General features: G+C 47.1%; 2 protein-coding genes across 2 annotated transcripts; both read left to right on the top strand.

Annotated features, from left to right (window-relative positions):
• Window positions 1–50,732: 50,732 nt before the first annotated feature.
• Window positions 50,733–55,754, top strand: LOC119397151 (uncharacterized). The gene is made up of 7 exons (XM_049416465.1): window positions 50,733–51,155; window positions 51,254–51,313; window positions 52,408–52,467; window positions 52,855–52,914; window positions 53,746–53,805; window positions 55,515–55,586; window positions 55,671–55,754. Exons 1-7 carry the CDS (start codon window positions 50,841–50,843, stop codon window positions 55,752–55,754), a joined length of 711 nt encoding a protein of 236 aa, XP_049272422.1. The 5' UTR covers window positions 50,733–50,840.
• Window positions 55,755–56,795: 1,041 nt separating this feature from the next.
• Window positions 56,796–57,794, top strand: LOC119397793 (uncharacterized). Its single transcript, XM_037665173.2, has 2 exons — window positions 56,796–57,527; window positions 57,589–57,794. The coding sequence occupies exons 1-2, from the start codon at window positions 56,852–56,854 to the stop codon at window positions 57,792–57,794; spliced, it is 882 nt and encodes a 293-aa protein (XP_037521101.1). The 5' UTR covers window positions 56,796–56,851.
• Window positions 57,795–72,089: the final 14,295 nt, after the last annotated feature.

Genomic DNA, 72,089 nt, shown 5'->3' with positions numbered 1-72,089 from the left:
AAAACCCAGCGCCACTGGGTACCAGCGTCCAGTGCCATGCCTGATTATGGGCCCAGCGTCGCGCTGGATACTGGGCCGCTGGAGCGACGTTTTACTGGGAGGCGCTGGCTACTCAAGCGGAAAGCGGCTCTACAGCGCTAAAACGGTGGTGCCTAAGTGTCCTACATAAATATATTAGTAAAGAAAGTCATATAGAAAGCATTAGGGGAATAAAAAAAAGAAAAAAAACATGGCTGATCCCTCCGTCATAGGAATCGGTATAACACGAAAGTGAAACGTGTCTTCACAGAAGTAGTGCTTATGATATATGAGAGCTTGTACAATGTCTATTCGTGTTTGGCAGCTATAGCACCGTTTGACGTGGATGCACCCAAGTTGACAGCATGTCTCTATCGCGACGACTAACGCCCATGATCATGATTAAACCGTTAAGGTAGCTGACGGTGTGAACATATATTTGGACACAGCGAGTCGTGAATCGCGCGTAAGGATGATATCAACAAGCTCAAAATCAACACTGGTACCCGGTATGCACTTCTTCAAAGCGTCGTCAATTAAGGAGAGAAACGGCACGGTGTGCGCTTTCTAGTAATGGGTAGCCGACGCCTGTGCTCATGCATACATAACACACACTGCACTTCAGCAACGCGGGAGGTAGAGGTTCGTAGCCTGAGCCGCAAACGCATGCGTCCCGCTGGCCTCTGTCTCGCTGGCGCTGCTCTCGCTCCACAAAGGCACGACATTCGCCCGTCAAAATCGCGTCCTTTCTGCAACGCATATTGCAGCAGTTTTTTTAGTCGGTGTTCTCACAATTGAAGCAGTCGGCGGCAGAGAAATCCCGTTCGTGCACGTGGAAGCTGCACTACTCCGATGAGCCGACGCACGCTAACACGAATCCAAAGGCAAAGAACGTAACTGCGTCAAGGGTGCCTCGGCGACGCCAGCGCGGCCAGTCTACCTCTCTGGTATCGAGACCCTTTAACCATGACCTCCGATATCACGTGCAATCTCGGAGTAAGCGCTAGTAAGTGTCGATCGTGAAGCATTACTTCTTTTCACCTCTCACAGACGGCGGCACCGTCCCGCTCCGCCCGCCGCGAAAGAGAATGTGTGAAAGATATAAGGCGCGTTCGCGCCGTGCCTAGCATCTCCCGAGTTGGCTTAGTCGGTAGAGCGTCGGGCGCTTGCCGTCGCGGCCGCAACGTCGTGGGTTCGATTCCCAGCGGGGTATCTTTTTCTTGGTTTTTTTCTTTCTCACCCGTTGGCGTCCATTTTATCAACGTCATATCCGTGACGGATGTACTTGGTGGACCCCGGCATAAAACACTTTCGTGTTAAAAAAGCCGTATGAAAAAAAGTAAAGTTTATCACCAGGATTCGAACCCGCCACCTCTCAATCTCCAAGCGAGTTCTCTACCACTGCGCCACGCTGAAACATGCCGACGGCGCTGTAAAAGGGCTAATCAATACAGTAAGACAGCGTTTTGTTTGATATTTTGATGTAGCGTATTCAAGAAAGACGCGATCTTCCTTTCCAAACCAAACTTGATTCTTTATTACACACAAACAAAGGGTTGCCGGCAACGAATGAAATGCCCAAAATGAGAAGAGCGCCAAGTTTCTTTAAGAATTCCCGTCTTAACTCCGAAAAATATCAAATGGATCGAGGAGCAGGGTACAATTTGACAGCTGTTACTGCCGATTTTTAATGGCCGTTTCTCGCCTTTGCTAATGATCAACGTGTACAGAAGCTTTATGATGACTCGTTCGATAAACACGTGCCTACATGAATTCATACTGAGTAGTTTTCTCGCGCAAGCGACGATATTACTGCGGGGCGGGCATGCCTGTATTCTGATTAGCAGTTCTATCGATACCTACATCTGTAAAACCGCTCAGCAAAAACAAATACAATTCGTTGAAAAAAGATGCTGGTGTGTTACTTCACTAACGCGTATTAGTTGACAGGTATGTGTTCTGACGTATCAGTCAGAGAAGTGCCGGCGAGTGCGGCCGGCCGCTTTCGGTGAGCCTGCGTTCGTTGCTGAAAGCGCGTCGCATCGCTGGTCATCGCTCCTTGTGCGGATACCGTACACAAGAAAAAGATGGTTAATTTAGGTTAACGGATGTCCAGACTATACAGTAATTCTCACACGTTGGAATTGCGTTTGCTTAAACCAAGAAGCGCCAGTGGCATGTAGACGGGCTCGGCCGGTACGCTAGGCCTAACGCTCGCTGGGAGCAGCACTGGGTAGAACCGATCTCGGCGCAGATGAGTTCCGATGGTTGAAGTTTCTGCATTTTGGCCTCGGAACCTTTTTAACTGTTACCTAACGAATAGATGAAGTAAGTGGATGTGCAAGAATTAACCGAGATGCGTTTCCGGTGTAGCGATATCGAACAACGGCTGTTTTTCTGGCCTCCGTTTGATGGGGTCGCGAAGCCAGAGCTCATTTACTTCTTGCCAACTGCACGGCGATGTAACGATTTGATCTGTATGTTCAAACCGACGCCTCCAGACTTATAAACATTACAGTATGAAGTCATTACAGCAACACATGACGGATGAAAAACTGATATATATGCGTGCGATGCACAAATGTGTATTCATTGCTGCTACGTGCTCCGCAAACATTAACGACGTTATTGGCACTGCATGAATAAAAAAAAGTGTGCTAGAAAGCAAAATGATCAGTGTTGGCTGCTTTTGGATATTAACATATTTTTCTCTACATTCGAGAGGGAAACATTAAAAGTGACCGTGATTTCAAATATCACGTATATCATGTAAATAGTGCGCATCTCATCGTCTTGCTCTGCCAACCTAGAATTTGTGACACATGTTTGGGACCCGTTAGGATAGCATCTATCAGTACCATCGAATCAAACATTCGATATTCAACGATACGAAAGCATTCCGCCGCGCACGATACTGAAAGCAGCGCGCGGCACTGGCAGAAACAGTGCAGGCTCCAGTATGTGCCAGCGCACACCAGTGAAAATTCCAGCGGCTCCAGCGTTTCCCAGTGAGCGCCAGCGTCACAGCGGCAAAGCCAGTGCCCCTACCAGTGCGACCCAGCTCTTTCCCAGTGCTTTCACCGGGGTCCCAGTGCATTCGAGCGTATACTAGTGTTCCCAGTGCGATCCAGTGCCAAAAAACGTACTGGTATCACGCTGGGGGTACTGGAACGGCACTGGCTTTTACAATAGGGACGGCAATCGCCGACTCGCGCCGATCACTGGTGGAATGATCATTGGGAGCTGTGTGTGTTGCCGATGAGTCACTCCGAGAGTGACCGCCGGCGATGTCAGTGAAGAGCACGCCCTGCCTGACTGGCTGGGAGGCATGCGTCTGCCTGAAGGAGCTCGGGGCTGAGGCCTTCTTGGCGCCCTGTTGTGGATGTGCCTCATGGTGTCCCGGCTCTCTCCTGGCTTGGGTGCGGGCTTCTGCCAGTTGGCGCTCCCTCTGCCAGCGAGGGCAACGTGGTTCTGTGGCGGGGTGTTTGTCGCCGCAGAATATGCACTTCGGTTTTGCGGCCGTACATTCGGCGGGCTCGTGGGCACCCCCACAGCGGAGGCAGCTCTGGTCGAAAGTGCAAGCCGCTTCTACGTGGCCGTACCGTAGGCAGCGGCCACACTGGACAGGCCGCGGGCAGTGGCGGATCCAGGGGGGGGGGGGGGGCGATTGGGCGATCGCCCCCTCCAAAGCTATAAACGTAGAATTTTTTCAGGTGGTCGCTGTGTCCATCCCAATCCGAGACTAGGGAAGCACCCCTCACACAGCCCAGCGCTTTTGTTAAGAGCGAAACAGGCTTTCTAGAAAAGATTTCTTCTGCGTCCTGCATCTTTCAAATAGGCACCGACGAGCACAAGCCTCAACTATTTTGCTAAAGCAACTGCTGCCTTTATGGAAGCGAGCTAAAGTTTCCTCCCCACTCCCAGGGCCATCAGCTCTTCAGCAAAGCGAGGGGTCTTCAAATTCTCCCATCTTTTTCTCAGAGACAGGAGTCTGTTCTGTGTCATTCAAACTGGCATCTTTCGTCCCACCACGGCCGGGCTAGACTGCACGTGCGCGCTTGAGCGCGCACGTGCAGTCTAGCCCGGCCGTGGTCCCACAAAGCGTGCAGAACAACTTACCTTTTAGTCAACCTTCAGCGGCTGGTCCAAAAAAAAAAAAAGGAAGGCAGGCAGTGGTGCTGTGAATTATAGAGGAGACCCACGCCGTGGGAGGCGCTGCAGTGCCGGGCGCTGTCAGTCAATGTGGGGAGAAAACTGGTTACTCGAGTGTTGACCCGTCCGCTGTCCCCTTCAACCTGCCTTGGAAACGCGTTGCTTTGCTCGCACGCTGCACGCGTTCTGCACGTGTTTTTGAGAATTTCGCGTCGCGCGCGGTTAGGATGTACACGCTTCTGTCCGCGTGGCAGCAACTTGGTGAGAGATCAGCGTCTGCTCAGTCATGTAGCAAATGCGGAGCAAGTGATAGCAGACGACGCCGTCCTCGTCAGCGCGAAGTTCATTTCGCAAGTGAAGGACGACGCTGTTTACGACGTGGAGTTAGCACAATGTTCTGTTCGTTCATAATTATATACCTGTTTTATTTGGCTTGCTGTGTGTACTACGTACTCTCTATGTTTGTTACTGGATGCATGGGTAAGGCCGCTTCTTGTGCTTTAGGTTAAGCGGCCCTGGCGCTGTGACTACTATTACAATTGGGATACCTTAATTTACTAGCAACCATTCGATTTGTCGTGCGGTACGCAACACTCTAAAATAAATGGCCTATTTTGGACTTCTTTCTTTCCCGCAACGAAAATTGACATCTATCTCGCGTGTCCTTCCTTGCATTATCGCCGTTCTCATAGCCGGTACTCCGAGTTCACGAACAGCGTGCGTACTATCAACGTGACATAGCATTATTAATAGGGAAATGACGAGCGCCCAGCTTTCAGAAAAACTTTTTTTGTGTGCAGTCTCCGGGGGGGAAGAGCCAATTGCTGTCAAGGCATTTGGCCACTATCGAAACTGCACCGTGTTGTACGGGCTGTACCTGCACACTCAGTAACAACTAGTTGACTGTATCTGCAAAAAAAAAAAAAAAAACGGACGTGCAACAACGGCTAATGCTTTTTTTTCTTTTTTCGTAGTTGTCGTGGTCGTGTACACTCAAGCGTGAGTTTCGCATCCATGCCTGTCGTCTGCTTTTTTTGTGCCATCTGTTTGGGAATCGGTATAATGGCACTGGTGGAGCCGACCCCGTCGTGTTTGCATGGCCATTGTGACAGCTTAAAGGACCCCTGACACCAAAATTGAAACCTCGAGATCTTTGTGTTGTTTGACTTTCCTGTATACGGGGCACATCTGACCGATTATTAGTGACGAACGTTGCCTTTAAGATATCTTAAAGGACCCCTGACACCAAAATTGAAACCTCGAGATCTTTGTGTTGTTTGACGTTCCTGTATACGGGGGCACATCTGACCAATTATTAGTGACGAACGTTGCCTTTAAGATATCTTAATTTGGTTTTAAAGTAAGCGTGAGTGCTCACTTGAGTTGGCTGCACCTTGCTACATCTTGGTATGACGTAGATAGAGGCCCCGTGTGACGTTCCACGTGTAAAGCAAGTATTGTGGACGTCACAGAAGGTTTGCGGGGCGCACGTGCACAATACGACGACTGGCACCGGGCGAGGCCTATTGTTCCGCACCCCTCTGGCTCTGTTGTCGGGCTGCTCTCGAGGTAGTTTTCGTGAGGGGACACGCGCTTAAAGGGGTATTCAGACGGGGGAGGAATGCTCGGGGGAGACGGGGGGGTTGCGGATCACGTGACCGCGACGTCACGGATTAGCGAGTGGGCGTGACCCCCCCGCGCCTCCTCGGAGGAGACGGGGACGTTTTCCCCGAAAGGACAAACAATCCCCCGGCGGTGGGGGATGTGGCGGAATTTCTGGCTCTTGTTTGGCCACATTGTTGCACTTGCTCCTGCAGAGAGTGGCAGTGGGTGTCCAGTCTGCAGTTGGGGTCATCTGTAGCTGGGGTCATCGTCGTCAGCAGCTGGTGAAACGGGCGGTACAAGCCACAGGAGTAGTCTGGTAACACTGGTCTCCCCCTCCGTTCGCCCCGTCCGTGTGAGTGGGGGGCATTTGTGGCGACTTCTCCTCGCGAGTTGACGTCACTAGGCTCCGCCTTTACCCCCCGAGCATTTCTCCCCCGTCTGAATACCCCTTAACAGGTTTAACCCATACCGAGGCACCCACATACTTTCAAACTCTACCGCGCGCGGGGCCCCGATTTGAAAACCGCGCTGTCAACGTCACCACAGCTTGAGTGCACGTGGTCTTTGACGCTCCCCCGCATGGGGCGCCAGTTTCTTGTGGTTTTTAGGCGGGCGTTTTGAAGTGATGCTAAAATGGTCACAATTAACTGCGCTAGAATTAGTTGTAAGATACGCTAGAGCATTTACGATTTAATTTAGAGATTACCAGACACAAAGCTACAAATTACAGCAAAAAAGTCACCAACGAAAATTTCGCTGTCAGGGGTCCTTTAATTTGGTTTTAAAGTAAGCGTGAGTGCACACTTGAGTTGGCTGCACCTTGCGACATCCTGGTATGACGTAGATAGAGGCCCCGTGTGACGTTCCAAGTGCAAAGCAAGTATTGTGGACGTCACAGAAGGTTTGCGGGGCGCACATGCACAATACGACGACTGGCACCCGGCGAGGCCTATTGTTCCGCACCCCTCTGGCTCTGTTGTCGGGGCTGCTCTCGAGGTAGTTTTCGTGAGGGGACACGCGCTTAACTGGTTTAACTCATACCGACGCACCCACATACTTTCAATCTCTACCGCGCTCGGGGCCCCGATTTGAAAACCGCGCTGTCAACGTCACCACAGCTTGAGTGCACGTGGTCTTTGACGCTCCCCCGCATGGGGCGCCAGTTTCTTGTGGTTTTTACGCGGGCGTTTTGAAGTGATGCTAAAATGGTCACAATTAACTACGCTAGAATTAGTTGTACGATACGCTAGAGCATTTACGATTTAATTTAGAGATTACCAGACACAAAGCTACAAATTACAGCAAAAAAGTCACCAACAAAAATTTCGCTGTCAGGGGTCCTTTAAGACGCAGCAATAGCTTCCCCCTTTCTGTCGGGGTGACATCGACGAACGAGGGGAGTTTCACGTGCAGCGCGCGCTCCGCAAATGCATGGGAACGAAAGGGAGCGGAGGGGTCGTGCCACTCTGCAGTTGTACGCTTTTGCCGTCAGGGGAATGGCAAGCGCTGACGTCGGCGGGCAAACTTGACCGGTTCTCCCCTATATTCGCCGAAGTACCGAGCAAGCCTCCGAGAGCACGTCCGCGGGGTATAATCGAGCGCGACTCCGAAAGCTCCGTTTGACCGTCCTTAGGCTGCGGAGATAGAAAGGGCATTTTCTGGCAACACGACCGGCCAGAAAAAAGGCAATGGGGAGGAGGGGGCGGGGTAACAAAGGGAGGCTTACTCCGAAACTACGTTCAAGGAATACTAGAGCTCGCCGTTGTGGGAATACTCATTTATCGAGCAGGTGGCCTGCCCTTCCCTCTTTCACCCTCCTCTTACCAACAACACTGATACGTGTTCCCCAATGTTTAGCGGAAATATGCGAAATTTTAGATAATGAAATGGCACTGAGCAATGCAACTGAGAACAAAAATAATGAGCATTTGGTTACTAACGTGAAGTTTTAAAGTTGGGCAACGCCCCCCTCCCCCCTCTCCCCCCCCCCAACAACCAACCGCCCCCCCCCAAAGCAAGCGCCTGGATCCGCCCCTGGCCGCGGGCGTCGTGGTTTGACGGTACGGTGCTGCTTGTAGAGGGCAACCTCCGTGGGTGGCTTGCTGCCCTCAAAGCGGGCGATGATGTTGTGCCCGGAACGAGAGCATGAGGTCACAGGGAGGTTCGATGAGATGTTCTCCCGGATCTCTTCCTCTCCGAGTGCCGTGTCAACACCGAATATGATGCCGCTGCACGTGTTGTTTGCGGCTTGCCTCGCACGCACAGCGATGCCGCATATGTTGCTGATGCTGAGTAGCGGGACAAGTGGAGAGCCGGTGGGCGTGTCTGCGGCGACGACGTTGCGTCGGAAATGGACACGGACGCGAACCACACCGTCTACTGTGGCCAGGAACGAGGAGATGGCCTCCTGTGTGGATGAGCGAAAGTTTGTTCTCCTGTTCACAGGGCCGCTGGCGTTGGCCCGGGGTGCGGGGCGGCGAGGCGCAGCAGCATTCTGAGCACTTGCTTTCGTTTTTGGTATTGCAAGGGCACTCTGTGGAGCTGAAACAAGTGGGGCGCACAGAGGGGTGCCAGGGGGGGCACCGGTAGGGGGGAGCAGGGGAAAGGCTGCTGCCTCCGTTTCAGTAGTTAGGGTGCCCAATACACAGCTTGGGCGAGTGAGGGGCTGGCTCCTTTTTGGGGGGGCCTCGCCGCTCGCTTGTGCTTGTGCTGCTTGTTGTGTCAGCTGTTTGCTTCCCTTCTTCGCTGACGCCGTGACATCAGGGTTGGGGGCAGGAGGGAAAAGGGCTCCCGGGCTGTTTGCGGTGGCCGCGGCCTCTCGAGCTTGTTCAGGTGGGGAGGCAGTTGCTGCGGAGGGGGCAGGTGGGGAACCGGTCGGGCTGCTCTCCGCGGTTGAGACTGCGGGAGGGGAGAATGCCGGGGTGACTTGCGAGCACGAGGAGGGAGAGGGGAACTCGTGACTGGTGTTCCTGTAGCTTGGCGAGGGAGGGAAGACAGGTTTTCTTCCAGCTCCGTCTCTCCTTGGTTGCATTCCTTGCCATTCTTGGGAAATGGAGGGATGGCGGGGGCTCCTTCAATGGCGGTGGCAGACGACGTTTGCGGCGAGAAAATGGCGGCGGCCGTCTGCTGTGTTGCCTCGTATTGAGGGGGGACGTCGTTGGAAGCAAGGAGGTTTGTGCCGTTCTCTGCCTTGTCTGTTTTCGCCCGTGGTGTGCGCCGCGGGAAGGCCGAGGTTTTCGTCGCCCTTCGAGTACGCTTGGGAGTGCTCGGGGCATCCCGCTTGCGCAGGAAGCTGGTGGCGCCTCTCAGTTTCCTCGTGCGACATTTTGCTGTGGTGGTGGTGGCTGAGAGGCGAGGTGGGCTGGCCCGTTGTACATCCTCCTGTCGCACGAGGTCTGCTGCCTTCTTCACAAGAAGGTCGTAGGCCCTGGAGTGGCTGGTGCTGCCGCTCAAGGTGTAGCCCGGGGGGAAGCCCGGGGGCAGGTTGTCCTCCATCACAGAGGGTGGAAGGGCACCACAGGACGTGCTGCCCAAGGTGCCCGATGGCTGGCGCTGGTCACGACAATAATGGCCCAGGACAGCAGCACAGCAGCAAACATGGCCCTCATTTTGGCAGGTACACAATGGCGTACTCAACAGCAAGCGTGCTTGGCACTTGAGTAGGCTGCACCACCAAGTGTCTCAGTACTGCTGGCTTGGGTTACGCAGCCAAGAGCTCCTCGATGTCATAGGTGAGCTTGACGGCGAAAGCACGGCGTCCCGCTCAAACACAGTATGCAAAAACGGCGCAATTAATTAGCGCAGCGGCACATTCAACACAGCATATGACAGCGAAGCACAACAACTCGGGGCAGCCTGGATCGGCTGCAAAAAATCAGTGCCTACGTGGAACATTGAAGCCGCCGGTGAAGAACTGTGAGGAGGCGCGCAATCGTTTGCTCGTCACCCGATGCGGGTCACGCCGGCTCTTCTCCTTCTGTGACGCTGTCGGTCGTTATCGCTTTATATCTACGTTCTGTTCTTTTGCGCTGCATCCTTACAAATAGCTCCAAGAGAAAAACAAGACATTGGAAGAACAAAAAGAAACCCAAGCGGAGGCATTGCACATGCGCACTCCAGCACACATAGGCCTCCATTCGCCATGGTGCAACATCCGCAAGAAACATTACAAAATATTCGTATTAACAATTGCACACCTCAAGAAAGTTTTTTCTGCTGTGTAATGCAAGCGACGTCATGGTGGAGCACCTATCGGCAAACAGATCTGGCAGGCTTCAGATATCAGGCAGGCTTTTTCATTCGTAAATGTGTGAGAGCAATTGTGCAATCAAAACTGCGCGTGCAACGACAAGCCAAACAACGGGTTGCCAAATGTGTGCATCTGCGTTTTCTAATCTGGAAAAATGTTCCTGCAATCTCTTGCTGATACTTCGGCAAGCTTGGTCGTTGTAGCAAGAACCACCACACCATGAAATTTCGCACACGACGCACCTAACTAGCTACTGTACTTTTGTGCCACGGCAGTTCTACATGTGTGCTCACGGCGAGAGAACAAGTCATGGTTGTGTGCGTGAACGCAGAATTTATAAAATTTTTTTTTTGTTTCGCGTACCGAATGGCGTGGCTTTCTTGGGACAGCGGTGGAGATCATTTCTGCGTGCTGAGAAGCAGCTGGAGAACAACTCCGCTGATGTGAGCTACGCTTTTACTAAATGTTTCCCCAGAGTTTGCAGGAGTTAGCGCCAATTTTCGTTTTTATCAAGCACTTCACTTCGACGAAGGATGTATATCGTTCACCGTGAAAGATACTGCCTACGATGCACTCGAAGCGCCCAACTGTAGCGTCTTTGAAGATATCAGTCTGACACATCCCCTCAGTTATAAGGATGCAAGCCGTCAACAACCTTCTCGCATGATAAAGAATTCCACAGTGCTCCCCGACCACGAATACCCTCTAAACACCAGCGACTCGCGGCATTCATGCATGGCGAGGTATTTTGGACGCCAAACAATCCTTAATATTGCGTGCAAAGAATGCTTTGAGGAGATCCCTGCCTCCTCAACAAACCCTTTTAACAATCTCTCAGCAAAAAATGTCTGACTCATCGAGAACTTCTCCTAGCAGCGTCCAGACACTTTCTGAAGGCAACATGAAATGCCTGGTGTACCTAGATAGCAGGTTATCAAGACATGGGACGTTGTCATACAGAAGCGAGAATTTCCATTCCGTTGCCTTGCAAAAGTTCCTCTCAGAAAGGGGCCGCATCCTCTGAGATTGGAGAGGACACCTTCATGATACGCTCATTGAGCTCTGTAGTTCTGTTCCCAGTGTAGGTCGCCCCGCCAATGGAGATCAGCCAAAGTTCCGTTCTTTGTTGAGTGACTCCCTCAAGCACACAATACATATAGCCGGGGGAGCAGCACCACACTAAGTCGAACGATGGCAGTTTGGCAAGGGGAGACCGCCACTCTGTACCATCAATTGTGTAGTTCCTCCTCGTGGGAAGGGATGTTGTAGATAACGCAATGTCGTGGAGCCTCTCGACCATGGCCGCTCCGTCAAATGGGTACTTGACGGTTCCTGAAGGAAAAAATAGCACTCATTAATTTGTTTCTAAAAGGCAGAATTATATTCAGAGTACTGGCAGCCGAACACTGATAGGTTGGTTCCAGTACGCTTCTTTCACATTTTACAAATAGTGATATGCCTCCTGCAAAATTCACAGATGTCATAATACTTGAACAATCCTACACATCACTAAGCACTTATTCTGATCATTATTTTAGTGTAAACCATGAAAAACCTACACCCACAGCAACGCAAATGAGTTGAATGAAAGTATTATAAATTATTGCTACAGTTCTAAAAACGTAGATAACAGAAAAAATCATATTGTGGTTTTTGGACGTAAGACGCCAGTGATATTATTATTATTATTAAAACGATAGCTTCAATAAGGAAACCCTGCATTCACTGCTGTACAAGGTATATACAAGTTTTCTTTATTTATTCATTCATTCTTTATTTTGAGTGTGCTTCCAGCTACCACACTGCGGACTTAACAATTTTAAAGGAATGCTAAAGAGAAAAAAAAATTCTTGTATGTGCCAATGCCTCCTTTACAATAGCAACAGTACCAATCTCATGGCAGGAAGATTCTTGCTAAGAAAGAAAATCTTTGAATATTCTGAAAGGAATGATTCTTTAGCTGCAATAATTTACTATCTACACAAAATGACCTAGCGGTAAAGAAACCCCGGGTATACAAGGACAATATTTTTTCTCGTATAATAAATGCACCAACATTTGAAGAATACCAATATCATCTGATATGTCGAAATTGTTCGAGGCTTTCTTCTGTGGCATGAATAATTTAAGGCAACGACCATTTTGCCTCGTGTTACTATGAATAGATTAGATGCCGTGCAGCACTTGAAACGAGCCACTAGTACTGACCTCCTAGCAGGTGACGTCCGCTGACAGCGCTGGTCATCCTCTCGCATGTGTTTTGTGAGTATGCACAAGGGGTGTTGGAAGCTACTCATCTTAGCTGCCACGTTTTTTGTTTTCACATCTGGACACAGGCATTCTGCGTCTTGCTAGCTCCCACTGCACCGACGGCTCCTGTTTTTCAGACTTTGCTTGCTATATTCACATAGCAACAAAGCCGAGTTCTTTCCTTCCATGCTCTTGAAGGGTGGGGAGGCAATGTCGTGCGAAAATAGCAGCCACTGCTGCTGTTCAGCATGATATTGCACGACTACTGTCTATGACGATCAGTGCGTTTGGGCACTGGAAACAGCAATAGCTTCCCTATAAAGCTGCACGCTTTGTACTAATGCCAGAATAAACATCTTTTGGTTCATTATGGCGCGTCAGCCATGCATATTCTGCAAAACTGGGTACAAAGTGGCTAAAGATGCTCATTTTTCCTTTCACGCAATATAGGAGGCGGGTCACATTCATGTGCACCATCCACCAGCAAGTACCAAAACTATGGCAAATCTTAGTTGAACTGTTGCTACAGCAGCTCTGCAGAGGGTATACTGTTCTCATATCCTTGCGTTATGCTGAAGGGAAGCAGGAGCTGTGCAACTGTTGCCAGTGTAGTGGCTGCGCAAAGGTTATTAAGACTGCTACATGCCAATGTTTGGGGAGGGAGGGGTTTAACATAACTTAAAAACTTCCATACCTTCCACAAGAGTTCCTTTCATAAGACATCAAGAACCGCCGTAGTATCTGTTGAACTCTTCTGCATTCAGCACAGCAGCTCGTGTAGGCGACTCGACACAGCAGCACACAATTTTCGCAGCAGAGTGAACGACTCGCTCACCAAATGACCATGTTCCGATGACCTTGGAATTTGTCAATAAAGTCCTTTAAGAAAAGGGAAGCAGAAGGATGTTCTTTGCTGAACCAAACTTCTGCAACCAAGGTGTTCTTCCAACGAAGCAGCGCAGGCAACTCGTTCAGTGTCTCTAGGATCGGCCATACTGAGAATTTGCTGGATTTGAATATTGGTGAGTCGCCAGTACGCAGAGTTAAGCCAAGTCGCTCCACCTCATATTGAGCGCACTGCGTTTTTCTTCTACAGCACACCATCCGTTAGATCTTTGAATTGATCTGAGGAAGTTGGGACGAGCTTTCTGCAGTTGTTACGAGCAATGTTTCCTGTTCTTTTCAGAAGCTGCTGCATATCTATGTTGAGGTCCATCAGGAAATGCAAATTTCCTTTCTTTAACAGTTCGTAAAGTGGCAATACCTAGGAGCGAGGGCAACAGCGCTGTTCATTGAGCTCAGTGGTTTCAGTAAAAAATTACACGTTGAGCAATATGCGTGGATTTCTGCAAGCCCCTGAGATTTCAAAACCCGTGCTTGGTACACAGAAAAATCTCTTAGCCAAATATTGCCTTGAGTAGTTTCAAGGAGCGGGATACTTCAGTCCACGGTATTTCCACTAGCACAACAAAATTCGGTATCAGCTTCATAGCTTGCAACCGTGTTGTGGAAAAGGCAGGTAGCTGTACCAATGAGTTTGCCGTGATGAACATTGACAGATCAACATCGGGATCATTAACTCCACCATTTTCTGGGCCTCATTTATGTTCCGGAGTTTTTTCCGCACACTCTTTATTGTCGGGAAGCTGGCAGTTCATCATTAGATAGTCGCCCTGTGTACTTCGCCCATCTTCAAGACCAATATCAGCGCATTCTGAAATATTAGAAAGCTCTCCATCTGTTAAGAAGGGTCTACCATGTGAACAATGCTCACCTTCCCGAGTAACTCTCATCGAATGGCTCGCTCGAGATTGTCTGCAAGGAAACGAAGGGTAAAAGCAAAACACAAATAAGCCAGTAGTTTGGCGCTGTGCATCGAGATTAGGCCATGCATGTCTTAATAGGAACAGCCAAGAAAGCCGGCTATGTCTAAAGTATGTGCAGGGGTGTTCAAAAATTCCCAAGCCACGCTGCCATAAGAATATGTAGAATAGTGGCCTCGGCACTTTTTTGCACCCCTGTCCATGCGAACTTCAAGAGGAGCAGGCTCACCTGTGTCTCTTGTTTTTCAAAATCAGGTCTTTTGTTAGATGGCTCATGCAAATTTGATGGTAATGAGGATCACAACTACGTTTCTTTTGTAGTAAAAAGCCTCTTGAATAAAGTGATCGATTACTCACTGATCACTACACAAGGAAGACTGACGCGACACGTTATCTAGTACGGTAGCAAATTGGTATATCTGCACCATTGCTTCAGCATAAACGAAACAGTGACGCAACACGGACACCAATGCGTGAATAGAGGTTTAATTCACGCAAGAGCCAAATAGATGCACTCATGCATATGTACACCAGTACTCCCGCCCAATCATTAATCTCTATGCAGTTCAAGTTTAGAAACAAGTAGAACATTGTGGTGCTTAAGGGTTACATACGTCAAGAAAACGTTCCGTGCTCTGTAGCACAAGTGAAGGCCCCGCTCCAATTTATGTGATAGGCCCCCGAAATGAGGCAAGGTTTTTCCAATCTTTATCTCTTCAAATCATCAGTGCGTTGTCACGTGCACAAACGCATGATATCGCACATAAGATAATTGGTGTGCGTTCTTCCGGGATAAGGAACGCAAGTGGGCAACCCATGCCTAGCTTATGACTGCACACCCGCGTTTCGTTGCACACGCATTTAGAGGCATAATGCTGGAAAAGCCCGATTTACACATTACACAGCAATGAAGAACTCTTTCTTGATATGTTACCATTGCACCCTTATTCTTTCACCTTTCTTTTTTGCTACTTTAGCAGCACGTTAGTAGCAGACACTACCCTCTTAGTAACAGCAGTTAGTAATTGGGCTTCTCCTCATAGTAATTGCACTTATTACCAGCTCGCATCCTTAGTAACTGAACTACGTAACAACATTACTAGCTTGGAAGCTTCAGTAGCATATACGCTCTTTTCTCACTAACTGCTGCATACTGAAGGGCAGGAAAGTGCAGTTAATGAGATGATTAGGAAGTGACTTCAGCATTGACAAGTTGCGACCCTAAAACAGGCGCTTTTGTGCATTTTTCGGCAAAATCCTGAAAACGTGAAAAAAACCGCGGGTTTTGTCAATTGAGAAGCAACATACAAAAAGCTTGCATTATGGAGTACACACAATTCAATCTTTAATAATGATGATCATGAGTGCCACTGATTGGGCTAAGCTGTTTGGTTGACTTTTGATCGAAGAAATGGCTGTGAGGAGAAGTGTGTATTTCGGCACACTTGGCAGATCACAGAAGTGCACCATAAGTGCTAAGTGTTTGTTGTCGTTCGAATACCTTATGTCCAGTACCCAGTAGAGCACCGTGACAGTTGTCATGCCGGCTCAGATGTCGACATCACTTTTGAATGGTTCGAACATAAGAGTGGGGTCTAGTGCCTCATAAGCACGTGCCCTCAGAATTAAGGGCACGCTACATGTAAAGCTTAATTTAGAAAACTAGTATTAGCTGAAACATACCGCTAAAATCACAGGGCCCCTCAGAAACTTTGGATTCTCTGACAAGTAGCGGCACCAGTTCTGTGAAACCGACAGCGAACACATCTGAAAAAGGATTGTTATCGCAAAATCACAGCAGTATACAGAAAAACACTTAGAGCGTCTGAACGTGATTTACGTGCTTATATTTACGGGCAGTCAGCGGGCGCGTTCTGACTTACGAGTCTGGTAGGTAACAAGGCAGCTAATTAACTGAGAACCTCTTATTTGCTCGTGTGGGTTTACAGAGACAACATAATGCCAAAATACGTGAGCGATTACTGGCGGGCGCAAGTTTGCAGTGACGTTATATTTGATACGACAATGACACAAATATGATTGTGGCAATAAGCTAGCGCACAGAATTATTGAATTTTCAGCGGCTCTCTCGAGTTTAACAGAACGAAAACCTAGAAATATGTCGATGAGCTCTCGGCTCAATGCACTTTATTAAAGGTATTCATATTTAGAAGAATTTGGGGGAATCAAGGAGCGGATTCGTGAGGACAGATCTCCACCAATGCAGCAAATGGGTGGCCCTGAAAAGGGCCTTTGAGGAAGGGCTATGGTGGCTGCTCAACGCTGGCGACGTGCGGTCAGAGCGCACGCTTTTATGAAGCCATCGATGGTCAAGCAACTCTCGTGCTCGAAAACTTCTCGCAGATAAGCAAGTCACGGACTACTCAAGTCGTAGCCGCACTCTGGGATGGCCGCGCGTAGATCGTCACCCGATAGCCAGCCAACGTCCTAGGGGTCGAAGGCTTGAAAAGCAGCCGTCCACGCCTCGACTGCTTCGCATGCGAAGTAGACCAGGTTGGTACGACTGGTCAGCCACGACGTAGGGAATACTTGATAACCAGCGCCACCGTCCACGGCATGATCGGCCTGGATCTGCCACGAAGCGTCAGCTCCAAGAAATAGTATATTGAGCCAGCCGTTCAAGAGATATAAATAAACGTACGTGCGTTTACAAAAACATTCTGAGCGAAATACGGAGCGGACTCGTGATGGCAGGTCTCCACCAATGAAGACATTTGGTGGCCCTGAAGAGGGCATTTGAGGAAGGGTGCGGTGCCTGCTCAACAATGGCGACTTCCTGTCATAGCACACCCCTTGATAAATTCATCCAGTGTCAAGCTGCCGCCGTGCTCGTAAAACACACGTAAGTGCCTCAGCCAGGTACCGCACACGTCGAAGCCGCACTCCGCAAGTGCAACATGTGTGTCTACACCTGAGATGCAGCCACCATCATGAGGGTCGAAGTGTTGAAATACACCCGTCCAGGTCTCGACTGCTTCACAAACGAAGGATACCAGGTACAGGGCCGTACCCAGGAATTTTTTTCGGGGGGGGGGGGGGGGGGGGGGTTTGCGTGTAGAACGGCTGCCATTTTTTAAGATTTATACTGGCTTATTTTTGTGAATAAATCAAGTACATCGCTTACTTGTAATAATTCGATGGTACTTTTCAATTATTTGTACCCAAATAAAGAAATTGGTATGTCAACCTCAAATTCTGGTTAAAGCAAGAAATAAGTTTGGACAATAGCACCACCAAAGCCGGGGACACCGCGACCAACGGCTCCTGATGAAGTAACACAATGTAACCACGGTACAAAAACGGTATGTATGTGTTACAAGCTGCCACTCTAGCGTCGCCAGCACGAAGTCGGCGACGGGAATGGCAGCAGGTTAGGTCGTTCCGTACGTAAGCAGAGACAGTGAAGAGATCAGAGACGTGTGTGGGGAAAAACAAAACTCTAGTGATATTGCAGCACGAGGAATCTAGTACAACACTTAATACCAACTAACAAAATACATATAAAATCAATAAATCAGCTTACAAGAGAGAAGTATTACAAACTACACAAAACTAACCAACAATAAAACTACAGATGAGAAAGTCCGAAGGTATAAACAGGTGAAGGGATACCTGTGATGACCGGCAGCGTTGAGTCCACGACGATCGGATGCAAGAAGTCAGAGAGAGTTCTGGCACAACTGCGATGTCGGCGGTGTTGCAGCGCTGGTGTTTCCGGTAGGCTAGTGCTTGAAGCCGATCTCGGGCAGGTTGAACTTACTCGAGATTCAAGTACCGATGCCTACGTTACAGACGTTAATTTCGCGTCACAACTAGACGAATGGCTAAGTTTAGGTGGCCAGCCGATACGGAGCCACAACCACTTAAGGGATACTTCTTGATCTCCTTCTACACCATGTTGGTCAGCAACTAGACTGCTTAGCAAGGCGAAATCCTGCGCTTAAATCGACCTCCGTGTCCCCTCATTCTCGTCCTGGGGGAAAAGAGACCTCTACATGGGTCCAATCATGCACGTTTCATTGTTAGAAACTCCACCCTAAAAATATATTGACCGCGTCCCTTTTTAATTAGGAGAGGGTCCTCAACTGAGCGAGAGTGACAACCTGTTGGGGTTCTCTCATACGGCTTGTCCACAAGCAGTTTTGCCCGTGGGAATGGTCAGTTTCCTTGGTTTCAGCCGGTGCGTCTTGCAGTCTACAGCTGGTTCGGGGTGCATCGCGGCCTTTGACGACCCTGCCGACGCCGCCGTAGGTACAAAGGATCAAACATCGGCGACTAACGTTTGAAGAAGAACACCCATTCAGTACTTCCCTGCACTAAAGACCAGTCTTTTCATGAGCGAACGGTTCCACCGGTCAGCGGGGGAGTGCGGCGCCCGTTAATTTGCCGTTACGCCGGGTCGCAAAAATGGCAGTCCGTGACAGTATGTATGCAAGCAAACAAACAAGTCGCCCGACATTCCGTTCTTCTTGTTACCGTTCGCACAATCTGCTTGCTGGATAGTTTCCTCGTAATTGCGAAAGAATAGAAGGGTTGAAGCTTGGGCTAGCTGGGTTTAGCTTTTAATCGACTCTTGAAACATAGAGGGAAGTTTAAACGAGGAAGTTTTTCCTTCTCGGCAACTTGCAAAATTCTGTGAGGACTTGTTCTGGGGTCACTTGAAGTTCTCGATGGATGCTGAGCAGTGCTAGTCCGGTCAATCTGTCGTTGTTCATATGATTTCGAAGGTAGCTCTTCAGCCTTCTCAGTGTGGAAAAAGTCCGTTCCGGGGTCGACGTCGACACGGGTAAAGTCGCCAGGATAGAAAGTAGGCTGTGGATGTTCGGAAAAAAGTCGCGGTTGCACATCTCTAAGGCCTGTAAAGCACAAGCTGGGCGATTCTTTTCTTCGATCTGGCAGCATTTGTTCACCCACAGTGTGAACTCTGCTTCGATGACATTAGCGGAAGGAATGTCGCCAAGGTAAAACTGCACTGCATCATCAATATCAGAAAGGCTAGCCGATGCGCAGAATTTCGGCAGCAGCATGTTAAAGCCAACCACGACCTTCTTATGGGCATCGAACCGGTCTCTTAATTGATTTTCGAAGTCAGCCAGCAAAGGCAAATACACATTCCTCCGGTAGTACTCTTCGGGAGTAGCAGAAGGTACGTTGCTTCTTTGCATCTGCCTTCCAGTGATGCGTGGTAGGGCCATCTCAACATTTGTGATCTTCAGCAAAGAGAGCGACTTCAGAAAAATCTTATTAAATTCCGTTTCCGCACTAGCCCTTTTTGTGGAAAGAACGTCTATAACATTCTTTACGTGATCGCACGCTTGAGCCAAGTCACAGTCAATTTTTTGAAGAAACTTGCAAAGTGGCAGTGTCAAAGAGAAGAGGTCGCTACAGATCTGAAGCGAAACGACAAACTCGGGCTTCGTAATGGCATTGAGCAGTTGAGAAGCTTTTGATGAAGTATCAGATGACGCGGCCTCTTCTTCCAAATATTCGAGGAATTGTACAATAGGCACGTACAGTTCAAGGAAACGCTGAAGTGCATCGTGACTCTCTACCCACCTTGTTTGGCAAAAGGAGAGAACTGATTTTCTTTTTTCTTGTGTTAAATCTTCTACTTTGTCTCGCAGTTGGTTCGTCCTCTGTGGCGAAGCTCTCACAAACGTACAGGTTGAGGATACAGTTCCCAAACTGTTGCGGATGCTGGGGAGTTTGCATGCGTGAAGCAGAGCAAGGTTCAACGAGTGGGCGCTACAATGCACGTACAACGCTTTGGGCGCTGTTTGACGAATGAAGGCTTGAACACCGTTAAGGTGGCCGCTCATTGATGCCGCGCCGTCGTATCCTTGCCCGCAAAGTAGGTTCAGGTCAAAGCCATGACCTCTAAGGCTGTTCAGGATTGTGCTCGCCAGCGCCTTGCCAGTGAGATCGTACACGGGAACGAAATCTACAAAATCTTCTTTAAGTATGGGCACTCCCGACGTGTCGTGTCCAACGTACCTTACACATAGGGAAATGTGGGCGGTGCGAGATATATCAGTGGCCTCGTCAGCTAGAACTGAAAAACACGAACCTGAGTTGACGTTTTCAACTATCTTTGTATGATTTTACCACAGAGGGTGATCAACTCATTTTGAATTTTTGGGCTCGTGTACAGCGCATTCGCCGGAGATGTTTCCATGTGAGCTCTCAAGGCGGCATCTCCACATTTTGCTCTCATCCTAAGCAGTGCGCGGAAATTTCCATCATTTTTCAATGGCAGCACTTCAGACATATTTATCTGTGCCGCGAAGCGGTACTTCTTGCCTGCCACAGAAAAGGATTGTTTCTATTATTGGCAGCAAGTTCTTGCGGTTTTCTTCCGCCTGCTTTTTAAGACCGTGGTCAAGTTGTGTTAAGATGTCATGCTGTGAGCGGGACCGGACTGCTAAAAAGTTCTCCGATAGCGTTGTTGACATGGCGTGATAACTGCTGGATGCGTGGCTCTTAAAGGCGTCCATGGCTTTCTTGTAATTGGTGAACTCCTTAGTTACAAAACAGCCCAAGCGCTGGTGCTCCCCTTTTCCTGCACACTCGCTTGCGAAGACTACGCAATATTTGCATAATGCTCCTTGAAGCTTCTCTGAATAAACAAGCCATGGGTAACGATCTACCCAGTGAGGTTGGAACTTCAGATTCCTTTTCCCTGTGGCTGGATAATCATAGTTAGCCGGAGGGGTCCACGGATTGAGCAGCAGCTTCTCCGTCGTCTCTGGATCATTTACATTATTGCTTTTCGAGACAAACAGTCCCAAGTCCAAAATATTCGCACTCGTCGCACAGAGGGGAGGCGAACCAGAATGTGTAGGTGCCATGCCACTCACCTTCCTTGGGCATTGCCCAGTGGTAAAGGCGTCACTTTGCCCAGCGTTGACTGTAGAACAAAGGTCACTTGGAGTTGCACTGCGGCCACCATCATTTTCCGGCGGCGCATGGGTGTCCTGCTTGTGTTCGTTCTCAGGTGATTCACATAAACCGGTGCATTCTCCTGAGTCGCTACAGAAGTTCCGACGCGCTTGGCTTTCCACCAGTGCTGAGGAGGGCGAAGTTTTATCCTTCGAAGGAGGCGGTTCTTCTCCGTCCGCTTCATCGGTTCGAACTTTCTTGAAGTAAGACGCAAGACTCCTTTGCTTCGTTGTTGCAGAGTGTCTTTTCATTTTGCTGCCGCAATCCTGTGCACGCACACAGAAGTGGCCAGTGGCTCCAAAAAGACGTTTGCGACTGCTTCGACTGCCTGGCGTGAACGGCGGGCGATGTTTTCTTCCTCTCTTATCCACTTTACAGTGGCTAGAATGTAGAAGTATGATGAACGCGCCGGCTCCCGCGTGGCGCATGTGTTTTCTGAACGCCGCTACAGCTGGTGTGCATGCAGGACCATTATTGTACTCCCGCTGCAGCAAACTGGATTAACGCTACTTAAAGACCTTTTCACAGAAGACTCCATGGGCACTCCATACTCCCCTTAATATACGTGAACCCCCCAAGAATGCACTGCCGAGACATTTGCACTCCCGTGGTACAGTCCAGAAAGCAGGTGTTGCTCCGTTCCTGTGAAAAAGTCACCTTTTCACAGACGGCTCCCTGGGCGCCTGCATAATTCTCTCTGGGCTGCGCTAATTAAATAGCCGTGACCCCCCAAAAATGCACTTTGTAGGCTGTGACGTCAGCCTCTGTACTCCCGCGCGCAGCCCAGCTTGGCGGCGTTTTTTCTCTCCTGTGAAAGTTGACCGCTGGTGCCGGATTGTGTGCCGGCTGTATCCTCGCTTTGTGTGCTTTGTAGGGAGGCGCATATACCTTGTGTGTACAGAAGAGGTAGATTTCCTTGCGTGTGGTTAAGGTTGTTCGAAGTTGCTCGGATATGCCAGTCTTTCAGTAGATGTCATCTTCGATGATTCGTTTCGGTGGCGAAGACTACAGTTTGAGAAAAGTTTACCCTGCAGCCTGCGTCCTCGGAATGCGCCGCTGAGTTTTTCCGCTTAGGGGTTTCGTTCCCTGGCAAATTTGCGCACGTCGTGTTGGTGTTGCCGTTGCTGTCGAACTGTTTACTTTCACAGAAGGAGACGCGCTTTTCGTAGAAACCCAAAGCCGACACGTGCGGTCCGCACAGACGGATAACTTCTCCAGCGGCAATGCACAAGGAAAGCATCTGGAATCAATAAAGGAGCTGCTACGGGGTGAAAGACGAAAAAGAAAAGACTCGAAGGAACGCGAGGGCGAAGTGCAAAGCTGTACAAATAGGGCAGGTGCGCGTGCGGGGGAGGGAGCGCTGAGGTGTTCTGGTAGGTTTGAAGAAAGGAAGAGGGAAGCAATGCCAGGAAAGTTGCAGTGTAACTTTGGCAGCTGGGGGTCGCTGTGAAGGCGTGTAAATATTTTAGTATCACCCGAAAAGTTAAAGCATCAAAAAAATTTCGGGGGGGGGGTCAGAACCCCCTCAACCCCCCCCCCCTAGTTACGGGCCTGACCAGGTAGGCACAAGTGCTCACACCGATGCGTCGGGCATTTAGGACCAGCACCACCGTCCATGGCGTGATCGGCTTGGATCTGCGTCGCAGCCTCAGTTCCAAGAGCACGGAACGCACCAGTGGAGTGTTCATTCTGCTTGATGATATTGAGTCGAGTGCAAATCCGGCAAGCTGGCGTCAATTTAAACACCCGCGCAGAACTTGCTAGAATTTCTGCTCCGCCCCCCCCCCCCCCCCCCTTTAGTGCTCTCTTTTGTGCGCGTGGTGGTTTCTCCCCACCTGTGATTCATGCCTTGCCCCTTTCCCGGAAAGCGCGATCGTACAGCCTGGTTCTTATCTACACTGTGGTCATGAGGTCACGTGTTCTTTTCTTGTGTGCTACAAGAAGCAGAATTTCTGCACAATGGCCTTCCTTGAGGCTAAACTTCATTTCTACTCTCCCCTTCGCCTGTGTGCTCACTTTTGTGCACGTCGTGTCCTCTTCCTAACTGTGACTCATGCCTTCCCTGTGGAAATTCCCAGCATTGCGGATCATAATATTTATGATGGAAACGCTGGAAATTCTGGTGGGTATGATGGAAAATGTGGTGTTACATGCTGGGAATAGTGGTGGGCATAGTGGGACCCTTGGTGGCCGTTCTGGGTGAACGCTGGAAAAGTTTGTGGTTTGGTGGACACTCCGTGGGTATAATGGGTGGGTGTTGGAACATGTGGTGAGTGTGCTGGGCGGATGCACGGATGCTTCGTGTTTGGTGGGAGACCCGGTGGGAGGAGTGGGTGGGTGGTGGCATACGTGGAGATGTGCTGGGTGGGTGCTGGGTGCAATAAATATGACAACAAAACATGATGAGGAGCCTGCTTCGATATACACGTAGGTTCATGATTATGGATGCTTGGTGATCTCTATTTATGATGCATAGAAGTTGTCATCGAAGAAAATCTCTGAGCTTTTGTGATGCAACTTTGAACTCTAGGGCATTGTGCATCAACTGTCAACGCGCGTCTATACGTGTTTCCTTGCATTGAAAATGAAAGTGCGAAGAGTTCACTTCCGAACCAACGAGCGAGAGGCAAGTGCTACACATGACAAGTGACGAAAGCCCTAACCAATCGGATAAAGCACAAGCGACAAAGTGCGACACTTCTAAAATGACATTTTGCGTCGCGTACATGCATGGCCTAATTTCGCATAGGCACGATGTCCGTTGTCACAGTGTCCGTTGTACGTGACGGTTACAACCAACTCGGTTGAATGCCAGCGTACTGGTTCGTATTGGCAGCTCGGTGGTGAACTCGCGCGCGTACTTCTTTATTACCTGCGGGGCTCTTTCCCGCGTTTCAAGAACAAGCCTTTCCTCAAGAGCCCTCTTTAGAGAACTTTACGAAAAGGAAGCCTGCGTAAGGTAGCTCTCCAAGTACCCATGGCTTATGCGACCCATCATGGCGATGTGTGTATTTGCGTACAAGGCACGATACGCGCAACAATAAAAAAAAAGCCTCGAAGCAATGTGCGAGCGATCACACGTGTCGTATTTCATCGAAGGTACATATCACGCGTGGCAAAGCGATGAGGCTGGCACGATTGAGACACAATTTGTTTGAACAAACATCAAGGAGCCTTAGTATCGGCAAAATGCCGCTGTGTTCGCTACTAGAAAGTAGCAAGTAGAGTGCCTCGATGTCCGCGGTGGGGAGGAGGACATCGAGGCACTCTTGTAGCAAGATGCGAAAACGGGGCTCACCTGTCGTAAACGCTTTTTCCGTGTGATGATCAGCCTTCCCATTTCTTTGAAATAATGCTAACAAGTCCGCAGGTAGCCGTCGATGCGTAAATCTAACGGCAAAAGTGCTATCGCCGGCCGAAGTAAACCGCGGTACAAAAATCAGATAACCTCGCCAATTTATTAGAATAAAGCCGAATTAGAACAGACTGAGATGGAAGTAATATTCACCACACAGGCACATCGCTCACGCGCATTCACTTCGGTACATGCACACCGTGCGTTTCTCTAACGCTATCACTCTGATGGCCGCCGCACGGGGACATTAGGAGAATTAAGCCTTGAGACATCTCCATTTCCCTTGAAGACGCTAGCCGAATGAAGGTAAACAGGCACCGCTCCTGGGCTCAACCCGGGGACCGCACACAGTCCCCTTCACTCTGTTCTCGCTTACAAACGAGCATAGCTTCGCTCCCTTAACAATCACTCATACGGATAAGGGCGTCTTTCTTTAGGCACCCTTAAAATGTGCTGAGGTGGGTATTTGTAAGGCCCCTTTACCTTTTCGTTCGCATTACCTGAAGTTCTCCTTACGAAAGGCCGCATTTACGCGTAAGGAAAGGGACGTTTGTGAATACTTGCAGGAGCGGCAAGTGTAACCACTAGCAGCTCGCCATTGACGACTACGAAGTCTAAGCAAACACCTCAAAGTAAAGCAACAATTTCGCTCCATGCGTTCACATTATTCCAATATTAGGCTTCCCGACGGCTCCAATGTCATGAATATCATGTTGGAGTAACGTGTGCCCGTCGCGCGACAGGCACGTGGAGGCATTGGTGAAACAGTTAGAGCACCGAAGGCGAAGAGGCAGATATATGCTATTTTAGCCATGCATTTACAGCGGACGTAATTTGTCATAACTTACTTCCGGCAGCTGTGTCGCAATTTCCTAATGCATGTTACACGAACGGTGTGATTTCCTGGATTAATAAACAGCGCAAATATACATCGCACAGCGCACTTGCACTGCGTACTACGTGGACCAGTGGGCACCGAGATGAAAGCGTTTCCCTGTCTTTTGAACCACGTATACAACACGCAAAAGAAAGCAATCACCGTAAGGTACCTTTTGCATCGCGTTTCCACGGGATGGGAATGCTATGTCAATGCCCCACGATGGAGCAAAACCCGTTGAGCTGTGTAAGCGACAAGCAATGAACGACATCGTTCACGGCAGACTCGCTTTAAATATTCATTAAGCTGCGGATGTAATTACGCGACAAAATGATCGTGAATGCATGATGTGCACTGTCATATCGCAGTCAAAGGCCGACCTACCCTAAACAACTTGACAAACTATACCGCTACATCTCTATTGCTGTAAATTTCAATGACAGATTGATGAGACAAATATATATAGGGTAGCACATTTGCTTCTTGGAGAGTTAAGACATGTATTTGAGCTGTTTGTACCAACGTACACACAATTTTTCTGTTTATATGTCGATACTGAAACTGAGGTGGTGGTGTCGCCACTATCACCATGTCGCTTTTTTTCCCAGACATGGCGGCGTCCTGCATTTCATGTGTGCGTCGTAGTGTCGAGTTTTGTTCATGCGGTCGACTTTACCAAGTTGCCTCGCATTATGTGTTGCATGTTGCGGCTACTGACGTAAGCGCAAGTTCTTCACTCCCCGCAGGGGCGTCTGCGCAAGTAGGCGTTTGGTGTGTAGCGACACCACGGACCCGAGCTAACGGGGGGTCTCGACCCCTCCCACGCCTAGCCGTGCGTGGCTTTGCCGTGTCCGGGGAAAAGGGGATCCTGGGGGTTGAGCCGACGCCGGGTGATTGGACCTTTAAGGCCCCCCGGCAGAGGCAACACACCCCTTTGGCCCCGGCTTCACGTAGACGGTACCCCTGGGCTGACCCACCCAGGGGAAATCGGCAGTCGCCTTTTCCTATCTCTCTCCCACATCTTCGTCTTTCTCTCTCACTGTTCACCTTTCCTGTCCTCTACTCTCTTCAACTTACTTCCTTTTTCATGGCGGCAAGGGTTAACCTTGTGTGGGTAGCCAGCCTTGGATACGCCATATTTGGTTATAGCGGTAACGTACAGCTGGCGCTTGCAGGATGTGCTTTTCACACTTCCTGCAGCGTCCCCTAGTTGGGCTCCGTGGTGGGTGGTTGGCGTTACTGCCGAAACATACGACATCCTATGGATAGCTCTTTCCCGAAACTTCCCGATCGTCCCCATAAGAGGGGGCGCACCGAAGATGTATTTCGCTTTGTTGGACACCAGAAAGAAACCTTTCCACGTTATCATGTCGTACATTCCGAAAAAAGCAGGAAAGACAGTGAGAATGATCTCACCTTTCCTGGTCTCGAAAACACTGTCAGATACAATTGGAGCAGGATACAAAGCATCGAGAATGACAAATGGAGATCTCCTCTTAGAACTCCGCGACCAAATGCAGCATCAGAAACTGTCGAATCTAACATCATTTGGGGACGTCCCAGTGACAGTCACCCCCCACCGCACGATGAACACATCCCGTGGTGTTGTCTCAGATGATGACCTCATGGGACCAACTGAGGCTGAACTTGTTGAGGGCTGGAGTGACCAGAATGTCCTGAATGTGAAGAGAATTAGCATGAGGCGCGATGGAAAGGAAATACACACCAAGCATCTAATCCTTACTTTTGGCTCCAGTATCCTGCCCGAAACGATCGAGGCAGGGTACATCAAACTCAAAGTCAGACCCTACATCCAAATCCTCTCCGATGCTTCAAGTGCCAGCGATTCGGCCACAGTTCACAAAACTGTCGCGGCCGCTCTACCTGTGCAAAATGTAGTGCAACTGAACATCCGTCCGAGTCCTGCGAAAATGCTGCACACTGTGTGAACTGTGATGGGGACCATGCCGCGTACTCGCGATCGTGCCCATCATGGAAGAGAGAGAAGGAAATAGTTGTAATTAAGGTCAAAGAAAACATCTCCTTCAAGGAGGCACGCAGGCGTATTTCCCAGCTACCGAATGGTAGCTTTGCCGATGTGGCGCGACAGGGGGCAGCGTCACAACGGCTTCCGGCGGCTGTCCAGCGCACACGTAGTGAGCTGGCAGTGACGCCAACTTCCCCCTCGGCGGCTGCAGCCAGTGCTGCATCGCCATCTCTAAAAAAAGGACCCACCAGCTTCTGAGCAAGTGGGCCCAAAGGCTCTGCCTCCTGAGGCGAAGCCTCTTCGGCGAACATCCAACGCCTCGCAAGAGGTGATGGACACTAGTTCGAGTGAGGCGGCGCGGAAAGCGCCAAAGGAGCGGCGCGACTCTGTCGACCGCTCTAAGAAAGGAAAAATTCCTATTACGGCGCCTAGAAAGAGCTCCGTAACTTGAGGTTTCTCTAAACACACAGCACTAACCTTCCATTCAAGATGGATACGCAGGTATTGCAATGGAACGTCAGAGGTCTGCTGCATAATCTGGACGACGTTAATGAGCTCCTGCGTAAATTCAGTCCAAAAGTGCTGTGTGTTCAAGAAACACATCTTAAACCGACACACACAAAGTTCCTCAGACAATATGCCATATTCCGCAGGGACCGTGACGACGCAGTCACTTCGTCCGGTGGTGTGGCGATCATAGTTGATAGTAGCGTTAGCTGCAGGCAACTACATCTGAGAACACATCTAGAAGCAGTCGCTATTCAAGCGGTGCTTTTTAACAAGCTAATCACTGTCATCTCATTATACATTCCCCCAGGCTATAGACTTAGTAGAACTGAATTCCAGAACCTAATTGATGAGCTTCCTGAACCCTATTTACTAGTTGGAGATTTCAATGCACATAGCACTCTTTGGGGAGATTCTCGTTGTGATGCGAGAGGAAGACTGATAGAAAATTTCCTATTCTCTACTGGTGCATGTCTGCTCAACAAAAACGAACACACATACTTCAATGCCACGCACCAAACATACTCATCTATCGACTTAACCATCACATCCAGTACTCTAGTTCCGTATCTTGAATGGCAGGTTATTAAAAACCCATACGGAAGCGACCACTTCCCTATAGCGATAAGCTTAACAAAACGAGACAGTGGTTCCCCCCAGCTTCCTCGTTGGAAAATTAGGTCGGCAAACTGGGAGCTGTTCCAAGAACACACATATCTACAGTGGGATGACATTGCTTCCTCTAGCATAGACGACGCTGTGGCGTATATAACACATTTTATTATAGACGCTGCTGAAAAATGTATTAAACAAACCAACAGACAAGTCAGAAAACGTCGTATACCCTGGTGGAATGAAGAATGTAGGGAGGCAAGAAAAAAACAGAACAAAGCTTGGGCTCTACTTCGTGACCATCCAACAGCTGAGAACCTCGTTAATTTCAAGCAAACAAAGTCGCAAGGCAGGCGAGTCCGTCGACAGGCTAGGAGAGAAAGCTGGCAAAAGTACATATCTAACATAAACTCTTATACGGATGAGGGTAAGGTGTGGAATAGCCTAAACAAAATAAATGGCCGGGAAACACAACCACTACCCCTAGTAAATACCGAAGGCAATAGCATGGAAGACCAGGCAGACTTTCTGGGTGAACACTTTCAACATATTTCTAGCGCATCCCACTATAATCCAACTTTCCTGAGGTTCAAGGAACGCGCTGAGCGGGAACGCCTTGAACGAAAGTGCGCAAAAGATGTACCTTACAACCGTCCGTTTAATGTTGCCGAACTCAAGGCCGCTTTGAACTCCTGCCACAACTCAGCACCAGGTGGTGATCGTATAATGTATGAGATGATCAGGAACTTACACCCCGAAGCACAGAATGCACTTCTGTCTCTCTACAACACCTTGTGGGCAGCTGGGTACATTCCAACGTCCTGGAAAGAAGCCATTATAATTCCAATACACAAGCAAGGGAAAGATCCGTCCTTAGCCAGTAGCTATAGGCCAATAGCATTGACGAGCTGCTTGTGCAAACTCTATGAAAAAATGATAAACCGGCGATTAATCTATCTTCTCGAAAACAACAACCTACTAGACCCACTTCAGTGCGGCTTCAGGGAGGGTCGCTCAACACTAGACCACCTTGTTCGCATTGAGGGAATAGTTAGAGATGCCTTTATCCATAAACAGTTTTTTCTTTCCGTATTTCTCGACCTCGAGAAAGCCTATGACACAACATGGCGATTTGGAATCCTCAAAGACCTGTCCGCGTTGGGTGTTCGGGGCAACATGCTCAAAACAATAGAAAGTTACCTGTCCAATCGCACTTTTCGCGTTAGAGTTGGAAATGTCCTGTCAAAACCGTTCACTCAAGAAACTGGTGTGCCACAAGGAGGAGTGCTTAGCTGCACCCTCTTCATTGTAAAAATGAACTCCCTTCGTACGGTTATTCCTCCCGCAATGTTTTACTGTGTATATGTTGATGACGTCCAAATAGGCTTCAAATCATGTAACCTTTCAATCTGTGAGCGACAAGTTCAGCTTGGCCTGAACAAAATAACTAAGTGGGCAAATGAAAATGGTTTTAAGATAAACCCCCTTAAAAGCTCGTGTGTTCTTTTTAACAGAAAAAGAGGCCTTGTATCAGATCCTGAGGTTACGCTGGATGGACAACGCTTGCAGGTCAACAAAGAACATAAGTTTCTAGGTGTCATTCTTGACTCAAAACTGTCCTTCATCGCACACATCAAGTACATTAAAACAAAGTGCCTAAAAACAATGAATATCCTAAAAATACTGTCACACACAACTTGGGGAAGTGACAAGAAGTGCTTAATGAACCTCTACAAGAGTCTTGTCAAGACACGTTTAGACTGCGGAAGTGTGGTGTATCACTCTGCCGCACCAATAGCGCTGAAAATGCTTGATCCGATTCACCATTTGGGCATACGCCTAGCCACTGGCGCCTTCAGGACGAGCCCAGTACAAAGTCTCTATGTGGAATCAGACGAGTGGTCACTCAGTTTGCAACGGTCATACAATATCTTCACGTATTTTCTGAAAGTGAATGCACAATCTGAACACCCTGCTTATCCTACTGTAAATGACACAGGATGTGCCACACTATTCCACAAGCGACCGGCACTAAGAGAGCCGTTCTCACTTCGTGTCAGGAAGCTTAATGAAGAAATGGATGTCTCGATTGTTACACACCATGTAATGCCCCCGGCGAGACCACTCCCGCCATGGCAGTGCCAACAAATTGACTGTGACATATCCTTCATCAGAACTTCCAAACATGCTCCACAAGCGCATATACATACACATTTTCTTGAATTACAGGCAAAGTACTGTTGTGCTGAGTTTTTTACTGATGCTTCCAAGTCGCATGCCGGTGTTCATTATGCAGCGATCGGTCCTTCATTTACAGAATCCGGTGCTATGCACCGAGAAACAAGTATCTTCACAGCAGAAGCCTTTGCACTATTGACTGCTGTGAAACATATCAGCAAAGAAAAGTTAGAAAAATCTATTATATTCACAGACTCTCTTAGTGTGGTGAAAGCCATCATGTCTCTCCGAAAGAATAAAAACCCTGTAACGATGGAACTATATGCACTCCTTTGCACCATGTATGCATCTGGCCAACATATCGTGTTATGCTGGGTGCCTGGCCATAGAGACATCGAAGGCAATGTCTTGGCTGACCAGCTAGCCACTTCTGTCCACGTAAATGCTACTAATACATCTATGGGGGTTCCCGTAACGGACCTGAAACCCTTTTTAAGGAAAAAGCTCAGGGCCTTCTGGCAAAGGTCATGGGATCTAGAACTAGATAACAAATTACACTTGATTAAGCCACACCTTTGTAGTTGGACGCCCACTGCAAAGACACGCCACACCGAAGTAACATTATGCAGACTTAGAATAGGACACACACACAGCACACACGCGTACCTTTTATCTGGTGGTGAGCCACCCAGCTGTGATAAATGTGGCCAGCCACTCTCAGTCCTTCACGTCTTGTTGGAATGCCGAGAACTTGAAGTGCTTAGGAGAAAACATTTTCCAGTACCAGTCCGACAGCAAATCCCACTACACCCAGCAATGTTGCTAGGCAAGGATCCGTTTTTCAAATATGAAAATCTTTTAAGATACTTCAAAGAACTTCGTAATTTTCACATCATATACGCAGGTGATCCGTAGCACGGCCTCTCACAAGAGGTCGATGTTGCGGTAGTCTCTAAGAGAAAGCACCTACCTCAGGCCCTTGGTCTCAAGGGCGTACGTGAGGTTTTCGTGCTACCTCCATGCTCTATTTTAGTAACGCAAGCACTACTGATTTATCCTCACCACACAATTCACGCCACTGTCATGATTTTAGCAATTATACTTTTTACGCACCGTCACTGCGAACAATTTTAGGCCCTTATACAGCCATCTAACATCCTCATTGATCACATCCCATACCATGACCTGGCACTCTATGGCCACCACTGGCCCTTGTGCCAAAAAATACCATATAACAACAATATGAAGGAGAACTAACAGACAATAACGCCAAGGAAAGTATAGGGTGTGTGATCTGTAGTATTTAGAATATAAATGTGAAGAAAGTAAAGTGGACGAAAAGATGACTTGCCGCCGGCAGGGACCGAACCCTGCCGGCGGTCCCTGCCGGCGGCAAGTCATCTTTTCGTCCACTTTACTTTCTTCACATTTATATTCTAAATACTACAGATCACACACCCTATACTTTCCTTGGCGTTATTGTCTGTTAGTTCTCCTTCATATTGTGTCTAACAAAGATAAAACGAGCCCTTGAAAATCATCTCCTTTCCTTCATTCATAGCAAGGGTCTCGTCCTGGCAGACTTGATGCCTTCAGGTAGTATGCGAGGGATTATTGGTCAGCTGCCAGCTCGTAAAAAGATCACGTGCTACGTGACGCCAGTAGGCAAAAAAAGAGTGTTCCACACTCGCCGCCATGGCTGCGATTGGCGCTGACTAACACTCCTAGGTTTAAATCAACATATATACCCCACAAAGTGGACGGGAGGATGACCGCCGCCGTAGCTCAGTGGTAGAGCATCGAACGCGTTATTCGAAGGTCGCAGGTTCGGTCCCTGCCGGCGGCAAGTCATCTTTTCGTCCACTTTACTTTCTTCACATTTATATTCTAAATACTACAGATCACACACCCTATACTTTCCTTGGCGTTATTGTCTGTTAGTTCTCCTTCATATTGTGTCTAACAAAGATAAACGAGCCCTTGAAAATCATCTCCTTTCCTTCATTCATAGCAAGGGTCTCGTCCTGGCAGACTTGATGCCTTCAGGTAGTATGCGAGGGATTATTGGTCAGCTGCCAGCTCGTAAAAAGATCACGTGCTACGTGACGCCAGTAGGCAAAAAAAGAGTGTTCCACACTCGCCGCCATGGCTGCGATTGGCGCTGACTAACACTCCTAGGTTTAAATCAACATATATACCCCACAAAGTGGACGGGAGGATGACCGCCGCCGTAGCTCAGTGGTAGAGCATCGAACGCGTTATTCGAAGGTCGCAGGTTCGGTCCCTGCCGGCGGCAAGTCATCTTTTCGTCCACTTTACTTTCTTCACATTTATATTCTAAATACTACAGATCACACACCCTATACTTTCCTTGGCGTTATTGTCTGTTAGTTCTCCTTCATATTGTGTCTAACAAAGATAAAACGAGCCCTTGAAAATCATCTCCTTTCCTTCATTCATAGCAAGGGTCTCGTCCTGGCAGACTTGATGCCTTCAGGTAGTATGCGAGGGATTATTGGTCAGCTGCCAGCTCGTAAAAAGATCACGTGCTACGTGACGCCAGTAGGCAAAAAAAGAGTGTTCCACACTCGCCGCCATGGCTGCGATTGGCGCTGACTAACACTCCTAGGTTTAAATCAACATATATACCCCACAAAGTGGACGGGAGGATGACCGCCGCCGTAGCTCAGTGGTAGAGCATCGAACGCGTTATTCGAAGGTCGCAGGTTCGGTCCCTGCCGGCGGCAAGTCATCTTTTCGTCCACTTTACTTTCTTCACATTTATATTCTAAATACTACAGATCACACACCCTATACTTTCCTTGGCGTTATTGTCTGTTAGTTCTCCTTCATATTGTGTCTAACAAAGATAAAACGAGCCCTTGAAAATCATCTCCTTTCCTTCATATAACAACAAGTTCTTCACTGAGTATTATCCGCGGCACCAGGCAAATAGCCACCAGGTGCCGGCCGCGCGACTCCGTCCTCTACATGGTCCTCTACGACTCCTTTATTCGGTGTGATCAACGGACGTGATTCATAATTTTGGAGACCCTCTTCAAATATTTCCGCACATCATTGAGTAGCATCGCCGCAGTCCTTACTCGAGGAATCGCTCTGTGGCTCTGGAAAATGTCTTGACGCTCGAGCACTTCGGGAGCTATACCGGTGGACGGCTGGACGCGGGTAGCTTGGCCAATACTTGCTCTGCGCATCGCTTAAAAAGCGGCGGTCGGCCTGCAGTGTACGCTGCCAACGTGCTTTCTTGCCAGAGGTAAGCGATTTTGAACGTTCGGCTTCGTACATTGTCAGTCGCTCTTATTGTAGTATGTGTTGTCGCTGAAGGAAATCACATAACGTGTTGGTACTGCATGCCGTTGCTGTGTGGATGGCGCTCGCGCACGACGTTTGTCCAAGAGCGCAATCGGTAGTTTTATAAAGTTTTGGTAATTAGTTCGCACGCATGCAATGCTCTTGGTTAAAATTTGCTGAAAGGAGACATTTTTGTCAGGCACACCATCGACATGCGTTTTATGCGTGCAGTTTACACTTGTCAACTTACTTGGAGTAACGCAATAAAAACGAAGCTTCATTTATTTTTTAGAGCGTTTAGGAGCTTGCTCCTTATGCTCGGGCATTGTCCATCGCCGTAGTAGCCGCTAGTTCTCATTGCTTCCGCTAGCTTGGAGTAACACATGTAAGGTATACACCCATCTCAGCGCACGCTCGCGCGAAAGCGAAGTCTTCTTCATTTTGTTCTCTTCCTTTTATTCTTCGAGTGCCTTGATGATGATATTAACGAAGGCAAAACCACTAATAGCATCGCCAACTGTAGCATGCGGCGATCGCTCCACTCCGGCGCTTCGTCTAGCTTGATAGGTGACCGCTAGAGGGCCATAACTGCGCGCTTCCTCTCCCTTTCGACAGTCGTCAGTCAGTGCGCTTCGATACTAATATCATGAACGAAGACAAGGCGGAGGAGCGCAGGGCTCGCAAGGCAGCAGCAGAGCGGGCTCGCCACCAAGACTCCGCGGTGAAAGCTCCCGAGGCCGCAGAGAGACGTCAGCGTCGTCCGGAGCCCCAGGTACAAGCCCGCGAAGCCGAAACAGCGGCAAGAGAACCTCGAAGAGGTACGGGCGCGGGATGCAGCGGCCAAGCGCCGAACGCGGTCGCTACCTGAAATTGTTGGCGCCGACGCGGGCTTCAAGCGCGATTTCCTCGACCACACGTTCGGCCACCGCTGCAAGGTCGACGACCGCTTGTGGTTCGAGAACAACCTGACCACAATCGCTACTAGAACATTCGCTTCGTGGATATGGCGTGTTTTTTTACGCTGAGACTGCAAGAAGACAAGCCGGTCACGGCGCCTAGGCGCAGGCTCGTGCTAGACCCGCACGAGCATTCACAACCGCGAAAACAGACGCGTGGAGTTATACATTTTGGTGACCGAACTTCTTGCACAGCTTCAACAGCGTTGCACTTGATGCGTATGCGTGAAACAGAACACCGTCAGGTCCGCCGAGGCTTCACGACAATTGGGATGCCAGCCTCCTCCTTTTGTTCGGCGAAATATCGTCTCGAGAAGGTTGGTGGTGGTGGTGTTCGCATACCTTCACTGGAAAGGAAAGGGGTGCTCATCGGCGGACAAAAGCGGCCGAAGCAGGGGGAGCTCGAGTTCCCATGGTAATAAACTCTCAGACGGTGGTTAAAAATCACGTGACAGAAAACTCACCAGGTAGTAAAATTGGATTATGACATCCTTTTACTACGTTCCTCAGAGGTGGTGGTAAAACTGTCATGTACCACTTTTACTCCAGCATGAGGTAGTAATTTTAGGAGCGAGGGAGTTTTCAGGGGTAATGAGCTGCAGAAACCCCAGACTCGGCTAACATTTGCTTACAGTTTACTATAAGCAGTTCAACAAAAACTTTTACCAACAGCTTAGGGAGGCTCATTGAACTTCGGTGTCAATATGCTTCAATATTACGAGTATAGTTCGAGTTGGGATGCGCGAGGAACCATTCCTAAGTGTTGAAGACACGATCAGACGTCATATGCCAAATACATATAGGGCTGATGCCCAATGACGCTGGTCTTGTTCTTCACTGGCTTCACGTTGTTCTTTCTATTAAATACAGAAATTTTCACAGAACCCATGCCCTACAGGTTTTTTCTAGACGGCTTATACCATAATGACGCAAAAGAAAGAGCACACACATTTAAGGCAGCACGCGGCGGGTGGTATGTTTTGGTAGCGCGGTTTCTTCATGAAAATTGCACACGTCTCTTTTATTATGCCTTACAGCAAAGTAGCCAGATGTGTTGACAAATAAGACATTGGTTACGATTAAAGATGCATTTATGCATGCGGTCGTGAAATGAATACTTTCATTAATTTTCCATGACAATGTTATCCACCGTAGGCGCAAAGAATCACTAGAGCATACCACATAAGGGTTTCGAGCAATGCTAAAAAAAATTGTAGAAGAATTATTACGCTCTCACTTTGCCAAGAGCTGCAATTTTCAGATTCAAGTGTAACTAAGACAAAAATCCTGACCAGGCAACCACTCAACGGATTTCAGGTTCATATTACTGAAACAGAATATTTGCCAGGTGAAATATTATGTGGTGCTCTATACTTATCATACTGTTGCCTAAGAAAATTGCAGAGTGCCCTTCTGAGACACAAGGTATACACTAATCTGAACGAGAATTCGAAATACGCTTAAGTCATTTCAACTGTGAGCGCCAAATACATGACAAGGTTATTAAATCTTAGGAGATCTCCTCTAGCAAGCACGCTGACATGCATGATAGTGTTTGGTCAATCGGTGAGAGATACGCCATTCCTTCATTCATAAAGTTTGAAATGAATATAACGTGGAGTACTGCTGAAGTTTGGCTTTTAACTATCACACAACTCAGTTAATCAGCCTGAAGAAGTTTAACCCTTTTATCGTCATATTTATGGTTTCTAAACGGCCGACGATATCTGTTATCTGCAATGCGCTGAGCGTTTCAATATAGGGAAGAGTGCTGCTATTGCAAATATTTCTAGACGACACCACGCGTGATTGACCAAAAGATGGGATACAAAGTTCGATTATCACTTTCCTTTGCCATTTTAAGGCCTGGACTAATATTTGGCCATATTGAATATTTCTCAAATGTTCCATCGTCGCGAGTACTTTCAGAGGGGCTAGAAATGGGCGAAATACGAGAGCGTGACGTGTGTTTGGTAATTTTGTGCATCTTAGCAAGCGCAACAGAATAAACACAGAAGGAAGAGACACGTAAACAGCGCCCGTCCCGTTTGTTCCGTTGGCTTGGTAAGATGGGCTAGTGCTTCACAAACCAATTAGCCCAAATTTCTGCGTTGAATAGCTTGTTATACATACAACATGTGCCCAGAGCACTCGGACTTCTACAAAATGGGTTATGAGAGGTGAAAGCTTAGAATGTGTAATTGAGAAAGCCCTACGCGCACGCTGATATGGCAAATGAAATATCACCATCTGACAAAACAGATCATGGGAAACAATCTAGTTTTGTGTAGGCAAGGCGACGGTTTCTCTTTTGTGCAAGGAAAAGGACATGAATAACAGCTTCATGCTTTCAGCGCGCGCGTCCTTACTTACGAGTCTGGTAGGGAACAACGCAGCTGATCAATTGAGAACCCCTTATTTTCTCGTATGGGGTTACAGAGGCAACATAATTCCAAAATACACCAGCGAATGCTGGCGGACGCAAGTTTGCAGTAACATTATATTTGACACGGCAATGACATAAATTGGAATATGGCAATCAGCTATAGCGTATGGGACCACTCGGTTGACAGTGGATCTTTCGCTGTTTAACACAAACAAAACTTGAAATATGTCGATGAGCTCGCCGTTCATTCGATTTTAATAGTTGTATGCGTATTTAGAAGTATTTGAGGGAAATAGGGAGCCGATTCGTGACGACAGATCTCTACCAATGCAGCAAATGGGTGGATCTGAAAAGTGCGTTTGAGGAAGGGCTACGGTGGCTGCTCAACGCTGACGACGTGCGGTCAAAGCACACGCTTTGATGAAGCCATCGATGGTCAAGCAACCGTCGTGATCGAAGACTTCTCGCAGATAAGCGAGCCACGGGCCACACACGTCGTAGCCGCATTCTGCGATCGCGGCACATAGATCGTCACCCGATAGCCAGCCAACGTCTTCGGGGTCGAAGGCTCGGAAAGCAGCCGTCCACGCCTCGACTGCTTCGCATGCGAAGTAGACCAGGTTGGTACGACTGGTCATGCCACGACGTAGGGAATACTTGATAACCAGCGCCACCGTCCACGGCATTATCGGCCTAGATCTGCCGCGGAGCCTCAGCTCCAAGAGCACGGAACACACCAGGCGGGAGTCCATACCGCTTGGTAGACAGCGAGTCGAATGGCAATCTGGCCACTGGTCGTCTTTTTATACGCCCGCGTTAAGCGTGGAAGGATTTCTGCACAGAAGCCTTTGTTAACCTTGATATTCCATTCCACCCCCCATAAACTCATCTCCGGCCTCTGTTGATCACTTGATTCTTCTCCCCACCCGTGTGTTATGTTCGTTCCCCTTCCTGGAAAGCGGGATCCATCGTACTTGCTCTTACCTACACTCTTGTCGTCTAGGTCGCATGTGCTTCACTGGCGTACTAAAATAAACAGTTTAGCAAATCCTTTTGGCTAGCACTTAGGGATGGCCAATAGGTATATCAAAGCTTATTGAAGCCTTCACTTTGACCATCGCTAAGTACTGGCATAGTCCTTTAAAACTTTTGAAAAGCTATTGAGGGACTATGGTAGCACGCAGGCGCCTCAACAGTCTTTCTCGAACTGGGAATCTGCAGGCTCCGAGAGCTGCGTGCAAGCCGCTGCTGCATATCCAGCCGACACTCTGATGATCATACTGCAGAAACACGGCGGCCCAATGTTCAACGGTTTCGCAGGCGATGTCGAGCAGCTCTGAGCAGTCAGTGCAACCCCGCGTGACGAAGCACTGCAGCACGAATGCCGCAGTGAATGGAATAATCGGTGGCATTTGCAGAAGGCCCAGCCGGAGAGCGAAACGGTCAACAAGGTCCGGATTCATAATGCGCTCATAGAAGTTTGCAAGTCGACTGTCAGTTGGGCACTGCGTCGACTTCTTATACGCCCGACTTGAATGTGCGAGAATATCGCACAATGACCTTTGTATTCTTAACTCCCTCTCCCTCTTTTTCTTCAGCTTTACCAGCTCTCGCCCTCTCCCCACCTGCGTCCCTGCGTCTTTCTGTCATTTCTGCACCCTAGTGGCCCTTTTTTAGCAACCTTTTCCCAAACAACTTTTTTTCCCACAACAAGTATTAGCCATGTAGGAGACTCGTTGAGGGAGGCTCCATAAAAGCTGCGTGTACGACAGCCTAACTGGCGCCTTCACCCCCACGCAACACGATAGCAAACCCGACAGTTGGGAAATTGGGGGAATAACAGAGAGCAACACTTTTATATTTTAAACAATGGACATCGTCCTAAACAACAGAATTACTAAATCTAAAGCTGTGAATCCTACGCGTTTTAGCGACATCATCCCATGAAGTGTTGACAGCTTTGCTACCGTTGTGATACTCCAGAAGTTGTTTCATTTTTTGCCATTGTCACTCGGTGGTAAACATATGCGAGATGCCAAGACATGAACTTCGATATTGACAGGCTTCTATCATTGCGTGGCTGTCGTTGACCTGTTACGAAATCAGCTGTACCTGAGCTTAAGATGCCCTTTAATTGTACGATCCTGGTCCCACTACAAAGAGATGCTTCTCGTAGGAAGTGTTACCGGATACCATCCGGTATCCGGTAACGTAAAGAAGTATACCTTCAAGCTAAAACTACCTATTCTAAAAGTTTAGCAGATGTGACCACATGCGATTGACCAAATGATTGCATCCGAAGTTCGAAGAATGCATTCCTTTACCGTTTTAAGATCTTGAGTATTATTGGCCCAATGCGGCCCTCTTGAATGTTTCTGTCGTGCCAGCGTCTGCTCATGCGAAAGAAGGAGCGGACAAATTTCCCAGGAGCGAGTGACGTTTATTGCCACATGTTCATCGTTGTGCGGCCCGGTCCCGATAAGCGCCTTCAAGATGTGGCGCATGCTTTTTATTTGTTTCGCGCGCCTGCGCATTATCGACTTGATCAAATGCGGCGCTCGGCCGGACACCACATTTTCACAAGTGATTCAACGCTGCCCACTACTTTCAGAGACGCGAGGGTACGTTAGCTCAGAGCGATAATAGTTTTAGAAATATGTTATGATTGGTAAATGATTAAAAAAACGTTTAATAGAGAAAGTCCTCCCTACGCGGTTCTAAGGAAAAATCAATTTTAAAATATTGACGGAATAGCTTGTGGCAAGTACTCTGGATTTGGGTAGGCAAAGCGACAGTTCATTTTTTATCTACGGAAATGCACTTTGTCAACAGTCTTAACTTTATTGTGCGTGTGTGCTTACTACAAGCTGGCGTGTAACATGCAGCTAAGCACGTTAGACGCCTTTTTATTTTCTGGTATGCGCTTTTAGGCGCAATATACTTCCCAATACCACGACCGAATGTTAACTGGCGTAAGTTAGCACTAACGTTCGAGCTGGCAATAAATGACCTAATTTAAATAAGTTCACGGACAGAACTACTTAACGGACAGTTGCTCTTATGCTATTTGACAGAAACAAAATGTTGAAATAGGTGGTTGAGACAGCCGTTCCACGGATATAAATAAATGTACTGGGTCTAAGAAAAGAATTTGAGGGAAACACGGAGTGGAGTCGTGATAGCAGGTCTCCACCAATGCAGAAATTGGGTCGCCCTGAAAAGGGCCTTTGAGGAAGGGCTGCAGTGCTGCTCAACGATTGCAACTTGCTGTCATCGCACACGCTTTCAGAAATCCATCCAGTGTCAAGCTGCCGTAGTGGCTGTAAACCACCCGCAAGTACCTTAGCCAGGTGCAGCACACGTCGAAGCCACACTCTGCAAGCGCATCGTGTATGTCTACACCTGTGATCCAGCCACCGTCATCAGGGTCGTAGCGTTGAAATACACCCGTCCAGGTCTCGATCGCTTCACAGACGAAAGGTACTAGGTTGGCACGACTGCTCGCACCGATGCGACGGGCGTAATTTATGATCAGCACCACCGTCCATGGCAAGACGGGCTTGGATCTACGTCGCAGCCTCAGTTTCAAAAGCACGGAACGTACCAGTCGAGAGTAGATACTGCTGCACAGGCTGGGAGTCGAGTGGCAATCTGCCCAGTGGTCGTCGCTTTATAGGCCCGCGCTGAGCGTGCTAAAATTTGTGCACAATGGCCTGTCTTAACCCCTAACTTCACTTATACTCTCTTCCCTAGCCCTTTTCCTCTCTCTATTGTTGACATGGTGGCTTCTCCCCCCTTGGACCTCATGCCTTGCGCCCTTTCCTGGAAAGCACCTTCGTACAAACTGCTCGTGATCTACACAATAGTTGTTGGGGTCACGTCTTCTTCTCATGTTTGCTAGAATATGCTGAATTTCTGCACATTGGCATTTGAAACCCCCAACTTCACTTATACTCTCCCCCCACCAGTTTTGCACACTCCGTTGTTGACGTGGTGTCTTCCCTCCCCCACGCCCTGGGTCTTGTACTTGGTCCCCTTTCCTAAAAAGCGCGTTCGTACGAACTGGTCGTTATCTACACTGCAGTATACTTGACGTCACGTGTTCTCATGTGTGCTACAATCAGCAGAATTTCTGCACAATGTTCAGGGTTCTTAACCCTGAACTGCAATTATACTCACCCCACCCCTTTTTCGCTCTCTCTCTTCTTCAAGTGGTGGATTCTCCCCACCTGCGTGTCGTGCACTATCCCCTTTCCTGCAAATCGAGTTAGTACAAACTGGTTTTTACCTCCACTGTAGTCCTTCAGGACCCGTGTTCTTCTTTTGTGTACAACAGTAAGCCTGTAGCAAAAGCTTTTAACTAGCACTTACAGGGGCTGATCTTGGGTAGCAATAAACTTCGATATTAGGAATATAAGTCGAGTTGACGTGCGCGATGAAGTAGATTTAAATGATTAACACACGAAGATACGTCATACTCGAAGCGCTCATACGTCTCCGCTGGAGGTGCTGTTCGGAAAAATACTCGTGTATTGAGTGCTTCTCTCAATGGCGAATTTCAGCTTAAAACCGAAACGGCGCTACAGGCTGGTGCGTCGCCGTTATCCAAGTTGTTTAAGACAATAGCTGATCACGTTATATCGCGAGTGTGGTTTATGAAGTTAAACGGCAATATGTTATCTCGCGATTTGTTCTTGTATTTCGACCTTAAGCGGAGGTTTCTGCTCCATAATTTTCTTGCCTTCTATCATAGTCAATCCTCTCTCGCTTGTTCTTTAGTTTCAGTGAACAAAAGCCACCAGAATATTTGTTTTCACCAACGGCGAGTCAGTATTACTGGCTTGAGGCCAGGAAAGACGCTTCCTTCTGCAACCCATAAGTAAGCATGGGGTGGCTTTTTTGGCATGAAGGTCAAATGTAATAAATGAAAAAAAGATACGGAGGGCCCTTGAGCTTGGTCATGAAGAGTTGAACGCGAAAGCGATATCCACACGCACGCACACAGTAGACAGTTATAGTTTACCGTTAACGTGATAGCAAACGTCCGTTGCGGACAGCGCGTTTTAGTATTTATTTACACATACTGCAGCGCTAAGTGCGCTATGGCAGGAGTGGGTATACAAAGATACGCGGAATTTTAACAAACATCAATGAAAATTATGTAAACAGGCAAACTAATACAGATGTGTGATTATACAAGGTCAAAAGTGCACAAACATGTGATGAACGTGATTGAAAATAGATTAAAGAAACAATGCTACTCAAGAGATCACACCAACAGCAAATAGAGGAGGGTATATTACAGACGCATGTCATGGATGTCGGCTACAAAATTGGGCGATGGGCGTGAACGAATACCACCAGGTAATGAATTCCAGTCTTCAATAGAACGGGGAAAAAAACTGAACTTGAACATGTTAGTTCGAGCAAAGTAAGGCGTTAAGTTTAAGCTGTGATAGCTTCTTGTCGTTGACTGAGGTGCAAAGTTTATGTAGTCCTTTTCATTTGATAGTTTAACTGAAGACGTCACGATGCTATGCAAGAATTTTAATGACTCTATACGGCGACGCGAAGAGAGCGAAGTTAAGTTCAGTGAAGAAAGAGTAGAAGAGGGTGAAAAGTCACGGTCATAGCGATGACATATGAATCTTACCGTTTTTTCTGAATTGCTTCTATCCTATTAATCTCGCACAGCTTGTACGGGTTCCAAACGACAGATGCATAGTCTACTATTGGACGAATGAGTGATTTAAATAAGAGAAGCTTAGTTTCCTTCGGGGATTTAGATAGAGTGCGACGTAGATAGCCTAGTTTTTTTAATGCTTTGTTACATACGTAGTCAATGTGCTTGGACCATGTCATATTATGAGTAAAAATGACCCCTAGATACTTATACTCGAAAACCCTATTTACTGCACGGTTATCGAAAGAGTAATCAAAAGCAGACGGAGATTTATTGCAAAAGGACATAAATACGGTTTTTTAAAAGTTAATGTTCATTTGCCAGGTCCTGCACTAATTAAAAAACCAGCAAAAGACTCCTGCAAGCGGCAATGGTACGCGTGTGTTTTAATGACCTCGTATAAGACGCAATCATCGGCATAAAAACGAATGGAAGAGGAGGTGCAAACAGGCAAATCATTTAAGTAAATTAAGAAAAGTAGAGGCCCAAGAACGGACCCTTGGGGCCCTCCAGACGTTATCTCAATGGCAGTAGAGTTGGATGACCTGTAAGAAACGAACTGAGAGCGGGATGACAAAAAGCTAGATATCCAGCTAACCAAATGAGGATTGTTTAGTATGACATCGAGTTTAGCAAGGAGTTTAGAATGCAGTACTGTATCGAAAGCCTTTGAGAAGTCAATAAATATAGCGTCAACCTGGTTGCCAAGATCAAGGTTCAGAAAAATATCATGCGTGAATTCGACTAATTGTGTTGTGGTACTGAAACCACGCCTAAACCCATGCTGCCTGTTAGATAGTAGTTGGTGCGATTCCAAGAAGAGCATATTATGTTTATGAATGATATGTTCTAACATCTTGCATGATTGAGAAGTCAATGATATCGGTCTATAATTCAATAGGGACTGCTTATCGCCCGATTTGTAAAGAGGGAGTACCTTTGCTATCTTCCATGAGGATGGAAGAGAGCCAGAAGATAGACTTATTGAATATGACCGTCACATATCTGGGTGACCATAGGGAGTAGCGAACTAAGAATGCATTGTGTATCCCGTCAGGGCCAGTGCATTTTTTTACATCTAATTTTAAGATAAGGTTCAGAATGCCCTAACTCGTTGTCTCAATATCACTGATTGGTTCAGAACGAGCTATGCCTGTCAGAGAAGGAATGGAGTTGTTGTCAGAAACGAACACAGACTGGAAATAGTTATTAAAAGCATTCGATATTGCTTGCGGGTCACTAATAACGTCATTATCAATTCTGAAAGAAGGTGAGGCATCATGAGGCAAAATCGAATACCAAAATCTGCGTGGGTTCGTGCTTAACATACCCGGCAACTGACCGCGAAAAAAGAAATCTTTTCGCCGTTTTTATCTTGGAGTTAAGTTCACTTTTCGCCCTCTGAAATCTGTCTAGTTCTTCTGGACCGCCTAAGTCGACGGACACGGCGAGATAAATGCAAAATGTCACGATTGATCCAAGGAAGATTAATATTGCTTTTCTTTGTCTTAAGTGGCACAAATCTTCGGACACATGACTTAACAAGATCCTCAAAGTAATTAACGAGGTAATTTATATCCTGCCTGTCAGAAAGTGCACAAAACGTATCAAAATGATCAGCTAGAATATCAGTAATGGAATTGTCATCCGCACGAGTGAAATCAGGGAAACTAGTAAATGTATAGGGTGATTTGGATGTGGCACAACAAAGTGATAACAAGACACCTTTATGGTCTGATAATCCGTCAATTACCTCGCAAGAAAAGTTATCAGCTAAATCTGTACTTAGAAAAACTAAGTCTAGAATAGCATTTAACCTAATCGCACATGAAACAACTTGAGTAAGCCCGAAAGACAAAGAAATATTTATTAATTCATGACAGATAGCAGCATCGCGACCCGTTACAGTCAGGGAAGGCCAATCGATGTCAGGAGCATTAAAATCACCCATACAGATCAATTTTGATGAAGCTATATTAACATCGCACATGAAATTGGAAAGAGCATGAAGAACATCAAGGGAGGATCCAGGTGGGCGATATATAACACTAACTACAATACATTGCTTATTTAGATAAATCTTACACCACAGGGATTCAGTCTCCGGAGGTGATAGCAACACCGAGAAGCGGATATCTGAGCGGAGAAGCAGAGCGACGCCACCGCCAATGCCATGTGCCCTGTCATTACGTATGGCAATAAAACCGGGCGGAGTAAACTCAGAATCGTAAACGTTGCTATGCAGCCAAGACTCAGTGATGCCAACAACATGAGGGGAATAAGTTGCAACAAGGGACAATAGGTCTGGAAGTTTCTTAACTATGCTACGAGCATTAACGTTTAGAACTACAAGGTGTTCCTGACGGTTATAATGAGGTCAGAGAGTGGATGAAGAGGGATTTGAGGATGTGGGGACAGAAGAACGAGGGCCACGGGGTTGATCTGAGACTTGCACTAGTGTGTTTGAGGCGTCGTCCCAGTTGTAGCGGGATAGCGACGTGTTTACGTGCCCAAGCTATGACAGCGGCGTCGTCTAGCGGACAGTGAATGCATTAAAAGAAGTGCAAAGAAAAAAAAAAACAGAAGGCTCGCCTGTATCCCTGCACGCAGCAATATTACTACTTTTTTAGTAAGAATAAAAGTAAGGCAATATAAACCACGAACCAAGAGCGAAAATTTTAATGTGGCAGATTTATTTACACCGATCTTCTGTTTAGGCCTAGGGACGTTCCAAATGGAAAGCGATCTCAAAAACTAAGCCAAGTTATCCGTAATCCTCGGTAGTCGAAGCTACCTGAAGGCAAGCGAAGCCATTTTAGTCAGTTTCTCCCAAAGAAGTGGATTCGTCCACATCAACGCGAAATTCAGTTCAAAACGGGCGTACAAAACCGCCGACATGTTTGCGACACCGCCGCCGACACAGGAATTTATGCGAAACAAAGCCACCTTCTCGAGAAATGAGCGCCCGAACATGGAACAATAGGCCGGCGTACCTTTTTCGCGCTAAAAAAAAAAAAGGAGTACCTCCCGCGTTGTTGGCAGACGCTGTGTCCACTTGAACACCACTATGCGCACCTATCCCTAAGCCAAATTAGCTACGGTTATCTGGAGGATTTCAAGGAGTCCACGATGTGGAAAGAGGTGTAGGGGAGAGGATAATAGAAAGCATAGGGCGCTACACCCCAACAATTATATTAAAGCAGTACACTGTTGACAGGTTTGTTCAAAAGGGAGATAAGAAAAACGATGGAAGTTGGGGAAAATTGCTAAGCCAGACGACTCAGGGGAATTTGACTCGATCCTTTCTTAGAACGGCGTGGAACAGCGCACCTATGTAGCAAAAAAAGGGACAGACTAGACAAAGAGTGCTCACTTCTATGAGTTGGTACTCAGTGCATTTTGTACTCTGCCTCTCTATTTTTTATTTTGCTGCGTCCGCGTCCTGCGTTCTTGGAAGTTGGATGCCATCTCTAACCCGTCAATGGCAATAAAATGTTTGTAGACTTCGCTTTACAAAAGGGTTTCAACAGGACTGTCTGCCAGCTCAATAATAAAGAAAGCTTCGTAAGAAAAAGAGGCAAAGAAAACCTTAGTGTGTGAAACGCATTCTTAAGCTCCAAGGATAGCAAGGGTCACAGCAAAGATATAAAGATACATCACGCCTGGTCTTTTTTTTTTTTTTTTTGCTACTGCTAGGTCTACAGGAGAATTTTGACACCTCACAACGAGGTATACTTTGGGTATTTGATGCAAAAATGAAATTATGGTTACAACAACAGCAGAAATTATTCGCATTGAAATGGTTCCATGAATAAAGAACTCATTCGGCTCATCTTTTTATGGAATGTAAATTATTGAATTAATGTAAATGAATCAAATCAGGGTGATGCTTAACGAAAATAAAACGTAAAATCGTGGCGTGCATAAGCAGTGCCCGCTCTTGTGCAGAGCAACAGATGTATATTGGCGTGAGCACGAGCAATTTACAGCACAGACGTGTTGGACGTGTTGAAGCCGCACGTGCTTACGCCAAGTCTCTTAGTTAGAACTGACGCCAATATCTTCGGGCTTTTTAAGTACCACCGCAGCGTAGCAGACAGTCATAATGAAGACTGGTACATACAACATATAAAACTCAAAATAAGCGTGGTTAAAGGTCCGCACATATTTTTTATCTTTTTTTTTTCATGAATGTTGGAATTGCTAAATATATTCTATGCGCTATCTTCTACTGAGAATTTCGCGTATAATGATCAATGGAAGAAGATAACCGCCAAACCAAAGCGGAAAAACAATATGTGGAAAGAAAACTAACGTTTTGGAACAATCACGCGAGCCTTGTGGAAAATAAAAAGAAATATCGAACATTCTTACTTTTCCAAGTCTTTTTTTACGGAATGCCATTATTTAACGAAAAATTAATTGCATTGAAATTTGGACTAAGCATACAACTTCCAGATAAGGTCCTCTTAACTGAATTTTCATTCATTCAAGTATTGCGATATCAATGTTCGATGTTTATCGAGGGTTTATTTTAACGCAACTAATTTTTCTGGTACCTTAATGCGCCTAATCAATTATTTATATGTAGCACGTGACTGCTGGAGATTGGTGTCAGGGTAAAAGAACGCGAGAAAAGGGAGCATTCTTTTCCATTCTATCTTGCTCTGTGACCCACGGTGGAGTTAACGAGGTCTCCCCCCCTTCCCTTCTCTGTACTTCTCGTGACTCAGTGACAAGGATGTCATTCTCGCCACCGCTTTGTTACTTTTTTACCGGGGCTGTGAAATCGCCAGTTTTTGCAGGGATCGTTGACAGAACTGGACGCATGAAAAGCGTTTTCGACCACCCGAGATGAGTGCCTCGTGCAAAAGGATCTGTGGGCGACTAAACGCTGAGAGTGGTTTTTCTTTCTCGGCTTTCTTCTTTCATTCGAGAAACAGCATGCCGTGGGAAATTTTGAAAATTGGGAGGAGAAAGGGAGAGAGGGATGGATAACAGGGAAGGGTGGAGAGAAAACCTGCGTGACTCAACAAGATGCCAATCGCCAGACACCTGGATATGTCACACAACCAGCTGCCTCGTGGGAGCCGTGTTTCTGCGGTGGTGTTTGAAAATATATGTATAAATAACAGTGATTAAACACATAGCAACCACAAAATGTAGTTAGCAAACTATGTCACTCTCGCGATGGCAGACATGTCACAGAAAAGCAGTTTTGCCGAGAGCGGATAACGAACGCAGCCCGTTCAAAGAGAAGATTGCAGCTCTCCAAAGCAAGGACGGCAGCATGTTTAAAACTGCCGTTTTCTAAAATATGAATAGTTCATTTATTAGAAACGAATGTTCTCAAAGACCTTCATCGCATACAAGGTACACGTGGCAGAATATGTGTACCAGCCGCATACTTTAACAGCGCAAATTGCCTTTTTCTCGACATCATTTCTGTTACCAGCATTAAGATATAAACTTTATACAACTATCTTACGGTTTTGTAAAAATATTTCTAATTTTACGTACATGCTTTACCCTGCAGCGTACGGAACTGTTGCGATTTGTTTTTTTCATATTTTAACCTTGGCAAACTTTGAAATGCGTATGAAGCAACCGGTCAAGCCACTGTAATGGAGCTAAGTATTATTAAGGAGAAATAAGGAGAATGAGGGTAACACGGAGCGTGATCGCCAGTGGCGCACTCAGCCAATGCAAAAATTGGGTGGCCCTGAAAAGGGCCTTTTCAGAAGCGTTAAGGTGCAGCGGACAGCAGACTTCACCAGTGACGTTTCGCGACTCGCGCGCAGGCTTTCAGGAAACCGTCGTACGTAATACAGCCGTAATGAGAATATGTCACGCGCAGACGTGTCAAGCAGTCTCCTCGGAATGTGAAACCGCTGGTTTCCAGAGCTGCCTGTAAGTCGCTGTCCCTGATCCACCCGTCTCCATCCTCGTCATATTCCGTAAACACGGCCGCCCCGTATCTCTACGGCCTCGCAGGCCATGTCCAGAATCTCGGCACACTCCGTGAAACCGCGGCTCATGCAGGCCTCCAGCACGAACGCCGCTGTCAGTGGCATGATCATTGGCTGCAGCTGCCGCTGGCGAAGCCGGAGAAGCAGCTCGTTGACGAGGCGAGAACACATGCTGCACTGCTTGAGAAGTAGCAAATCGAGTGACAATCCGGCAAGTCGTCGTCTTTTTATACACCCACCCTCGGTGTTCGAGCACGCCTCACAATGGCTTTTGTATTCCAAACTTCCACTTCCCTCTTTCCCCTTCAACTATGCGACACGCGTCATTGCTTAGCAGGCTTAAGTGTTGCGCTGCTAAGATCGTGGTCATGGGTTCGATTCACGCATACGGCAGCTGCATTTCGATGGGAGCGAAATGCAGTAACACCGGCGTACTTACATTTACGTACACGTTAAAGAACCCAGGTGGCCGAAATTAATCCGAAGTCCCCCACCAGGCGTGCCTCGTAATAATGTCATGCGTTCGGCACGTAATATAAAGCCTTGCATGCGCGTGATCCGCGGGCGATATACAGCTGCCGCTTTGGAAACGAGCTGAAAAAAGAACCAAGGCGGCAATAAATTTTCGATGGCTTCGCGAATTCAGATGCGCTTATTATCGGGCACAAATCTAGGCATAATGATAAACATGAGAGATCCCAGTGGGTATTGTATAGTATCAGGGGCGTAGCCAGCAATTTTTTTCGGGGGGGGGGTGGGGGGTTCTATTACACTTTATGTATGTTCGTGCGTGGGTTTGTATGTGTGCGTGTACATATACGCAAGCAAAATTGAAAATTTTCGGGGAAGGTTTAAACCCCCCCCCCCCCTTTTGGCTACGTCCCTGTATAGTATGATGCTGACCAAGCGAACTGTCGAAACAACCAAAAGGACGTTCGAATAAGCGAACACGGTGCGTGATCAGGCGTCGATATTATTTGAAATGAAACACGCCTCTGCAAGATGCATGGTCGAAGTGGGCATGATTTTTTTTTTTTGCGCGTTTCATTATGCGGTCAAAGGGAGCTCTAAAAAAATCTGAGGTGACATTAAACTTGCGATCAGACGTTGTTATCATTCGATGCAAACCTCGGCAAAAGTGAAACTCCCACGAAACTGAACACTGCGCATTGCGATGCAGCTAGTGACTCTACAGGGCAGATGTAAATTTTTGCTCTTCACACTGAGCTCATAATAAATTTAAAGCCGCACGACAAACTTGGCATCCTAGCAATCGAAATGTTATCAATAGAAAACGCACGCGAAAGCGTGCTGGATGTATGCTGACATCTCCGAGTAGACACGACTGCATGCCGCAACGAATGTGCGTTTTACCAGTAACATAATTACAGAACTCGCGCAGTCACCTCCCTATTCATGTCAAAGAAATGTGCCCGTTCAGCATCGGCACGTACGTAGCGCTCGCACAAACAGCATCGCCCTTGACGACCTGCTCGGTCCCGAAAAGGTGGTCGATCGACCGTCCTCCTCTGGCGAGATTCCCACCGTGAATACGTTTTTTCCATCTCTGGGATCTTTCTAAACCTTCAGAGCAAGCGACACGTGAAGCTGCACGTGCACGGCGAGCAGAGAACAGCGCGTGCAGGGCGCGTGAACGTGGGGAGACAGCGCAGTCAAAAGCCAGGCGCGGGGAGAGAAGCGACCGGTTTTTGCAAGAAAGGCGGCGAAACGCGTGCGACGCAGCGCCCCCTGGCCGAGCTTGGGAGGCCTATAGACCGTTTTCACGGGGAGGAGGAGCGTAGCCTCGAACCGGCGCATTTTCAACTCCATCCCCCTCTCCACCGTTCGCCCGCCGCCGCTGGTGTGTGGGAACTCCCGCGTTCTGCATCGCTTTGCGTGTGAGAGGTCAATGTGTTTCAATTTTCCGACGCGCTAAAGCAATTGTGCTGCCGAAAATCGAAATGTCGGACGAGAACAGGTCGACAGGCTACCACTGCGCTGTGTTGGGCTGCGACAACAACTATCGGAAGCGCAAAAGACTGGCAGCCGAAACATGCGAAGTGCACCTCCAGCCGCAGCATGTTTGCGGTTGTAATATGTTCAAGCTGCACCGGTTCCCCGCAGATGACGACCAACGACGGGTCTGGATAGCTTGTGTAAACAGAAAAGATTTTGTGCCATCTCCTTGGGCTCGCGTTTGCTCCGAACATTTTGTTTCCGGTGAACGTTCGGTAACCAACTATGCGCCGATGGTCAAGCTCGGATACCCACGAAAGGTACGTGTGTCTGAATCGATTTCAATCCTTCGCACCTGTGCTTAATTGGCGTGTGCGAGTAGGCTTTAAGATTCGTCATTATGACGCCCATCTTTCAGGTCAAAGTTGGCCGGCGACGGATTGCAAAAATGGAAAATGTGCCGAAGAAGCGGAGGAAGGTAATACTTGTTTTCTCATACGCTCAATGAGAAATGAGCGCCCCTCCGACCGAAAAATGTTTTTCTTTACGTGCTGTACAGCTTTTGAAAGTTAAGCGCATCGCAACACAGATCTCCGCTGATTTGAACCGTTATATTCGCTGTGCTGAAGCGCGCATATTCAAGCGGAGCAATCTTTTAGATCTTCGGCTGGACGCGCTAGCATATTTCGTACCCGAATAGTATCGTGTGTGAGCTTGTGAATTCGGCATAAGTGTCTTTTCGTCTTTCGCAAAGTGCGCGAAAATGATTTAAAACGCAGCATTCGAAATGCCAGCTGTCAGTAATGAACAAAAATTTCGCCCTGGATCACGATTCTCTGTATGCTGCTTCTGGCAAAACTTATCACTTCTGGTGCACTGGGGCCAATACTGGAGTTAGCTTCTTCATGCAGTCTGCCTGTTCATGTCAGCACTGTATTGTTTACGTCTGTCTAGAGAGGTGTCGTCTGTATCGATTTAAATTACAAGAAGGCGAGCTCTCCGTCCAGAGCTTTGCTACTCAACCAGTTAAAGCGAGGTTCTAGAAGGGAATAAGAAAAGTGAAATTCCTGGACAGTTCTCTTCTTTTTTTCTTGTGTACACAAAGATGTTACCTTCCTTCTTTTCTAGCTATGCACAAGTGAGGATTCTTCACCTGACCCGAGTCAAGCTGGTGGTGGTGGTGTTGATGTATGTAAAGCTTCTCCTTTCATTGAAAGATGCAAAAGTTATTATTCCACACCAAACGCATATCACAATGCTCTCTATGTTCAAGTGTAATGTGTGTGGTAGCGCATTGATTTTGACGACAAGGCACCTCAAATCGTTCAAATACTGGAGTTAGCTTCTTCATGCGGTCTCTGCTTGTTCATGTCAGCACTGTATTGTTTACGTCTGTCTAGAGAGGTGTCGTCTGTATCGATTTAAATTACAAGAAGGCGAGCTCTCCGTCCAGAGCTTTGCTACTCAACCAGTTAAAGCGAGGTTCTAGAAGGGAATAAGAAAAGTGAAATTCCTGGACAGTTTTCTTTTTTTTCTTGTGCACACAAAGATGTTACCTTCCTTCTTTTCTAGCTATGCACAAGTGAGGATTCTACACCTGACCCGAGTCAAGCTGATGGTGGTGGTGTTGATGTATGTAAAGCTTCTCCTTTCATTGAAAGATGCAAAAGTTATTATTCCACACCAAACGCACATCACATCGCTCTCTATGTTCAGTTGTAATGTGTGTGGTAGCGCATTGATTATGACGACAAGGCACCTCAAATCGTTCAAATACTGGAGTTAGCTTCTTCATGCAGTCTCTGCCTGTTCATGTCAGCACTGTATTGTTTACGTCTGTCTAGAGAGGTGTCGTCTGTATCGGTTTAAGTTACAAGAAGGTGAGCTCTCCGTCCAGAGCTTTGCTACTCAACCAGTTAAAGCGAGGTTCTAGAAGGGAATAAGAAAAAAAAAGTGAAATTCCTGGAAAGTTCTTTTTTTTGTTGTGCACAAAAAGATGTTACCTTCCTTCTTTTCTAGATATGCACGGGTGAGGATTCTACACCTGACCCGAGTCAAGCTGTTGCTGGTGGTGTTGATGTATGTAAAGCTTCTCCTTTCATTGAAAGATGCAAAAGTTATTATTCCACACCAAACGCAGATCACATTGCTCTCTATGTTCAATTGTAATGTGTGTGGTAGCGCATTGATTATGACGACAAGGCACCTCAAATCGTTCAAATACTGGAGTTAGCTTCTTCATGCGGTCTCTGCTTGTTCATGTCAGCACTGTATTGTTTACGTCTGTCGAGAGAGGTGTCATCTGTATCGATTTAAGTTACAAGAAGGCGAGCTCTCCGTCCAGAGCTTTGCTACTCAACCAGTTGAAGCGAGGTTCTAGAAGGGAATAAGAAAAGTGAAATTCCTGGAAAGTTCTTTTTTTTGTTGTGCACAAAAAGATGTTACCTTCATTCTTTTCTAGATATGCACGGGTGAGGATTCTACACCTGACCCGAGTCAAGCTGTTGCTGGTGGTGTTGATGTATGTAAAGCTTCTCCTTTCATTGAAAGATGCAAAAGTTATTATTCCACACCAAACGTAGATCAAATTGCTCTCTATGTTCAATTGTAATGTGTGTGGTAGCGCATTGATTATGACGACAAGGCACCTCAAATCGTTCAAATACTGGAGTTAGCTTCTTCATGCGGTCTCTGCTTGTTCATGTCAGCACTGTATTGTTTACGTCTGTCGAGAGAGGTGTCATCTGTATCGATTTAAGTTACAAGAAGGCGAGCTCTCCGTCCAGAGCTTTGCTACTCAACCAGTTAAAGCGAGGTTCTAGAAGGGAATAAGAAAAGTGAAATTCCTGGAAAGTTCTCTTCTTTTTTTTTTGTTATGGACAAAAAGATGTTACCTTCCTTCTTTTCTAGATATGCACGGGTGAGGATTCTACACCTGACCCTAGTCAAGCTGTTGCTGGTGGTGTTGATGTATGTAAAGCTTCTCCTTTCATTGAAAGATGCAAAAGTTATTATTCCACACCAAACGCAGATCAAATTGCTCTCTATGTTCAATTGTAATGTGTGTGGTAGCGCATTGATTATGACGACAAGGCACCTCAAATCATTCAAATAATGCAACATCCGCTTGTTTATTTTATGCAAGTGAATACTTTGGCATCCAACGCAGTAAACTGAGTAGGAATTAGCTGCAAAGAGTTTGCTCGCATAGGATGCTGGCAGTCTAGCTGTTTTGCTCCTAGAGTTTGCCCAGGAAGCATTCTGCACGTAACCAGCAGTTCTTCCTTTATTTATTTTGCTTGATGTTGGCCTTCACAAGCTAGATGCAGCCAAGTGGCTTGTTCCAGCATTACTTTTCACTGAGGTGCTTTGCTTGTATTCTTTTCTTCTGTTCACTTTGCTTGCTAAAAACACTAACCCATAGTCTTCAAGAGCTAGACGGCCAATCTGGGATTTGCACACCACAACCATTCAGTTTATCATCATGAATTGCGAATTAAGAAGTACCTTTCGTGTGATGCGTCACTGTGCAAAATGTGGATGCGAGGAATTTACAGCTCTGCAAACATTGTCAACCATAGAACAGGCTGATTTGAAAAAAAAAAAAAAAAAAAAAACATAAGAATGTTTTGTAATTGTAGTAATAAATTACTGATTTGCTGAACCGGTTCAATGTTACACTTTCACCTAGCTGTAAGTTTGTTTTCCTATGTGAAGCGCTGTCCTCATGAAAACACACTGTTGCACATGCACTGTAAATATTGGCTGTTGAAGAGGCCAGTGCAGATCATTTCATAAATGTCGCAGTGTGGCCACGGTTGCAAGCATCATTTAGCAGATAACTTGCATACCTAAGTTGCCTCCCTCATAACATCAGTTGCTACTAGGAGGTGACCTGCAAAAAATTCATTGTGGTGCAGAGCCACAACTCCAAAATTGCGACGTTGTTACCTTTGCATGCATGCAGCACTCTGCTTCTTGTCATGGCACCTATGTAATTGTGCACCTTGTAAGCTGTTGGAGCAGAATACTGACACTTTCGAAAGGCTGTCTGCCATGCACATGGAAGAATAACGAGAATGAACAGTGTGTAAGTAGTGATGAATCGACATGAAACATATTGCATTTGTAATTGGTCAAAAATGAGGTACCTCATAAATCTTGAAAAACTATCTCCTGATTGTTTGACTGCAAGTCATGCCACCACCATGCGTGGGCATATCACATTGCATATGGCGCATACTTTAGCGTTGTTTTCACACTTTAAATGCGTTTCTTCAGAAAAGCTTAGTTGCTATTACTGTAAATGAAAAATCCTTAATCTACAAGCATACAGCCTGTTGCTCAATGTGCACCGTTTCCTTTGCTCCTTTTATTTAGGCAGTCATGCTTGATTTGTTGAGGTACATAAAATGAAAACATTGGGATACAAATGCAGTGATGTGAGATACGGTGAAAACAGGCTATTTGATTTTTTTTTTGCTTACCTGTTCATATTGTTATGGGTGCTTCCTGTAGTAAAGTGTGTATTCTGTGCTCTTCTCACTATTCCTTATTTAACTATTTCCTTAGCGTTTTCGTATGGTCTTAAGACCATGGCAGAAATAAGGAACATGTAAGTGCTCATTTGAGATGCCTGTGATTCTGACGTATGGCGTCACCATTGCATTGGTTTTCAGGCCTCTCAGTGCATTGCAGAATCCTTGCCTTCAACTCATGCTGCTGGATCACTACCAGACCATTTTCACTATGTGAGGAAATTTTTTTGCTTTGCTGTTCTGCCCTAGTCTAATGCAGAGCAGTGTTGCACTTCTGAATTATAGCACTTCTTGCAGGTTGCCCCAAATTCAGCAGCAGCGGCAGCCACTGTTGCTGGGACGCAGACTGAGACTGTAAGTCTGAACGATGCATTAGCTTGATTCCATTCAGGTGCATCATGTCAATTAGAAGACATTATAGATTTGTGTTGTTCTAATGTATGTTTTATTTTCATATCTAACAGAATAAATCCTCCCCGTAACACCTTGTTGGTGGTGGTGATGCGGGGTGGATTTTGTTACGGGGTAATTTATTGTTAGAGCAGATTGAGCTAATGCTGCACAGAGCGCACAGGATTGCAGGCCAACAGGACAACGCTAGACTCCAACCCACAACAATAACGTTATCGTCTTCCTCCATTGCCTGTCATTTCAGTGCCTGTGCCGCTGTGACATTTCCATACGTGTGACAATATAGTTCAACATTAAGGCTCACTGCTTGCATGAATGCATGTCGCCACATGTTTCTGGCAGCGACATGCATTCAATCACTGACTGATCAATTATTTCTCTTTGCTGTTAGAGTTCCATGAACTTAATTTACGAAATCACCTGCCACAAATGTACAGTATCGCAGTAGTCACGATAACATGTCCAGAGGTGACTTAATTGTGTTCAGCCGGCGTAGTGTGGTGCGATGTCTGTTCCTGCTAGTGCCCGCCGCTAATCCGAACACTTGTATATCCCCTTCGAGTTCTAATTAACGAGCTTTTACAGTACAACCAACTAACCCAAGTTTCAGTCTTGTTACTGCAGCAGTGTGCTGTAATTTAGCTCCTACAGCTTTGTTGACACGAGTATGCAAACCTGCAGTATATATTATGTGGTTTTGAGGTTGCTCTTTACTATTTCTTGTATGGTATGGTAGAACCGCTATTAGAATTCTCTTTTCAGAAGGTAAATACCTGCACATTACAGTCAGGGATGCCTCATACTCATGCAAATGCGCTAACACCGTTGCTCTAACCTGAGGCATGTGATGACCCTAAAAGCTCAATTGTGACAGCTTTTGAAGTGCCTTGTGGCTTGGTTTTTCCTTTCTGCCTTGAAAAACTTATAGACAGTGGTACCTCAAAGTTCTATGCATTCTCCAACAGTTTTTTTTGTTTTATTTATATAGAAATATATATTTTCAGGTCCGCAAGATCGATGGCTGCACCCAGTGGGAAGTCATAGAACTGACTGACCACAGCTACACAATGCCAGTGCAAATTAAGCCACATGTGACATCGAGAATGTCAGCAGATGACATACAATTTTACACTGGTGTTTCTAAGGAAGTTTTCCACGCCCTTTTAAAAATTATCAGTGGGATGTCAGTGCCAACCTCAAACCTCCCATTAGACGATCAGCTGCTTCTAACACTTATGCGCCTGAGACTCGGCCTTTTGTATAAGGACCTAGCTTGGAGATTTAATACCTCTCCCTCTTCTGCTTGCAGGTGTTTTAACAACATCCTCAAATGTCTCCACGAAATAATGAAAGGTTGTGTGGTATGGTTACCAAGGTCAAGAATTCAGAGGAGCATGCCACAATCGTTCATTGACAGTGGACATGGAAACACAACCTGTATATTTGACTGTACAGAAGTAGCACTGCAGCGACCATCAAAGCAGAAAGCCAGGGCACAGACCTACAGCTCGTATAAAGCCCATAACACAGTTAAATTTTTAACTGTTATTGCTCCGAATGGGCTCATAATGTTTGTTTCACGGACATTCGGTGGCCGTGCCTCAGATAAGTATATTGTCAAAAACTGTGGGGTGCAAGAGTTCTTCGTTAAAGGAGATGTCATAATGGCTGACCGAGGCTTTTCTCTGGATCCATACTTGGAGGCTCAAGGAGTAAAGATGAATGTGCCAGCATTCACGAAAGGTATGTCAAATTTGGAATGCAAAACTAAGATAGACATCAATTTTGATCTTTTTATCCCTAGGCAAAAGCCAGCTCTCCGAAAAAGAAGTGACAGCTACACGACGCATTGCTTCAGTGCGAATCCACGTAGAAAGAGCCATCAACAGGCTGAAGACTTACAGGATATTTCAGGGAGTTCTTCCAATCAAATGCAGGAAGACAATCGACTCCATGATTTTTGTATGTGCTGGGCTTTGCAACCTGAAAAGGCCACTCATCGCAAAGTAAGAAATGCAAGGAAGTTGCAGCAAATTGATTGTTTATTGCACAACAGTTTCTCCTAAATGTTCAATAAAAAGCACACAATTGTCTGCTACAACACATAAAAAACAATTAAAAAAATGGCGAAGCTTGCACTAAGACACACAAGCCTTGAAACAGCGAAACTGGACAATTCTGAAGACTAGGTTGCTTCTAGGTTGTTTGTACACCTTATTGGGTGACGCAGGTTATATCTATGTTCCTTTTAGGCCAGTGCTAGGCTTTAGTTAAGTGATTCTAAGTTGTCTTTGTGTCGATTCTCAGCACAGAGGCTGGAGTCAAATCACAGACAGTCGCAGACAAGACACAGGCACGTGTCGTTGGCGTAGGCTTTCCATAGCTTCGGGGTCTTCTTGCAGCTGCCGTTGCCTTTCCCATTTCCTAGTATTCTCTCGTTTGTACTCGAGGTCGAACAACGCGGCTTGCCACCGTCGCTTCGTAGCCATTTGCTGGGCTAGCTGTAGCCTTCTTCCTTTTTGTGGACCAGTGGCGAGTAGTGGGATCGACCCAATTTCTGTTGCGCCTACCCATTTAAGATGAAAGTCTTTTTGTACAGGATGAACAACAAACGAGTTGCTGAACAGCTTCGCTGTTAAGAATGCTTATTGCACAACACCAGTAAGGAAATGAATCGGTGATCGCTTGCTCGGAAATCTGATCTAATGGAGTGTTACGAACAGGCTGGAGGTGCGTTACTTTTCGCATACTTGCTTATATTCTGTCAAGTCAAGTTTGCCTTCCACTTCCATTTTCTCGAGGCAAGGTAGCATGTTGCAAAAATAAAATTTCTGAAGCCTTGGCATTGTGTCTTCAATATATTTTGCATTGAAAGGTACACGAACAAGTACAGCTGACTTCAGCGACCACACGTAGAAAAAGCATAAGTTCTTTTGCACACACAGCATAGCAAATTGAACTTGTGAGTAATAACTGTTTGGACCATTTTCCAAGAGCACATACGACCCACTGCGTTTCACAACATCGTACTTTCCATTGGCTATAAGAACACTGCAGTCTTCAACGAAAGGGCACTTGATTTCTAAAACTGCATTGTGGGAATCTATGACTCCATCAGGAGTCGCAGAAAGCCATGGGTAATCCTTGCAGACATGAGTGCCATGGAGCTCAACTTTCATTCCGAAGTGTTCTTCAAATTTCTGTCGAGCCACTTTCTCGCTTTGCAGACCGTGCCGTGTCGCAGCATTTCCATGAAATGTCGGAGTGGTAAGCGACAGCAATGCTTTTTGTGTTGATGTGGTCGCACGTTTCGGAATCCTTTTGATATTTGAGGCGGTAATCCGGAGCCTTCGTGATGTGTGCCACAAAGAAGAATTCTGTGTTCTTGTGGCTGCTTCTAGTGCTGACATGCTTGCTGATGAGAGGCTTACGTATTTTGTGTAAAACTTCAGGCAAGGTGGGCAGTCATCTGGCAAGGTCATCTGGCTATTTTCATGCAAGACATGCGTGGCAGTTGCAGGCTCGTCTGATGGTACTGGAAGTTCCCGCTCTGGAGCAGTCAGTGTTTCATGCATGAGAGTTCCTGAAATTCAATGCGCTGAGATTATTCACCATGTATTGCACATCAGTCATCATGTGGGCACTAGCATAATTCTAATTGTGCACCCACCAGAACAACACGTTAGACTAAGTATTTCGGTTTATTTTTACTATTGCTATTTGCACATTTCTTTACTGACATATCAATGAAGGCCATTAGATATGTTGTCTTCTGTGTTTGCAAATGACACACTGACACTTTCCACGTTAACATTTGCTTATTTATGTACACATCATCCTGAAGGCATCACATAACTATCTCACTTGTGCTCGTTGATTTTTACATTGAACCCCTTTCCAAATGAAAACGCTTGGAGTGCACAGCATTACACTAATTATTTCAAACCTACACAGGCTCTCCTGGTCGTATTTTTTACCAACTATGACTGTTGTCCTGGAAAACTCCCTACATATTACTACATGGTCAACTTGTCCAAAATTAGTTGAAAATATGCTTTAGTGATGTTTGTTTCCTTCATCAAGACAAGCCCCGTGCTTGAAATTTTGCATGCAGGCTTGTTCAAGAACTGCTATATGATTGAAATGTGTCTTACCGGGAATGTTTACAAGTTCTTGAAAAGGGCTGTCCTTGTAGAACTGTATGAATTCTGCATCACTGCGAAGCCAAGGAATAGAGGGCAATGTCCTTGTGGCGCTCTCCGTGTCCACTGTCCTCTTTTTCATTTTAAAGTTAATGTCGACAAGGGCTGCTGGTTCTAGGTTTCTTTTGGTTCCACGGTTCCAGGCAGCTGTATTGTCTGTGCAAGTTTCCCCGGTGAGGCCAGATGATACTGCCAAGTCAATCTTCCAAAGGAGGGCACCAACGTGGCTGCACACTTTGCCTCTCCCTGCCATGCAAGAGCAGCCACTGGTCCTAATCCCACCGTTGCTCTCGCAGCAAACCCACGCATTATGCATCGTCTTGAGTGACTGGGACGCTTGCACCTCGCACTTGAGTAGCACAAGATTTTTGTCTATTTTATGCAAAAGAACTGTGCCAACCCAACCACTCTGTAAATATGTGTACGACTGCATGCTTCGAAATGCTTTGACTTCTCTTAAGTCACATGCCTTCTTTTCCAACAAATAGTATATAATGTGTGGTGTCTGTAGTTGTGGCCATTTCTTGAGGTCATCACACCAGCTTGTTACTGTGTTTGGGTGCTGGTACACTCTGTCATCTGCACCAAAGAGAAGCAACGTCAAAGCTTACGATTAATAAACAAAATGCTTGGCCACGAGTTGGTCTCTCATAACATCAACATCCCTCATTTTTATGACACAGCACATGACTTACAATGAAATAAGTGCAATAGTGCCCGCAGCTGGCGAAATGTTCCATCTAAGCTGGCGCAATTTCGATATCAAATTAGCAATTTCCAAACTGCATGACTGAAAGGCCCGCATGACATAAGTATTCCTTGGCGCAGGAATGCGCCTCCGGCGCTTTGTCAAGGGCACGTTCTTTATCGAATTGTCAATTTTGGGACGATAACGGGGGTAGCGTTACGACAACCGCACTTTTTTTTTTCACGCGGCAAACGGGTTTCATGAATAATCGACTCACGTTCGTCAAAGCCACGTCGCTAGCTGAACACGTACGCTCTTCATAATGATTTTCAAACTAATACTGGTCAAAAAACAAACTGACAACAATGTTACCAAAAATGGGCGTGCTTTCGGCGTATCGCTAGTGGCGGCTGCTCGCGCCGAAGCGAATTTTCAGCATGCCGTGCTTCCAGGTGTAAAAGAGGCTTATTTTCATTTTCTCATCGTGTTGTTTCTACGCCGAAGTTTGAGCTCACCCGTCGTACGTCTGTTTCTTATTATGCACAACGATCACAGGCCACAAGCTTTTAACGACGACGGCACGTACGAATCAACACAGGCATCGCTGCTTGTGCTCTCTTCGTTCCATGAACTTTGTATTGCAACGTGCCAAGCGGAACCACGTTATCTGTTAAAGATTAGAGTTAAAGATTATAGTTACGTTGAACTTGAATAATCGCGGCAAACAAACCCGAGAGTCACTTTAAACACTAATGCGCGCACGTAACGTGCAGCTGGACAACGCCGTACATATTCGCTCGTCTACATTTCACCTATTACTTCGAGAGTTGTAATAAATTTTACCGCTAGTGCTTATTCCCAGAACACCGCAAGGCCAGCTGTTACAAAACGAGCCTATCACCAATTTACACGTGCTCCTTAAAAACTGAATTGGAATTCTACTCGCCTCCTATGTCGATCGTCGGCGCCGCTGCGGGAACGTCTCGTGAGCCTCCACTGCTTGTAGGTTCAGCCATTTTGTAGCTGACAGCTTGCTAGCGCCTTTACAATCGCGAAGCGTTGTTGTGTCGTGCCCGTGTGCCGGGAAGAACACCACATCGTGTACTGAGCGTATGCGCTGCATGCACCACCGCAGAAACCCACACACCGGCATGGCGGCGAAACATCGCAGACGCTAGACGGCGCTGCGGCGGTGAAGTGCTTTAAAAATGGCAGCCCCCTTGTGAAATTGGTGTATACACCCTGCTCTTTTTCTTGGAGATGGTCCTCTTGTATAACTGTCTGATATGCAGATTTATTTTAAGAAGATGTGACTTTTGAGATAAGCTTTAAACGACGTCATTTCATTGTTCATTACTCTACACCGAGTGACTGGCGCAGCATAGCCTTAGCTGGTTTTGCGCCATAAAACGACAGTTCGAAAGTATGGAATCCCGAAAATAAGAGTGCAAATCGATTCCCTCGAGATCATCTACCGGCGCGTGGGGGACAAACTTAGGGAGCCACAAACCCACAGTTTAGATTTCAACGATCTCCACAGCAATCGCTGTTTGGAGAAATACGCTTGTACTTATGGTGGATTCCATTGGCGGATTCGGAGTGGCCTACGAACTATGTGCCGGAGCACTGCACTCAGCGGAGAGCAACCGAAGGAAATTTGCCATAGGAACACAAGCGCCCTCACCAGAGCAAATGGTAGGGGGCGTTAGTGGACATCTGATTTGCAAACGCCCAGAATTCCTCGTGTTTCGCGCCGTTTACGACTTCACAGGCGCGAGCGGAGAGAACAGGCGCGGTCGGACAGCGCATTGCATCGCGCAGGCGCGGGGAGCTTGCGACTTCCGGTCGAATCCGCCGCTTTTCGCAGAGAGCTGCTCCATGAAGTGAACCTGGCGGCGGAGCTGCTCCAGATGTGCCAATGATACAGGGAGCTCTCTCACTGCCAATGGAACAGTCTTCCTCCGCGTGGAGCAGAAAAACTGCTACCGGAAGTGCTCCGAATCTGCCAGTGGAATTCACCATTAGTGCGTGCCTCAATGGCGAGTTTCAGCGAGTTATTTGTCTTAAAATCAAAACGGCGCTGCAGGTGGGCGAGTCGCCGTCATCTAAGTATTTTAAAGCAATACTTGACAGCGTTTAATTGAATGTAGTTTCATAATATTAAACGACAGTATAATATCACGAGATTTGACCCACAGTTTCGATTTCAACGGTCTTCACATCAGGCGCTGTTGAGAGAAAGACGCGTGTACTTAGTGGGTGCCTCAGTGACGAGCTTCAGCGAGTTACTTGTCTTAAACTCAAAACGGCGATGCAGGCGGGTCAGTCGCCGTCATCTAAGTATTTTAAAGCAATACTTGACAGCGTTTAATTGAATGTAGTTTTATAAAAATAAAGGGTAATATAATCACGAGATTTGATCTTGTATTTCCAGCTTAAGGGGATGCCTTTCTTTCGTATCTTCCGCGCTTCTTTCATGGTTGACCCTCTCTCGCTCGTTCTTTACACTTTCAGTGAACAAAAGCCACCAGAATATTTGTTTTTAGGGTAACAAGAGAATACAGCTTGGCGTGTCAGTATTAGTGGCTTGATGCTAGAAAAGACCCTTCATTCTGCAACTCTTAATTAAGCAGAAGGCCGCGATGTTGACAGTAGGGTGAAAGGTATTAAACCAAAAAAAAAGTGCAAAGGAGAGCTAATACGGCGATCTGGGTGAGTTGGTGTACTAACACCTTCGGGAAAATGGTAGCACTAAGCCGGCGTTTCTTTTTATCCCTTACAAAAACTTGTACCAACCGTCAATAGACAGTTTATTGGGAAAAGTCGATAGAACCTACCGATGGTATATTGAAAGTCGTTAGACCGTCTTATATACCAGCAACCAACATTCCGTCGACTATTGGCCACCAATAACCAATAGAAATTTTCTTAATAACTTTCAATAGACGCTAAAGGAACGTTCAATTGAAAGTTGTAAGACCGTTTTTAAACGTCTTATATACCAGCAACCAACATTCAGTCGACTATTGGCCTCCGATAACCAATTGAAATTTCCTTTATAACTTTCAATAGATGCTAACGGAACGTTAAATTGAAAATTACACTGTTTTTAAGCGTCCTAAATACCTGTTACCAATGTTTCTTTGACTATTGGTCATTGAAGCTTGGTTGATGCATCTTGCTTAATGGAAATTACTCTTACTTTAGGAGAACGGCCAAATGTAAATGCAGGCGCTGCTGTGCTGCATGCCCTAGTCACCCTGGCTTGCGTTATGGAGGGCCTACACTTACACTTGGCCATCGTCCCAAAGTGGGATAATCTCAAGCAGGAAATATAGCTATAATAAATGCTGCTGTAATGTGCAATAAAGCTTTTCATAATGTAGTTCTTCAATGCACCACATGCTTAAAATTGTGTTAGGTACGTCAAGTTTACTGTAAACATTAAATTATAGGTAAAGTCCACAAATGTTCACACAGGAAATATTTTGACCGTGTACCAGCACATCTGAGCACAGCACATTTAACTATAGTGATGCCTGAAGTTAGTGACTGAAGTTCTGATGCATGTTAGCAAAGTTCCTGTCCAACTGACCAAAATAAGTGAACACAACTTTCAAACAACGATGTTTATTTTTTAGCACAACATGTGTTTACATCTATAAATATTAGTGTCTTGGTAGAGCACAGATCTTCGAAAAAGGTACTTAATGTGTAAACTGCCTACAGCGTGGCAAAACGACAATACTATGGAAAAGATCACTTGCATAAATAAAAATTATTTGTAAGATAATCAGATGTATATATACGAAGGGAAGTCAAAAAGTAAAGCGACTTTTGCTATCTCTCCCACTAGGGTTTAATACTGCTACACTTGGCGACAACTTTTCTTGACAGCACTGTGGAAGCTACAGAACCGAAACGCATGCCTGCTACCGCGCTAAAAAATAGTACTTAAGTTTGCTGATAATTTTCTTATTTGCCTTGCTGAAATAAATGCTGCTTTATTCTTTATGACACTGAAACAGTGGTGGAAAGTCACAGGTGAAATACAGTTATTGCTCACTTTGCAAGAATGCCTTCCTGTTCTTTCCATTTCTTAGACAGCACCACCTTTTCAGCACGCCCGTTTTCCGAAGTAAACAAGGTGTGTCAGTGTGCGGCTGCAAACGCATTGTTCAGTTCTCCAAGAAAAATATACTCATAATATGACACTAAAACGTATCTCTGCGGCGGGCACTAAGGCAATATTGGGACTGGACTTGACAAAAGCCTTCGACAACATCGCCCATTCAGCTATTCTTCAATCACTACATCAACTAGGTGTGGGCCCGCGCATTTACTCTTATGTCCGGGATTTTTTAAACAATAGGACAGCGGAGCTCAGCATTGGTGATCTCAGCTCGAAAACGCTTCTTTTAGGCAGTCGAGGTGCTCCTCAGGGATAAATTTTATCCCCTTTTCTTTTCAATTTGGCAATGAGAGGATTGCCACCTCTATTGTCCAAGATCCCAGATCTCAAACATAGCATCTATGCTGATGACGTCACCCTTTGGGTCACCCGAGGAAACGACGCACACATCGAAGAAACCTTACAGCAGGCGGTACGAACAATTGAAGCCTATGTCCGACCTCGAGGGCTCGAATGCTCACCCCAGAAATCCGAATTACTCGTTGTTCGGGAGCAGCGTGGGAGACGGGGTTCAAGCAGCCCCCCACCCAAGATCACAATCTTCGCGGGAGAGCAACCAATACCGGAAGTCCCAACAATCAGGATCCTCGGACTTTTTATCCAAAACACAGGGCGCAATACTGAGACGCTGAGTAGATTGCAAAATGCAACACTACAAACGCTTAGGCTAATAACTAGAATCACTAACAAGCACGCGTGTTTGAAGGAGTCCAACACTCTCCGGCTCGTTCAGGCCTTTGTGCTGAGCAGAATTACATAGTATAGTAGAGCTGTTGGAAGTCGTGGAGGCCTCGGTCATTTCGTCGACAAATTGTCTGCCGACAGAGCCGGCGACATGTCGGAACCTGAAGCCACCCTTCGCGTTGGTGAGGCATATAGGCCGTCGAGGCTGGTAGGCCTAAATAGTGATACGTAGACCAACATCAGTGGATGGTGTTTGTCATATTCGTAGACTACCTGGGCGTATGTGGCCTACGTAGCCTAGTCTACAAATGGCTGTCAATCAATCTGACATCATCCTCGGTCAGCATGAGGCCATCGCCCAGCCTCTTAAGAAATGAAGAGGACACTTCATCGTTCTGGTGGACGAAGTGCACTTTACGTTGCGGTGATGTGGATATCATATGTAACTTTCGTTAATATATTCCTCCGGGGTCGAGCAATGCTTCAATATAGCTTGCTGAATCATAGGAATACAAACGTATTGTTTATTAGACTGCTATAAAATCGGAGCCAACACTGGGACCACAGACGTTAATCTGATATGACACTGTATCGTAGGAGTACACATCGTAGGGGTATCATGTAGTGTTTATTGCTTTCTTGTAAAATTAGATAGCCAGCACCACAACCACAATCGACGTTGCACCGATATTACGCCTGCGTAGGCTGTTTTCCCAAACCCATTTATAGACCTGGCGTGGCTCAGTGGTAGAATGCCTGATTGCCACGCAGAATGCTTGGGTTCGATTCCTGCTGGGATCCTAATATTCATTCTTTGCATTCGTTGAGTCAACGCTGCCGATGTTGGTTTTCCTTAACGCTCTAGCATTTAAGTTACCAATGTCTGTTCTCGCCGTTCCTGGGTAGGTATAAACTGTCAATCACCTGTGGCGCATACCCGTACACCACGGCCCGTGGTAAACGGGTATGTGCCACACGTGTCTAGTGGAAAGGGTTTGACGACGTACGCGACAAGATTTTAACGTTATTCATGTCATGACCCGGCAATCATATTCATCAAATCCTCTTACCCTCCCATGCAAATTTTCGTCTACACCAAGTTAAGGAGGCGATCATGAGAGCACCCAGACGTAGGCGGCTAGATAGATAGATAGATAGATAGATAGATAGATACGTAGATAGAAACGCTCAAAGTGCCAGAGGTTCGCTAAGAAATGCTTCGCATTTAAAAAAGGTGCTATAAACACGACCAGCCAGCGCGCGTTAAACGACTGCGAATGAGGACAGCTACATCGTTACTTTGCCTTTCTTTCGAACCGAACTAAGCCTTGATATATGTATCAGAGAACTGACTAACCAATTTAAGTAAAGCTAATTGCACTTCCAGGAAAATGTTATGAGGGTACGGAACTGGGATCACGGTGGGTGAGCTCAGCCAATGCAGATATTGGGTGGCCCTGAAAAGGGCCTTTTGAGAAGATATCCGGTGAAGAGGTGACGCTTCTTCACTAGCAAACGCTTGCGAGCACAGAGCAAGCTGTAATGAAGGCGTCGAAGGTAACCCACCCAATGGGCGAATATATAGCGCATAGCAGCCTCAGAAACTCGCCACTGACGGGGTAACCGCAGTAAGTCAGAGCTGTCTGGAGTTCACTGCCGAGCATACAGGCGCGTTGCTCGAGGTCGAACTCCCTGAACACTTCCGACCAATCGTCAACAGCTTGGCAGGCCATGTCCAGCAGGTCATAGCAGTCAGAGGCTCCCCTGATCGTGCAGCACTCGAGTACGAGCGCTGCCGTCCGTGGCATATTCGGTGGCTGTCTTCGCCGTAGGCGCCGAAGCAACTCTGTCACGAGGCGAGGATCCATGGTCTTCTGCTTGGTGATCAGTGAGTCCAGTGACAAACGTGCTAGTCGTCGTCTTTTTATACGCCCGTGTTGGCTGTCCCTGATTGGCGCACAATGACCATTGTACACTTGAATTCGACCCCACCCCCTTTTTCTTTCTCCCTCGTCTCCCCTTCCACCCTCTCCGCAAAAGCTAGTTCGTACAAATCGTGGATTGCCTTAACACTTTTCAAGGTCTGGTTTCACAACTCCAGTAACGCAGTAGCAGTGTTGTCGGTAACGCGTTACAAGTAACGGCGTTACCGGTAACGCATTACTTTTACAGCGAAAGCTGTTATGAGATCATTTCACCGGCCGTTTTTGGCGCCGTAGTTGTCCGCCGCCGCCGCCGGTGTGCGTAACCAGTATCGCTCGAAATAAGAAAAAAAAAACGAAATAAGAAAAAAATTCCAGGATGGAACGAGGTTCGAACCTGGGCCCTCTGCGTGGGAGCCCAGTATTCAACCTCTGAGCCATGCCGGTGCTTGAAACTGCTTTGCAAAGAGGTCCTATACAGGCTTCATGTCGGGAAGGAACCACAATAGCATATGCAATATAGCGTGGTAGAAGAGTAAAAGAAGCACCAAGCGTCGCACAACGCGAATTCTGTAACCAGGCGTCACACAACGCGAATTGCGCAACGAGTTGGTTGTTGAATGCTTCCAACCCATTACGAAGGGCTCTGCCATAATTCTTCATCGTCATCAGGCACAGCATCAACAAAGTGCGCATAATGCCTTGCATGCCTTTAGCAGGTACCAACGCTCCCCGTAGAATGACGAAAAATGGCACAGTGCCTGCTGCCCTACTTCTCAAAAATGACAACGATTTATAGCGTAGTGGGTTCCTCGCAAGCGCACTTGTATTGGTTGCCAAGGAAGCCCATAAGCGCATGATCTATTTCTTCGGGTCTCAGTAAAGTTCTTCGCCCTCCCCCCGTCTCTCTCCCACGTCAACGTATGTTATACAGCATGACGGGAGAGGGAAATAGCGACCCCCCGCAGGGGCGTCTGTGGAAGCAGCCGTTTGGTGTGTAGCGACACCACGGACCAGAGCTAATGGGGGGCTTCGACCCCTCCCACGCCTAGCCGTGCGTGGCTGTGCCGTGTCCGGGGAAAAGGGGATCCTGGGGGTTGAGCCGACGCCGGGTGTTTGGACCTTTAAGGCCCCCCGCCAGAGGCAACACACCCCTTTGGCCCCGGCTTCACGTAGACGGCACCCCTGGACTGACCCACCCAGGGGAAATCGGCAGTCGCCTTTTCCTGTCTCTCTCTCCCCCACGTCTTCGTCTGTCTCTCTCACTTTTAATCTTTCCTCTCCTCTCCTCTCTTCCATTTACTTCCTGTTTTTCTTGGCGGCGAGGGTTAACCTTGTGCAAATAGGCAACCTTGTTCTATGCGCATTTGGTTATAGTAGCGGTGTACGGCTGGCGTCTGCATGCTTTCAATTCCATGAATCTTGTAGCGTCCCCATGTTGGGCTCCGTGGTCGGTGGCTGCCATCGCTGCCGAATCAGATTCATTTACTATGCATAGAGTATTCCCGTTGCTACATGATCGTACCGCTTCAAAGCGCGTACGCACCGATGAACTCGCCTTTCTCACTCGAACCAAAGAAGTATTCCCTCACTATCACGTAGTGCACTGTGACAAGACTGACAAAACAGCTAGAACCGTGTCCCCATTTGTCGTATCCAGAACACTGACAGCCACCTTAGGTGCTGGCTATAAAGTTACAAAAATGGCCAGTGGTGACCTGCTTCTCCAACTAAATGACAAAATACAATTTGATAAACTAAAGAACCTCCGAACTTTTGGCGACATTCCTATTAGCGTTACACCACACCGATCCATGAACTCCGCACGCGGAGTAGTATCAGACTCAGATCTGCTTGAACTATCAGAAAGTGAACTCCTCGAAGGCTGGAAGGACCAGTACGTAACCGATGTGAAGCGAATTGTAATAAGGAGAAACAATCAGGAAATCCCAACTAAACACTTGATATTGACCTTTTCCACTAGTGAACTTCCACAGAACATAGATACTGGATACACAAAGACAACCATCAGGCCTTACATCCCAAACCCTCGCCGATGCTTTCAGTGCCAAAGATTTGGCCATGGCTCCCAGAGCTGCCGTGGTCGACCAACCTGCGCAAAATGCGGTGTCCAAGGCCATGCCTCAGACACCTGCAACGAAACCCCACACTGTGTTAACTGCGACGGCGACCACGCCGCGTATTCTCGTTCTTGTCCAAACTGGAAAAAAGAAAAAAGATATCATTTCACTGAAAGTACGCGAAAACATTTCATTTAAAGAAGCACGAAGAAGGTGTTCGCCATTTTACGGTCCAACTTATGCTGATGCGGCGCGTCAGGGGGCAGCGTCGCATCGGCCACCGCCACAGCCCCGGCTCACACAAGGTGAGCCACCGGCCGTGGCGGCTGCCCCCGTGGTGGCAGCAGTTAAGTCTGCTCCTCCTGCCCAGCCAGAGATCCCGGCTACTCCAGGGTCGTCGGGTCTCACGACCACGCCTCGCCAGGCGAGGTCGGAAAAACAAGCCACCAGCTCGCGTACGCGGGCGTCCAGTGCCTCACACGAGGCAATGGACACGACTTCGGTACCCCTGGTGCCGAAAGAGCGGCGTAGCTCCTTGGAGCGCGCCAAGAAAACGAAAAAGCCTATAACAGGGCCCGCCGACGGCTCTGTTACCTAAGTTCCAACTTTCTGTCTGAACAACAACTAATTCCCGTACGTACACACAGCACTACCTAACTTCCAATATGGAAGCACAAATTCTGCAATGGAACGTCAGAGGACTCCTCAGAAACCTCGACGATATCCAAGAACTTTTACATAAACATTCACCAAAAGTGCTGTGTGTACAAGAAACACACTTAAAAACCAAACACACCAACTTTCTACGCAGTTATATTATTTTCCGGAAGGACCGGGATGACGCTGTGGCGTCATCCGGTGGTGTAGCGGTTGTCGTTAATCAAGGAATTGCATGTACACACTTACCTCTCCAAACGTCCCTTGAGGCAGTGGCTGTTCGAGTGGTTCTTATGAACAAACTCGTCACCATTTGCTCCCTTTACATACCCCCACAGTACCAACTGCAAAAACATCAATTTCAATCTTTAACAGATGAACTCCCAGAACCATATCTCGTCCTTGGGGACTTTAATGCACATAGCAGTCTGTGGGGTGATTCTCGCTGCGATGCACGAGGTCGTCTGATTGAACAATTCCTTTTCTCTTCCGGTGCGTGTCTATTGAATCGGACCCCGCAGGGGCGTCCGCGCAAGCAGGCGTTTGGTGTGTAGCGACACCACGGACCCGAGCTAACGGGGGGGTTTCGAACCCCTCCCACGCCTAGCCGTGCGTGGCATTGCCGTGTCTGGGGAAAAGGGGATCCTGGGGGTTGAGCCGACGCCGGGTGATTGGACCTTTAAGGCCTCCCGGCAGAGGCAACACACCCCTTTGGCCCCGGCTTCACGTAGACGGCACCCCTGGACTGACCCACCCAGGGGAAATCGGCAGTCGCCTTTTCCTGTCTCTCTCTCCCCCACGTCTTCGTCTGTCTCTCTCACTTTTAATCTTTCCTGTCCACTCCTCTCTTCCATTTACTTTCGTTTTTTCTTGGCGGCGAGGGTTAGCCTTGTGCAAATAGGCAACCTTGTTCTATGCGCATTTGGTTATAGTAGCGGTGTACGGCTGGCGTCTGCATGCTTTCAATTCCATGAATCTTGTAGCGTCCCCATGTTGGGCTCCGTGGTGGGTGGCTGCCATCGCTGCCGAATCAGATTCATTTACTATGCATAGAGCATTCCCGTTGCTACAAGATCGTACCGCTTCAAAGCGCGTACGCACCGATGAACTCGCCTTTCTCACTCGAACCAAAGAAGTATTCCCTCACTATCACGTAGTGCACTGTGACAAGACTGACAAAACAGCTAGAACCGTGTCCCCATTTGTTGTATCCAGAACACTGACAGCCACCTTAGGTGCTGGCTATAAAGTTACAAAAATGGCCAGTGGTGACCTGCTTCTCCAACTAAATGACAAAATACAATTTGATAAACTAAAGAACCTCCGAACTTTTGGCGACATTCCTATTAGCGTTACACCACACAGATCCATGAACTCCGCACGCGGAGTAGTATCAGACTCAGATCTGCTTGAACTATCAGAAAGTGAACTCCTCGAAGGCTGGAAGGACCAGTACGTAACCGATGTGAAGCGAATTGTAATAAGGAGAAACAATCAGGAAATCCCAAATAAACATTTGATATTGACCTTTTCTACTAGTGAACTTCCACAGAACATAGAAACTGGATACACAAAGACAACCATCAGGCCTTACATCCCAAACCCTCGCCGATGCTTTCAGTGCCAAAGATTTGGCCATGGCTCCCAGAGCTGCCGTGGTCGACCCACCTGCGCAAAATGCGGTGTCCAAGGCCATGCCTCGGACACCTGCAACGAAACCCCACACTGTGTTAACTGCGACGGCGACCACGCCGCGTATTCTCGTTCTTGTCCAAGCTGGAAAAAAGAAAAAGATATCATTTCACTGAAAGTACGCGAAAACATCTCATTCAAAGAAGCACGAAGAAGGTGTTCGCCATTTTACGGTCCAACTTATGCT

This window comes from Rhipicephalus sanguineus, chromosome 6 (assembly GCF_013339695.2).
Source record: "Rhipicephalus sanguineus isolate Rsan-2018 chromosome 6, BIME_Rsan_1.4, whole genome shotgun sequence".
Taxonomy (NCBI): domain Eukaryota; kingdom Metazoa; phylum Arthropoda; class Arachnida; order Ixodida; family Ixodidae; genus Rhipicephalus; species Rhipicephalus sanguineus.
Note: the sequence above shows the minus strand (reverse complement) of the source record. Positions and strands in the feature narration are given on the sequence as shown.

Coding starts and splice junctions, on each gene's coding strand:
- LOC119397151 (XM_049416465.1), top strand. CDS start 50,841: ATGTCGGACGAGAACAGGTCGACAGGCTACCACTGCGCTGTGTTGGGC. Junction 52,915..53,745: donor CTGTTGCTGGTGGTGTTGAT/GTATGTAAAGCT, acceptor CTTCTTTTCTAG/ATATGCACGGGTGAGGATTC. Junction 55,587..55,670: donor TACCAGACCATTTTCACTAT/GTGAGGAAATTT, acceptor CACTTCTTGCAG/GTTGCCCCAAATTCAGCAGC.
- LOC119397793 (XM_037665173.2), top strand. CDS start 56,852: ATGCCAGTGCAAATTAAGCCACATGTGACATCGAGAATGTCAGCAGAT. Junction 57,528..57,588: donor TGTGCCAGCATTCACGAAAG/GTATGTCAAATT, acceptor TTTTATCCCTAG/GCAAAAGCCAGCTCTCCGAA.